The sequence below is a fragment of the Orycteropus afer genome, unplaced genomic scaffold (genome assembly GCF_000298275.1).
Source record: "Orycteropus afer afer isolate SDZICR_OR568_19922 unplaced genomic scaffold, OryAfe1.0 scaffold00094, whole genome shotgun sequence".
Lineage (NCBI taxonomy): Eukaryota > Metazoa > Chordata > Mammalia > Tubulidentata > Orycteropodidae > Orycteropus > Orycteropus afer.
Window position 1 is genome coordinate 6,237,729 of NW_006921681.1, and position 71,824 is coordinate 6,309,552.

Below are 71,824 nucleotides of genomic sequence, written 5' to 3' on the forward strand. Positions count from 1 at the left end.
ATGTAAGGTTGCCATGAGTTGGAGCTGACTTGACAGCAGTTATCTGTCTGTCAGTCTGTCTATCCATCTATCTACCATCTCTTGATGGGTTGTTTCCAGTCTTGATGCTACAAAGTGCCACAGTGAGCCTCTTTCTGTTTTCGCCTGTTCTGCCACTTTCTAAGGCTGTGACCTTAGGTAAGTGATTAACCTCTCTGATAGCAGCATCTCCATCTGTAAAATGGAAGCCAAGTCAGTGCCCTTCTCACTGGGTGAGGAACATATAAGGCAATGCACACAGAGCAGGGAGGACAGTGCCTGGCACCATAAGCAAGTGCTAACAACATTAGCTAATACTTACTGTCCATGGCTGGGAGCTTTATGCTACTGTGGGAGTGACAGCAGCCCTGACTTAGAAAGGGGCACACCTGTGGCCTCTGGAGTCAGGTTGGGTGCTTGGGTTTATTTTGGACCCTCTTTCTCATGCTTTGTATGGCTCCCTACTTGCAAAGGAGCTCAGGGATTCCCACGTGTGCAATGTGCTGATGGCTGGTAAACATTTCCAAGGAAAAAAATCTCGCCTTCCCACAGAAGCCATGCAGCTCACTCTGTACCCTCAAAGGTGGAGCAAGACTTGGGGTTTCCTGCTTACATTCTCTTTACTACAAAACCAAAGGTAACACGCAGCATGTCCCCTTCCCCTCTTTGATGGGCAGCTACAGGCACATGAGCCCTCACGTTTGTGTGTGGTGGAGGAGAGGGGTGGCTATTTTATTGTGCAGCATGGATTATACACCCCAGTGCATTACCCATCACAGACAACATATGGATAAATCAGGTCCTTCCCTCTGAGAATGCACAAGGCAAATGTGATGTGGCCTGTCCACATCCAATGCCCAGATGGAAAGGACACTGATCTGGGTTTCCAGGGAGGAGCAAGAGAGGAGGGACAGGCGAGGGCAGAAATGGGCAGCTCCCCAGCACTGCAGAAAAGACACAGCCAGCCAAGAAGTGGGCAGTCAGTGTGGGCACAGTGGAAATAGCCCCAAATTTAGAGTTAGGAGAGCTGGGTTCTATCCATAGCTCCATCATAGTTCCTGGCTTGGAAGGAGAGAGTGGGGTAAAGTAGTTTAAAAAACCAACCTTAGTATGATTCCAACTCTGTGATATTCTGGAAAAGGCAAAAGTATGGAGATAGTAAAAAGATCAGTGGTTACCAGGGGAGCAGGGAGTGGAGAGGGATGAGTAGGTAAAGCACAGGACATTATAAGGGCAGCAGAATTATACCGCATGATACTATGATGGTGGACACATGACATTATACACTTGTCAAAACGCATTGGACCACACCACACAAAGAGTAAACCCTGATGTAAACTGTGGACTTTAGTTAATAATATTGTATCAAGATTGGTTCACCAATTGTCACAAATGTACCACACTAATGCCAGAGGTTAATAGGAGAAATTGTGTGCAGGAGGAAGAGGAGACATATGGAAACTCTTTGTACTTTCTGCACAATATTTCTTTCTATGTTTAAGTGTATTTAAAAAAAAAAAAAAGGGAGCTCTGGTAGCGTAGTGCCTAAAGTGCTCAACTGCTAACCAGAAGGCTGGCGGTTCAAACCCACCAGCCACTCCTCGGAAGGAAGGTTGGGCAATCTACTTCTGTAGTGATACTGCCTTGGAAACCAAAGGAGGGGTCGCTATGAGTTGGGGCCAACTCGACAGCACATAACAACAACAACGACAACAAAAAAAGTATCTTACTCACATGATCTTGATTCAGATAGGTTGTAGTTACTAGCAGAAAAGATCACACAATCTAATTACTCTTTCAGTTTCCTCATCTATAAAATGGGCACAATAATCATCATGCCTCCTTAAGATTATTGTGAGAATTAAATGAAAGAATGCATATAAAGGATTTAGCACTACCACATAGTAGATGCTCAATTAATAGTAACGATGATAATGAATATACTTTGAAGAATATAAGGGGATTGTTCCGGTTATCTAGTGCCGCTCTGACAAGAATATACCACAAATGGGATGGCCTCAACAAACAGGAGTTTATTCTCTTACAGTTCAGGAGGCCTAGAAGTCTGAGTTCAAAGTGCCAGGCTCTAGGGTCTGGGTGAAAGGCAGGCTTCAGCTCTGCCTCTTGCTCCCAGCCCACTGAAGCTAGAGGCTTTTCTTCACTTAGACAGCCACTGACTGCTGAGGCTAACAAGCCCAAGGTTGACAAATAAAATGGTACAGTCTGATGTTACCAGACCACATGGCAGGACATTAATTCAGGTCCATTGAAAGCCCCAAGGTCAGCAGAGCATGGCGGGCTGCTGAACAACAACATGGCTACATGCAGGGTCCAAGAGTGCCATGAGCTAGCGACTATTCCCTAAGCTGTTTCTTACATACAGGAAGTAGACCACATACCCAAAGGCAGCTACTCAGCTGCTCATAGTAGATTCCACCGTGGAGTTAATTACCAGTCTCTTCATGGGGAATACTACATCCAGCTGCCCAGCCACTTAACCAGGCCCAGCCAAGTCAACACACAAACTTAACCACCACAGAGATGATGATGGTTCTAATAACTCCTTTCCCCTTGCTGATCACCCTTTAGAGTTGACATTTGTTTAGCACACACCCCTTTTGAAAGGGCACCTCTATTTACTTGGGCCTCACAACCACTTTCTGGGTAGGAATTTTTATTCACCCCGATGTAACTGATGGGCAACTGTTCAGAGAAGTTGAGTGATTTGTCAAGACCGTCCAGCTCAGAAGTAACACACCAGGTCTCAGAAGCAGTTCCTCTGACTTTTTGTGCTTCTTCCTCAGCCTTGAATTTCCCCTGGTCAACAGCCTTCAATAAAAATCGAGGGTCACATTTCAGAATTCCTGGCCCTTTCAAAACTCCAGTTCATTTAATGGCTTGAGGATCCCTCTTTTTTCTTTCCTCATCTGAATGTTGTTATTGTTGTTACGTGACGTCGAGTCGGACCCGACTCATAGCGACCCCCCCTTGGGTTTCCAAGGCAGTATCACTATGGAAGTAGATTGCCCAACCTTCCTTCTGAGGAGTGGTTGGTGGGTTTGAACCACCAGCCTTCTGGTTAGTGGTCAAGTGCCTTAGGCACTACACTACCAGCCCCTAGAGATAAAAAAAATAACAAGCACGGCTCATATACTGAGTGTCTGCTGTGGGCCAGGCCCAACGAAGCATTCTACAAGCTCTATACGATTTCATGCTAGTAGCAATTCCATGCAGTGAACACAATAGTCATCCTTTTTTTAGAGAAGAGCTGAGAGAGGTTAAGTAATTTACCCAAGGTCACACTTATAAGTGGCAGAGCCAGGATTTGAACCAGATCTTTCTGGCTCCAAAGCTCTTACCCACTGCATTACTCTGTCTCCTAGAAAATGCTCTGAAAGTTTCTGCAAAACCGTAAGAAGTCAGAGTGCATCAAGGTGGAAGAAGTCCTTGGCTGGTCTCTACCATACCATTTGCCCTGTTAGATGCCCTCTCCAGCTCCAAGAGCCCACGTTAGAGTAGGTGGCTATGATCGAGCCAAGCTATGGGAGTGGCAGTGAAGGGAAGTGGGTGCCCTGATCAAGAGCCAGAACGCTTCACTCATGTCTAAGGGTGCCCAGAAGTGCCCTCTGTGTGAGAGCAGGGCTCCTTCCAGCTGTCGGATCATCCCAGGCAGCAGGATCAGGCCCTTACACGTCTGCAGATATAGTCCTCCCCGGCACACAGCCCTTTTCAGGAGTCACTCCTCAGAAGGAAGGTTGGGCAATCTACTTCCATAGTGATATCACCTCGGAAACCCAAGGAGGGGTCGCTATGAATCAGGTCTGACTCGACAGCACATAACAACAACAACAACAAACTCTTCTTGGGACTTCTCTCATTTAACCCCAACTCTGACATTTCCCTACTCTGAGGCTTCTCCACTCTGCTTCCTCATTTCCTATGAAATGAAGATAATGATGTGTATCTCGCAGAGTTGCTGTGTAGGTCATCCATAGTCATGCATGGAATGCACTTAGTGCTGTACCTGGCACATTGTGAGAGACAGAGAATGAGCGAGAGCAAGAGTGAGAGCTGCCCTCAAATAGACTCCCACTACTCACGGCAACCTTCCTTACAACGGAATGAAATGCCGCCAGGCCTGCATCTTCCTCATATTCACTGGCAAGTTTGAGTTCATCATGGCGGCTGTTGTACCAGTTCATCTCACTGAGGATTTCCCTTGCCCTTGCTGTCTCTCTGCTTCACCAAACATGATATTCTCCTCCAGCAATTGATCCCTCCTGATGACATGTCCAAAGCAAGTGATTTGGACAAGGCTCTATTGTGATCCATAAGGTTTTCATTGGCTAATTTTCAGAAGTAGATTGCCAGGTCTTTCTTCCTAGTCTTAGTCTGGAAGCTCCACTGAAGCCTGCCCACTTTGAGTGACCCTGCTGATATTTTAAGTACTAATAGCATAGCTTCCAGCATCACGGCAACACAGTACGACAAACTGACGAGACAGGTGATAGGGCACATCATGAGTGCTCAAAATGGTAGCCACCTGGGTCATCCCCACAACCCCACAGCATGGTGCAGGCTGGTGACTCTAACCCTCCTCCTCTATCTGCCTAAATTCTTCTAGTTCCTTAAGAACCACTGAGGAGCTCTGGTGGTGCAGTGATTAAGCACTCAGCTGCCAAATGAAAGGTCGGCACTTTGAACCCACCAGTCACTCTTCAGGAGAAAGATGTAACAGTCTGCTTCCGTAAAGATTTATAGTCTTGCAAACCCCATGGGGCAGTTCCACTCTGTCCTATTGGGTCACTATGAGTTGGAGTCCATGCGATGGCAATGTGTTTGCTTTTGGGTTTTTGAGGACAACAGTCTTAGGACTCGCTAGGCAAGTCAAGTTAGGAGCCTTCCTCCCAGGGCCTTCTTCCTGTGACCTGGGCCCAGGGTCCCAGTACATCCCAGCAAGCCTTGCTGACCCAGGCCCAGCACTGCCCCATTCTCTGTCCAGCCTTCAGGAAAAGCTGGGAGAATGGACCATTCACCTCAGGAGGGAATTTTGGTCCTGCCCTGTCATGCACCACTGCCAGGGCTTCCCAAGGGCCTCCTGTTTCCAGCTCCCCTTGGGCCTCCAGGGGCAGCAGGAAGGGGGGTGATCACTGCCTCCTCTCTCCTCACTCAGCCCCTCATCAGGGGCCCCCTTGTTAAAGCAGTAACAGCACTGGGGCTTTGATCATCTGAGGGCATTGATTTAGGGGATGCAAATGAAGCAGCTTCTGTCTGAGGAAGACAATCTCCTCCCGACCCAGATAGGGCCTGGAGAATTCTCAATGAGCCTTGCTACTGTTGGCCTAGTAGGAGCCAGAGAGGAGGGTTCCAGCAGCCTGGGAAAAGCAGGGAAGCAAATTATAAGGAAGCGCTGGTGCAAGACAGATCTTGCACCCTGAGCCCAGGCTAGGAGAGGTGAGGAATTCCCAAAGGCTGCAGAAGGGGAGGGAGGCTAGCTGAAGAGTTTGTTAACCCTCTCCCACCCTGGCCCCTGCCAGCTAATGACCAGCTAACCCAAAAACCCATTGCTGTGAAGTCGATTCTGACTTATAGTGACCCTATAGGACAGAGTAGAACTGCCCCACAGGGTTTCCACGGCTGAAATCTTTACGGAAGCAGGCTGCCACATCTTTCTCCCTTGGAGTGGCTGGCCGGTTCCAATTGCCAACCTTTCAGTTAGCAGCCTAGAGCTTAACCACTGCACCTTCAGTAGTTACAGGCCCAACTGTTTTTGTCAGGTGTTAAGTCGGCTCTGAGTCACAGCAGCCCTGTGTCCAACAGAATGAAACACTGCCCAGTCCTGTGCCAGCCTCACCATATTTGCTACACTTGAGCCCATCATCGCAGCTCCTTGAGGGTCTTCCCCTTTTCCACTGACATTCTACTTTACCAAGCATGATATTCTTCTCTGGGGACCGGTCCCTTCTGACAACACGACCAAAATAGGTGAAATGAAGTCTGGTCATTTTTGCTTCCATGGAGCATTCTGGCCATACTTCCAGGACAGATTTGTTCGTTCTTCTGGCAGTCCATGGTATTTTCAGTATTTTTTTTCAACACTACAATTCAAAGCCATCCACCCTTCTTTGGTCTTTCTTATTCATTGTCCACCTTTCACATGCATATGAGGCAGCTGAAAATACCCTGGCTTTGGTTAGGCACGTCTTAGCCTTCAAAGTGACATCTTTGTTCCTTACCACTTTAAAGAGGTATTTTGCAATAGAAAGGAGCTCTGGTAGCCTAGTGCCTAAGGCATCTGACTGCTAACCAGAAGATTGGCGGTTCAAACCCACAAGCCACTCCGCCGGAAGGAAGACAGGGCAATCTACTTCTGTAAAGATTTACTGCCTTGGAAACCCAAAGGGGATCACTGAGTTGAAATCAACTTGATGGCAGTGAGTTTGGTTTTTGGTTTGCAGTAGATTTGCCCAATGCAATACATAATCTGATTTCTTGACTGCTGCTTCCATGGGTGGGAGCTCTGATGGTATAGTGCCTAAGGCATTTGACTACTAACCAGAAGCCTGGCAGTTTAAACCTACCAGCCACTCCTTGGAAGGAAGACTGGGCAATCTACTTCCATAGAGATACCACCTCGGAAACCCAAGGAGGGGTCACTAATGAGTAGGATCCGACTCGACAGCAGTGAGTTTGCTTCCATGGGTATTGATTGTGGACCTAAGTAAAATGAAATCCCTGACAATTTCAATCTTTTCTCCATTTATTGTGATGTTGCTTATTGGTCCAGTTGTGAGGACTTTCGTTTTCTTTTTGTTGAGATATAATCCATACTAAAGGCTGTAGTCTTTGATCTTCATCAGTAAACACTTCAAGTCATCTTCACTTTCAGCAAGCAAGGTTGTGCCATCTGTATATGGCAGGTTGTTAACGAGTCTTTCTCCAATCTTGATGCCACATTCTTCATATAGCCCAGCTTCTCGTATTATTTGCTCAGCATACAGATTGAATAAGTATGGTGAAAGGATACAACCTTGATGCACTCCCTTCCTGATTTTAAACCATACAGTATCCCCTTGTTCTGTTTGAATGACAGCCTCTTGGTCTATGTTCAGGTTCCTCATGAGCACAATTAAGTGTTGTAGAATTCCCATTCTTCACAATGTTGTCCGTAATTTATTGTGATCTACACAGTCAAAATGTGTTTGCATAGTCAATAAAACATAGCAAACATCTTTCTAATATTCATTTTTTGCTTCCATCTAAGATCCATCTGACATCAGCAAATGAAATCCCTTGTTTCATGCATTCTTCTGAATCTGCCTTGAATTTCTGGCAGTTGCTTCTCAATATAATTCTGCAACCATTTTTTTATTTTCAGCAAAATATTACTTGTGTGCGATTTTAATGAAGCGGTTCAATAATTTCCACTTTCTATTAGATAACCTTTCTTTGGAATGGGCATAAATATAGACCTCTTCCAAATAAGCTGTCTTCCAAATTTCTTGGCATGAACAAGTGAGCATCTCCTGTAATGCATCCATTTCTTAAAATACCTCAATGGGTATTCCATCAATTCCTGAAGCCTTGTTTTTCACTAATTCCTTCAGTGCAGCTTGGACTTCTTCTTTCAATACCATTGGTTCTTGATCATATGCCACCTCCTGAAATGGTTGAACATCAGCCAATTCTTTTTGGTACAGTGACTCTCTGTGTACCAAATACCCTGATAAATGGCTAGGTGAGAGTGCCTGAGCTGTGGGCTAGAGGCTTAGCCACTCCGGGAGCTTCAACAAGGCCAAAGAGCTGGAGACAGAGGCAGATATAAAGGCCCAGGGGAAGAGGCTCCAGGCACATGGTGTGTGTGAGGGGGAGAGCCCTGCCTGGCACCCACACTAGACCAAGGTCACTGCTCGTTAGGACTCAAGTTCGTATCATCTAGGGCATCTGCCTGTAGAAAGAGACAAGCACAGCAGGGCAGGCACCATAGCCTGTCTCTGAGCTTTGGAGACACCAAACAGGCAGGCCAGTGGGCTGAGGAGGGCAGAAGGAAGAGGTTCCCTGCCCTGGGGTCTGCTGCCCAGACCTGGGCTTGTCCTCCTCCACAGAACGGAGGAGAAGAGGTGGTAGCATGGAGTGTGGAGACTCTAAACCCAGCCCAGACCTTCATCATGGCCCCAAATAGTCCCACCTGGGTGAGTCACAACATGCCACAGCGCACAAAGCACCCAGAGCCCCAACTAACAGCCTCTGTGCCACCCTGGGTGGGGGTTCAAGCTTGTAGAAAGGTCTGAAATCCTCACTCCTGTGGCCAGAAGCTGAGAGGCCTTTCATCTCATCCTGCCCACAGCTCCAAAAGCCAGGCCTGGGTGCCTGGCTCTGGGCTGGATCCAAGCAGGGGGCCCTGCTGGTCCCACCCCTACGGCTCCTCACATGGCTCCCCTCCAAACTGGGTGAAGGGGAAACAGATGTTAATTTGCTTGTCTTTACTAATTTGAAAAGGAGCATAAACAGCAGAGCTCAGTTGTACAGCTCTGCCGAGGGTGCAGTTTTGGTCCAATTATGTGCTATTAGTGCTTTTGCTCTTTGTTCCCCTGCCATATTGATTGCAGATCTGGTATTGGGGCAATTAACACAATTATGGTCTCCATCTCTCTTCCGGCAGGCTGCACTCCACATGCTATCAGCCAGGGAGTGAGGCTTGCAAGATGGAGGAAGATGCCCACTAGGAAGAATGCCATCCTTGTCCTGGGTGGAGTCTGCTAGGTTACTAGAGGAGAGGTAGGTGGGACAAGGGAGGCTGGGACAGGCACCAGTGTTGCATTCGTCCATTTAGAAGGGGGATCAGAAGCTGTACTAATGGCTCTTCAGCATCTCCCTCCACTGTCCATCAACATCACCTCTGTCCCCCTGGCCCCTGGGCTTTCACTCTCCATGACACTGCAGCTGGAGTTTCTCCTCCTCTCTGCATTCATCTCTAATTAGTCACCTGGCTCTGCTTCCTGATGATCCTGGTTTCATCACCTTCTTTCTTTTTGTCATCCCCCTAATCCTGATGACAGACAATTATCTACCTTGTGAACAGGGTGCATTAGTTTACTAGTGCTGCCATAACTCTGGTGGCACAGTGCCTAAGGCATTTGACTGCTAACCAGAAAGTTGGAGGTTCAAACCCACCAGCCACTCTGGAGAAGGAAGATGGGGCAATCTACTTCCATAAAGATTTACTGCCTCGGAAACCCAACAGGGGTCCCTATGAGTCTGAATCGACTCAGTGGCAGTGAGTTTGGTTTTGGTTTGCTATAACAGAAATACTATAAGTGGGTGGCTTTAAAGAATAGAAATGCATTTGTTTACATAGTTCGGGAGACGAGATGTCTGATTCAGGGCATGGTTTAGGGGGAAGTCCTTCTTTGTCTATTTCAGTTTCTAGTAGCCAGGATTCTTGGAGTTCCTGGGCCTGTAGATTCAAATGCTTCATCATCAGACAGAGTCTGTCTTCCCCCGCTGCCTGTGCTATTCTTTATATTACTCAGAGATAATTAGGTTTAGGGTCCACCCAACAGTAGTAAGACCTCTATTGATTGATTACATAACATTAGATTGCATCATGATAGATGATTATATTACATTAAATTCAACCCATAGCACAGGGTATATATTATTTCCCAGGTTACACCAGTTATAATTATCAGGCATCTGCAGTGCTTTACAAATACACCTTCTCATTCCACATGTACATCAACCCTATGGGAGCAAGTTCAGTATTATTGCCCATTTGACAGAGAAGTTAAACCACCAGGAAGTGGTAACGCTTAGATTTCAACCAGGACTTCCAATTGCAGATCCAGTCAATCTTTCCTGCAGCAGCAGTTCTCATAGAGTGGTGCATGGAATACTTAGAAAATAAAATGGTTGAGGGCAACCTAAATGGAATGAATGTCTTTATTGCAGGACTTCTCAGAACTTTTAATATAGTGAGACTCTCCAAAAGAATGAGTATGGTGTGCAGTATTTTCCAGTCTTCTTTGAATACAATGCCTTTTTTTTTTTTTTTTTGGACCATACTGACGCTCTAGGATGGCAAAACCAGTTCTACACAGGGAAGAAGGAAGCTGATCTTAATCTCGGTGGGAGGGCCCCCTCCCCCAAGGCAGGCTGACTGAGACCCAGGGTGGATTCCTTGCTGTGGATTTCACACTGTCGGCCTCAGCCAGCATCACAGTCCCACGGTGGACATCTTGTCTCTGACCACACAGCATCCTTTTCTTTCAGCACCACCACTCCCGCTCCACGTGGCTCTGTCCGCTTGTCACTCTAAATAGCCTGCCTGCCCTGGCCAAGAAGGGACTATGGCTAAATCCTCAGCAACCATGATTGGCCCAGTGGGCAGCAGCACATCACCCAAGCAGGGATTGTTTGGGGCACTGGGGAAAGAAGTTGCTAGGAGCCGTGTTCCACCACAGGAGGGAAGGCCAGTCTGTGACAGGAGTGATGAGGCCAATGGGCAAAGTGAAGGAGAAGCAAGCAGAGGTGAAAGATGGATCTGGAGCACGGAAAGCGCCAAAAGCACTGAGTCCCCGGTTCCAGTCGCCGAAGCCCTGGCTTTTACGCAATTACCTTAATCCTGTGACCACCCCAGAGCCTCTCCAGTGGTGTAAGCCAGTTGGAGCTGGGCTTCTGTTGCCTGCAAACCAGAGAGTCCCAACTAATAAAGTCCCCAAGGCCCTTCAGTGGCTCAGAATCAATTTGCAGCCAAGCCCCAGCAGGACTGTGGTACGGAGGTGCCACCCCTACCTGAGGGACTCCTTGGCCCCATATTTCCTTGTTGATAGCATGATTTTTACTCAGAAAATAGGGTTCACTCTACCTCTGGGTCAGAGGGACACAGCAGAGGAGGCATCCAAGGTCAAGATTCTTCATCCACTCAATACATCTTCACTGAGAACCCACAGCGTGTCAGGGTCTGGGGACACAGCAGTGAAGGAGCCAGATGAGGACACTGATCCCCAAGACCTATGTGCCAGTGGGAGGAGCGAGGCATAAACAAGTAAACAAAGAAATTCATAAATAGGGTAATTGCAGATGAGAAAAATAAACAGGAAAACGGAGTAGAGAATGTGGGAGGTGGGAAACTAAATAGAGGTGGGTCAGTGAAGTCTCTGAGGAGGTGACATTGAAGCTGATGTCTGAAGATGGAAGATTCAGGCATGTGGAAGGAGGACACCAGGCAGAGGAAACAGGCTCTGAGATGGAAGCAAACTCGGCATGTTCAGGAACAATGGAGCCCAGTGGCTGGAGTGTTAAGAGCAGAGAAGGAGAAGTAGGAGATGGGGCGGAAATTAGCAGGAGCCAGGTCACTAAGGCCTCGGGCCATGCACGGTAGTTGTTGTTACATGCCGTTGAGTCGGTTCTCACCCATAGCTACCCCAAGTATAACAGAACAAAACGGTGCCTGGTCCTGCACCGTCCTTACAATAGTAGGTATGGTTGACCCCATTGTTGCGCCACTGGGTCAATCCATCTCATTGAGAGTCTTCCTCTTTTTTGCTGACCCTCTACTTCACCGAGAATGATGTCCTTCTCCAGGAACTGATCCCTCCTAATAGCATGTCCAAAGTAAGTGAGACAAAGTCTCACCATCCTCACTTCAAAGGAGCATTCTGGCTGTACTCCTTCCAAGACAGATTTTGTTCATTCTTCTAGCAGTCCATGGTATATTCAATATTCTTTGCCAACATACATCCTTTGCAACAACATCATAATTCAAAGCATCAATTCTCCTTCAGGCTTCCTTTTTGATGGTCCAGCTTTCACATGCATATGAAGAGACTGAAAATACCACAGTGTGGGTACAGGCACATGTTAGTCCTCAAAGTGACGAGGTCTGTTGCAGCAGATTTGCCACTGTAATACATCATTTGGTTTCTTGACTGCTACTTCCGTGGACAATGATTACTGGTCCAAGTAAAATGAAATCTTTCACAACTTCAGTATTCTTCATGCATCATGATGTTGCTCATTGGTCTAGTTGTGAAGGTTTTTGTTGAGGTGTAATGTGATGACAAGGTGCACAATAAGGAAGCAAGATTGTATCTTAAGTGTGGTGGGCAATCTCTGCCTTGTGGGGGCCAGGGTGGGAAACTGTGCAGCCTTTCCCGTGTTGTTGCCTCAGCTACCAGAAAAGTAAGCAGCTCTCATACACCACCTACCTTCCAAAGAAGCCCTTGGGCAGCAGTGGAACAGATGGTTCTCTGATATAACAAGAGTCTCAATGCCATGACTTCACAGGCTTGAGACATCACTGATGCAACTGTGTGGTCAAGAGATGCTCAGCTGCAGAAACAATAGACTCTCAGGGCATCAAATAACACAATTTCTTCCTCACTCATGGATTGGTGTCGGGGCTCTGCCAGGACCCAGACTGACTACCTCTAGAATGCTGCAACCACCACCACCACCCACAACAACTGCTGTCAAGTAGATTCCAACTCATGGAAATGACCCCATGTGTGTCAGAGTAGAACTGTGCTCTGTAGAGTTTTCAGTGACTGGTTTGTTTGGGAAGTAGATTGCCAGGACTTTCTTCTGAGGCACCTCTAGGTGTACTTGAACCACCAGCTTTTTGGTTAGCAGTCAGTGTGTTAACTGTTTGTGCCACCCAGGGACTCTGCCTGGAAGGCAGAGAGATGGACATATTTAGGGAACAGTACAAATGACTCCCAATTCTGCTCCCTTGTTTTCCAGATGCAGAACTACCTCCATAAAGGAGGCAATTAGTTCTGGTTACCTAATGCTGTTCTAACAGAAGATACCACAAATGGGATGGCTTTAACAAACAGGAGTTTATTCCCTTATAGTTTGAGACTTTAAGTCCGAGTTCAAAGTGCCAGGCTCTAGGGCCTGGGTGAAAGCCCCTCAACCTTGCTTGGGGTCTGACTCTGCCTCCTGCTCCCGGCACACTGGAGCTAGAGGTTTTTCTTCACTCAAATGGCTGCTGAGGCTGACAAGCCCAAGGTTGACAAGTAAACAGGCACAGTCCCAATGCTACCAAACCACACGGCAGGCCATTAATTCAAGTCCATTGAAAGTCCCAGGATCGGCAGAGCATGGCAGGCTGCTGAACAACAACATGGCTACATGCAGGGTTCAAGTGTGCCATAAGCTAGAGACCATTCCCAAAGCTGCTTCTTAAATACAGGAAGCAGACCACATACCCAAAGCAGCTACTCAGCTGCTTGTGGTAGATTCCACCACGGAGTTGATTGCCAGTCTCATCATGGGGAATAACTACCACCAGCTGCCTAGCCACTCAACCAAGCCTAGCCAGGTTGACACACAACCTTAACTACCACACAATTCATGAATTAGGAGCCCTGGAATACTGACTCTTTCTGGTCTAGCTGCCGTATTTGGACCCACAAGTCAGACGGAGAGAAGTGGGCACAGAGAAGTAGGCCTTGATCCCTCCGCCCCTCCAGCTGCCTCTTTATCCCTCACCAATCTTCCACACTTAAAGTCCTCAACACAATTGTTTGCACAGGCACACACATGGAATGTGGTCATATAGAATGGTCAGGCCCAGTGTTTGTGGACTTACCCAAGGTTAGTGGTAGAGTGGATGCAGAACCCAGACTCCTGACTCCTGGTCCAGTGCTCTATCTCTACAATGTCCCTCCCCACTCCATCCTCTTCTGCCCAATAAACTGTAATAGCTTAATCTCCTAAACCTTTCCACCCATTCCACAGACACATACTATCTCATCCCCCAGGACACTCTAGGAGGGTCAGAATGAACCCCTTTGTTACATCAAGAGAACTAGGACATCCTTTTTTTCCTTCCCTCCTCTCCCCTGGGACAAATATCTGAAGCCCTGAATAGCTCATGCAGCCCCGGGAAGGGGTGGAAAAAGCAAGCCCAAACAAGAGTTGGCAGCTGCCCATCTGAGCAGCATCAGCAGGAATTCCACCAAGGCGGGCAGGGGGTGGCCGTGGTCTGGGGATTGGCTCTGGTTAGGCTCTAGCCTGACTTCCAGGGCTTGTCCTAACAAATCACCGTCCAACCATTGTCTCCTCCTGTGCAGTTCTAAAGAGCTTCTTTGGGGTCCTCCAGTCTGTCCTCTCCTCTGGCTGCTGAAGACAAGCAAGGGCCCAGGCCCTCCCTGCTCTGGCCTCCCCGACAAACCACATGACAAAGCAGGGAAAGTGATACCTGCCATGGGAGGTGCAGGAGCCTCAAGGGACGCCCCCTAACTACCTCAGCCTCCTCAGATAAGCCTGGGTCTTGCCAACCCCTCATGTGATGAGCTTTTTCCTTTCCCACAAGCCACTGCATTATTGGTACCTGTTTCCAAGTCAGTCTCTTCTTCAGTCTCAGCAACCACAAGGCACACAGTAGGTGCTCCCCAACCCAGCATGCAGTAGGTCCTCAGTACCGACTAGCTGAATACCCAGAAGGGGCCCAATTTGTCCAAAAAAACAAAACCAAACCCACTGCCATCGAGTTGATTCTGATTCACAGTGACCCTGTAAGATAATATAACTGTCCCATGGCAGTTATATAACTGCCCTAAGGCATTTGACTGCTAACCAGAGGCTGGCAGTTCAAACCCACCAGCCACTCCTCAAAAGGAAGGTAGGGCAATCTACTTCTGTAGAGATACCACCTTGGAAACCCAAGGAGGGGTTGCTATGAGTCGGGCCCGACTTGACAGCAGTGATTTTTTTTTTTTTAAATAGGGTTTCCAAGGCTATAAATCTTTATGAAAGCAGACTGCCTTATCTTTCTCCTGTGGAGCAGCTGGTGGGTTCAAACCACTGACCTTTTGGTTAGCAGCCAAATGCTTTAACACACTGCACCACTAGAGTTCTTTCAATTTGCCCAGGCCAGGTTAATTTTTAGGGAGTATGGAGAAGACTTGGGTGCCAGCCAGCCAGCTCAGGGCTTACCTTTGAAGTAAGCTGAGCTGTGTTGGGGAGGAACTGTGAAAGCCAAGAAAGTTCCGGATAGAAACCCTGACGGAACAGAGTCCAGGCTGCCTCTCCCAGGGTACAGCCTCCCTGCAGCCTCAGCTCTTCTGGATGGGGTGGGAATTCAGCCAGAGGAAAGTCCACAGACCACCATGGCCAGCTGGCTGGGGGAGCAGATTCCCCTGGGATGACATACCACCAGCCCCCTCAGCAGAAGCAGTCTGGGTAAAAAGTGAGTGGTGGGCACCCCCCACTCCACTAGTGTGCCACATGCCTTCTCTGGGCTGTGTCTGGGGACAGAGTCTCAGATAGTAAAATGGCCTCACTGGGAGTGGCCACCTCAGGCCAGGTAGGCCCAGCTGTAGCCACCTGGGGAGGCCACCTCAGGCACTGCAAGGGGTGGAAAGGTCTATGGAGACAGCAAAGGGCGAGGCCCTAAGGTATCTGGCTAGCACCCAAGTCTTCACACTCCCCAAGAATTAACCTGGCCTGGGTCCCTGCTAGGCATTCAGCCAGTCAGAGCTACCCTAGGCCCCCTCTTTTCCCCAGATGGGGTACCTCAGCCAGGCCCCTTCTCCATGCAGCCCAAGTTCCCCTCCGCAGGCCCTGGCCTTGCTGGCTCTCTCCACAGGGTGGTCGGTATTCTCCTTTCACACAAGGACACTCAAGGATGTGCTGGAATATGGTAAACAAAGGGCTATTTTTACCTCCTCATTATTTCCTCTCTCAGCTTCCTCAGCCCACTGGCCAATGTACATCTCAATCTTTTCTGCTGGCAGCACTGCAGGCCTCCCAGCACTCCAGGCTCAACCCAACCCAGCAACTCAAGTCTCAAGTCTCCCTTCAGAGGCTGGTGGGGCCCCTTGAAGGTTGGTTCCAGGGAGCAGCAGCACTCTGGGATGCGGAGATGAGATGTGGCCACTCCCCATTCTGCAATCGGTGGCACTAAGGAGTATATGAGACCCGGGTCTGGGGTCTGAGAGCACCCATCACCACAGGGCATGTACCAGCCACTGTGCCCCTCAAAACTGGGCTGCAGGGAGCTGGAACCCCTCTCTCAGGCCCCAGCCCACCTCTATGACCTACTCTCTTCTCAGACGAAGCAAGTAGGACTGTGAGGGGATACAGCAGCCTGGCTTCTTGCCTAAAGGGAGGTCAGAAGTTGGGGGCATCCTACGGCAGCCCCCTCAGCCCCATGATTAGAATTGCAAGTGCACAGAGACAATAAAATGCAGACCAGAACTTTCCTCAGTTTTATTGTTTTGAAATTCTCTCCAGACAATGTCGTTGCTGCTGGCTACCGTAGAATTGGCTCTGACTCTTGGTGACTCCGTGGACAACAGAACACAACATTGCCCAGTCCTATGCCATCTTCACGAGTCCATTGCTGCAGCCACTGTGTATTTTGAGTGCTTTCCAACCTGGGGCCTCATCTTCCAGCACCATGTTGGACAACATTCTGTTGTGATTGAGATTTTCATTGGCTAACTGTCCAAAGTCAATCACCATGCCTTTCTCCCTAATCTTAGTCTGGAAGGTCCACTGAAACCTGTATAACATCCTGTATTGCTTGACCCCAGGCAGGCTGCTCCCTGTGCCCCCACCCTCCCACCCTTGGCCTGCCACCGATACCACTGAATCCAGACAACAACCTACGACAAGGGAGGTGCTGTTACTATTTCCACATTCCAGATTAAGACACTGGCTCAGAGACACTGAATGACTTACTCACTATTATAGAATCTGGATTTGAACACAGGTCTGTGCAGCTCCCCAGTGAGCCCAGAGTCCAAGACTTGCCTCTTTGGGCAGCCCCCCGCCCCTGCCGCAGCAACCACCCATGAGGCAGACAGAGGCTGCCCTAGCTCCATGGGGCTCCGCATGAGTCCCCAGCCCTCTGTGAGCCTTGGTCTCCCTGGCCTCCCTATCCCACAGGGCCCAGGGCAGGACTGGAGCAGCAGAAACCCTCTGGGCCTAGGTGGGAACCAGCAACAGAGGGGGAGTAGGCGGAGAGAGGGGTCCTGGGCACCCTGGGCACAGTGGCTTCACTCTCCTCCGTCTGCTCTGAGGCAGAACAGGCTGCAGTGGGAAGGAGCCCGCTGGCTGTGATGGTTTTTTTTAACCACTTGATCATCATCAAGGATTTAATTTTATCCCCTTCCCTGGCTGGCTCTGATTCTATTTGGAGTCTAAGCACCAAGCAAGCAGGAGGGCCTGGGGAAGACAAGACTCTCCCACCCTAGGCTCTGCGGTGGCCCCTCCCTGCTGCCCAGCCATGATAAAGTCCATCTGGGGGCCTCCCTTCCCTTGGACGGTTCTGGGGAAGTCTGAGGGACCATGCTCCAATTAACACCCTTCCCCCAAGGCAAAGCTGCTTAGCTGAGGGAGAGGCTCAGAGGTGGAGGTGGGGAGCAGGAGGCAGCACTTGCCTTGGCTTCTATCAAGGGATCATCTCAGCTCTTTCATCCTCATCAAAGAAACATTTAATAAGCACCTAATTGGACCTGGGGCTGCACGCCTCTCCATGCCCAAAGAGTTGCAGACAGGTCCTTACTCTGAATGACTTGTAAGCAGAGAGCACGGGGCCTGGGGACGCCCATCACAATGGCTTAAGGAAGACCATATGTTCTGACCACCTACTGTGCACAGTCACTGTGCTAACCTTATCACAAGCATCATCTCATTAATTTTCATAACCACCTTATGGAGTAGATGCTCTTATGTCTTCCATGTTTCAAAAAATTAGACAATCTATCCCAAGTCATGTGGCTGTTGAGGGGCAGAGCCAGGTTTCAATGCAGGGTCAATCTGGCTCCAATGTTATAGCTCTAAACCATCATGTCTTCCCCACCCCCAACTATGGTGACAGACAGATTTATACTTTGAGAGTAAACAGTATAAATGGAGGTCAAGAGAGAATAACATTTGCTTTAGGGCTTTATTGGGTTCAAAGCATTTTTTTGTGTGTAGAGTTTATCAAAGGTTTTATTATTATTCCCTTTTTGTAAATGAGAAAAGTGAGGATGAATCCTGCAAAGTGGTCTCAGTAGTGAGGCAGGGCTCTAACCTTGGCTTTTGGGCCTCAAGTTCTGTGCTTTTGCTGACCTCACTTGGGAAGAGGTGTACTTCAAGGTGGCGCTGCCAGCTGCTTGCAAGAGGAGTGGACAGGAAGGGACAAAGTGGAAGAGGAACTTATTCTAGAAAAATCCAGCTTAGCCTGGAGGGGAACTGCCAGATGTGTTTGGATGGGCATCAGAAAGGCGTGAAGGGTGAGGGACCGGAGTTAGGATGAGCGTTCAGGACAGCTGTGGGGGTATCAGGGAAGGAATGTGTGTTGGTGGGAGACAGTTTCATGTAGAGGCTGAGAACAATCTAGAGATGAAGACTGGAGCCACCCAGCACAGGACTTACTGACAAATACTTGTTAACAATCTACTATAGCTATGAGCTGTAACTAATGGGAAGTTTTGCCATTTGAACCCACCTTCTACAGGCCTTTACAGAATGCCTGCTTCTGTAAGAACGTAGTGTTGTTAGGGTCCTCAGAGTCAATTTCAACTCACAGTGACCCCGTGTGACAGAGCAGAACTGCTTCATAGGATCTAGGCTTTAATCTTTGCAGGAAGGAGCCCTGCTGGCACAATGGTTAAGAGCTCAACTGCTAACTGAAAGGTTGGCAGTTCAAATCCACCCAGCAGCTGAGGGAGAAAGACCTGGTGATCTGTTCTGGAGATTACAGCCAAGAAAACTCTATGGGGCAGTTCTACTCTGGCACATGGGGTCTCTGTGATTCCAAACTGACCTGACAACACCTAACAACAACATAGCCAGACATGGGCAGCCTTGGAGAACAGCCTCACACTGAGTGGTTCTGGCTGTGACAGTTTAGCAGAATGAGGGATTTGGCTGCCAATTGCTGAAGGGGCCTCTGTGTCACTGGCCTCCTATTGGGTGGCTCAGTGACTCTGCAGGATTTATCCCCCACTCTGTCCACCTCTGTCAAAGGCAGAAGTGGTTACAAGCATGGACTCGGGTCAGGTAACCTGGGTTCAAATTCTGAGGCTTATCAAACTATTTAACACTTCTGTCCTCAACTGTAAAATGAGGACAATAATATACTTAATCATACATTACTGAAGACAGTGTGTATAAAGTGGTACACACTTATACCAAGGTAGCTCATTACTTGTGTTATTAAGATTGGGCAGAGTGGAGCTTAACCATATCTCAGACACAGAGATACCCATAAAAGATGTCTGTGAAAATCTACCTCCTTCTGTGGAAGCACAGTCAAGGCCAAGGGCAGGAGGCAGAACCCTCAGAGGCTCAGATTCTGGTGTGAAGTCATTTCCTGGCGTGGTGTAGGGTGGGGCTAGGCTGTCACAGGTGAGCCAACAGGGGCGGCCACCTGTCTGCACACAATCCACCTTCCTGAGGTGGAAGGGCTCCAAGGAGGCCCAGGCGAGGTGGAGCCAGCCGGGTGTGGTTAAGTTCCAGTGCCAGCCCAGATTTTCCTACCCCAGGGAAGGAAAGGCCCTGCCAGGAATCAGTGACAGGGACAATCCCAGTACCAAGGGAAAACGTAAAGGCAAGGCAGTGACTGACAGCCAGAAAGCATTTCTTTGCCCTTGTCTTTTGATTAGAACTTTAATTTGGATTAGCTGCCACACATGCTATCACTCCCCAAATCTCCCAAGCACCTGGTCATTGCCTAGAAGACAAAGTTCCTCCATTGGCCAGTGCAGGCATTTCTGTGTGTGGTCTCATCTCAGGTTTGGCCTATTTCATCCTCTGGGAAAGGGGCGGATGGCCAGGAGCAGCTGGAGAGAGAAAACCTGCTCTTGCAGGAGGGGTAAGTGAGGTGGGATCCCCTGGAGCATCAGAGGTCCCCCCCTCTACCTGGGAAGTTGGCTCCTGCCCCCTCCCCACCCCCAGGCCCCATGGAGGGGATCACTTCCCCTATACAAAGGGTGCTGTTCAAAGGCACCGAAGCAGCCTGCACTCACAGCTGCTATTCACCTTCTGGTACAGAGAGAAGAAGCACTTCATTCATTCTCAGCCTCCCCTCCCCCGGCCTGGGGAACACCAACAAAAGACAGGGCTCTCTGCTTCCCTCCCTGCCTGTCCCAGGCCTCCCCGGCTCAGCCTGACCCCCAGCTGGCTCTGCTTCCCAGCTGCCTCAATCCTGCTCATTGGGGTCATTACCGAAACTGTGCAGCTGTACCTGAGAAGGCAGACCCAGAAGACTGCTGCTTTGTGTGGGCTGAGGGACCCTGGAAGACCTAGCCTGTGCCACCAAATGTTTTCCCTTTCTCAGCTGGATTCCCCTTTCTCATCTCACGTGGCCTAATTCCCATTGGAGACCTGATGGGTTAGACAGCTCTGGAGCGACCTTCCTCCCTCTTGGCTCCAGTTACACGCTCTCTGCTGGGGGCTGGGCAGGTAGGACCAGGGCCAGCCAACTCCTTGCCCTCTGCTCAGTGGCCCAGTTTAGAAGAGCCGATTAACTAGATTAACTACAACCAATAGTGTCACTCAGAACCCTGCAGGGAGAGGGAATCTACACAAAATTTACACTCTTGAACACATTTCTAAGGAATTTTTGTTAACAGAGCTGTATTTTCTTTTGTCTTTCTCTCAATGCCTTTAAATTCCTTTCTGGACAGGGATGTTACAGTGAAAGGCAGACGAACTCAATATAAAGTTATCTGGAAATGGAATGGGTTAACTTGTGAGGTGGTGAGTTCTCCAGCCCCAGGGGGTCTTCAAGCAAAGGCTGGTTGTGGTAGTTGTGTGTCAACTTGGCTGGGCCTGGTTTTGAGTGGCTAGGGTGTAGTATTCCCCATGATGAGACTGGTAATCAACTCCACGGTGGAATCTACTGGAGCAGCTGAGTAGCTGCCTTAGGGATGTCGTCTGCTTCCAGTCTATAAGGAGAAGTTCTGAGAGAGGTCTCTGAGCTTTTTCACATGCTTGGACCCAATATGTAGCCAAGTCTTCATTTAGTAGCCTGGCATGTTGTGCTGATCTTGGAATTGTTCTTGGACTTGAACCAGTGGCCTGCCATGTTGCTTGACATCTTGGGGCTATGCCATTTGATTTGTCGACCTTGGGTTTGTCAGCCTCACCAGCCAGCAGCTGGCTGAGTTAAGAAAGCCTCCAACTTCAGTGGGCCGGGAGCAAGAAACAGAGCTGAAGCCCAAGGTCGAGGGGCCTTCACCCAGCCCCTCCAGCTGGCACTTTGAACTCCGACTTCTAGCTTCCTAAACTGTAAAAGAATAAACCCATCTGTTAAAGCCATCCACTTGTGGCATTTTCTGTTAGAGGAGCACTAGAGGACAAAAATACTGGCCAAACTCTATTCAGAGAGGGTCCAGAGGGGACTCAGCATCCAGCCACTGGATGGGCTGCCAGATGACCTCCAACGTCTTTTCCAACACCAAGATTCAGTGGTTTTGACTGTGCCATTCCCATATGCCCATATCACATCAAGTACTCAGTGAAACTTTGAAAAGGCAATTGAAGTCCAAGTAAGTTGCAAAAAAGACCTAAAATGGGATTATGAAGAGCAGAAATGAAAAATTCCAGAAAATGCTACCAAAGCAAAAATTCCTAAAGCAGAAATGACTGCACCTTCCAGACTTGACTGTACAGCTGGTATTCAGTATCCATAAATCTGTCCTTCAAGGAGGATGGAAGGGATAGATAATTGTTTTGGGAGTTTTGTTAGAAGCGTTCTAAGGCCACTGCTGTCATAAAAGGATGTTGGGGTGTCTGTGATGGTCCCCACACCCACACAGGGTGCTCAGTGTATCTGTTCAAGAGCATGGATGGGTGAGGTCACCCCTAAAGATTACTAACCCCAGTCCTTCTGGGATGATACTTGGAATCTTTGCAACAACCTCCTAAGCACCCATTAGCTGGGCTGGGTACACTTGGGAGTTCTTCCAAACCCCTAGTTCCCACCCAGCTCTCATAAGTCCATTGAACTCAGGTATTCTCTTCAGCCCTCCTGCACCTCCTTGGGGAGAAAGGGCCCCAGCAGCAGATGTCAAGTGATGTGAAGACACCAGTCAGTACACTGTGGAAAAAAAAATCAGCTTATACACCAAGCTATTAAAAATCTTTATTCATTTTTTTTTTTCTCTAACAGATATATTTTTATTGGAAATATGAAGCCACAGCAACACTTCCACTTTTCTTCTTCAGAAGATGAGACAGATGAAGGTGGCCACTGTTACAAAAGGGAGTCCTGCAGTCTTGAGAAGGACATGTTGGTAGAGGACACATGATTGACCTGGACTCAGACTCTCTGTGAGAGCTGGTTACAGAGAGAAGGGGGAGCAGCCAGCAGCACCAGTGCTGACACCTGATTCCAGATGTCACAACCTGGGGAGAGGACTGAAAAACTCATCTCTTCCCAGGGGTTCAGCTGGAGGGCCAGGCAACTGAATTGGGAGCATGTATTTCTGTGCAAGCATGCATGCATGTGAATGCATATACATGTGCACACACATACCCTCCTGGGGAAGATGCTGTCAGGGCTCTGCTGTGGTCAGGTGACAGCTGTGTCACCACTGTCCTCATCCTTAGGGGTCCCTAGCCTTTGCAGGTTGTCGGCCAACCAGTAGTGCCAGGGAACAGTGTGAGCTGGCGGACATGATGTCTTAGCCATGACTCTTGAACCCTCTTTCTGGGGTAAGGCTCTGGCAATGCTCAGAGCACAGCCTAATCTGCTCTTGGACTACGGGGCTCTCCTGGGGGCGGGCCCACAGTGTGTTGGGGTGAGGGTTCTACATGCTCCTCTGCACACAGGAGCCTCTGAGGCCCTCAGCCTGAGAAAGAGGAGTGATTTGCCTCTGAGAGTCTCCTCCTAGTTCCGGGTACCCAGGGCGAGAAAGGGGCCTCAGCCCCCTGATACTGCTGGGGCAGCTGGAGGTTTCCTCTCCCCAAGGCAACTCTCCCCACTTTTCTGGAAGGTCCCATGCAGGAGTTGGGGGGGTTGCCCTCTGGGGGAAGGAGGGTGGGAATACTTGGGGTCCCTACCCTAACACTGTCTACCAGGCCTAGACCCCACCTGCTCAAAGACCATTGCTCTGAGGCTGGGATCAGGACTTGCTCAGTGAATTAGTAATTCTTCCAAAGGCAGTGCAGAGTGGGTTCAGCCTCAGATGATGATCTGAAAGCAGGCTGGGACCCCATGACTCCAGCAGCAGATGATGTGGGATCTGGGCTGGGGCAGGTTGGGGGTTAGGGTTTGGAGGGCCAAGTCTTCAGGACCTGTGAGCCAAATTTGAGCTTTTCTGTGGATTCCAGACTCCTGGGCAGAGACCCATTACATGGTGGGGTCTCACACTTAGGGGCCACCTCTCCCCTTTCCTAGAGGAGCCCCTGGCCAAAGCCTCAGGAAGTGGAGTACAGAGGGGTAGCTGAGAGGCTAGAGTCACTCTGGTTGCACGCCTCAGCCAGCACAGCCCGGCTGCAGAAGCTGGCCAGCACCTGAGCCATTTTATCCTTGCCACATGGTGGCTGGCTGCTTGCCAACTCCTGAAGGTGGTGCACATAAACCCTGCTAATGGTCATTTTGCTCAGGGCTGCTTGCTCAAGACAACACAGAGCTCTTGTGGCCCAGTTTTCCGGCTGCGGACCCTGCTCTGGGACCTTGGGGTCTCCTTGCCGATGGAGGCAGGTGCTGTCGTGAAAACAAATGCACTCTCCAGGTGGACCCCCAAGGCCCTAGAGAGAGAGACAGACGGCAAGCAGCAAAGTGGGGGTGACTCCATGGCAACGGGAGTCATGAGTGAGCCAATGGGAAACCAAACACACGTATCAAAAGCCAATCAAATTCAAACACAAACAACGTAAAAGCAGCAGCAAGCTCTTTGTGTAATAAATATAGCAAAGCGCACTTGGTTTCTTTCTTCTTTTTTTTTTTTTTGTCAGACATAACAATCAATGTCCCAAACCCTGTTTTCTGCCTTCAAGATAGAGAAGCTGTTGACATCAGCAAAACACCTGCAGCCAATCAAAGAAAAGACCAGCCCCCCCAACCAGCCAATCAAAATCCATTTCCAGTTTAAGCAGCCAATCATATTGGACCTCTTCACATTCCCCAAAAAATGGCCTAAATAAAGCACCAGGGCTGGGGAGCTTCCTGGGAAGCTGTATCCCGAGGAGCAACTTAAAAAAAAAAAAAAAGTCAGAAATAAAAATAAAAGTTTCCCGTTGGTCAAAAGTTAAAAATAAAAAGGTTTCTTCCTGTAGCCAATCACAGAGTCCATCCCTTTAAGCCCATCATAATTGCACCTCTGGGGTCACCCTCCATGCCGCCCAGTTAAGTGGCAGGGGTGTGAGGGTGGGGGAGCAGGGAGGGCAGTAGGGCGATGGGGGTGCTGCCACTCAGCCGGCCTCCGGTCTACACAGATCTCTGGGCCCACGCCAGCTTCCAGGGTGTTGTGAGGGATTTGCGGCTATTGCCTCCTGTCCTCTGTCTCCGATCTGGAAAACGCCATCACCACGTCCTCCGCACCTGCAGACCAGAGGGAAAGAAGTGCTGGATGGGGCTGCTGGCACCTGGGCACCATCTGGGGCAAGTAGGTGGCTAGTCCTCAGTTGGAGCTTCAGCCTACCACAGGCCAAGTACAAAGCACTTCCAAAGAAGCCCACCTTCTCTTGGGGTTTCCCCACAGCCTGGCCAGGGCCATATATGGTCAGCAACCCGACACAGGGCCAAGGCTCAGAGGTAGGCCAGGCCAGGAACCCAGGGCTTCTGATCTGGGAGCCCCCCTGTCCAAAGTCATCAAGACCAGGAGTCCTTGGGAATCTCCTTTCTTCTCAAGACTCTTGTCTTGATCCCTCTGGAGGCTCTTGCTCCTTATGACTTTTGCTAGCCAGTCCTCTCTGGAACAGCTTCTCCTATGCGCAAACCTAATGACACCTACTCAAAGGAGTCTGGCTAGGCTCCTTTCCAGCTGGGCTGGCGCCTGGTTCCTGTGGAGACAGATAACAGCCCCAGTCTTTATATTATTTTTTTAATCCTGAATTTGCGAGTTGGATCCAGGCACTCATGAAATCACTTCCTTTGTGTTGTTTTCCACAAGACAGGCTCTGACAGAAAAGGCATGGGGAGCAGGGAGTGCTAACTTGCCCCACCACCTGAGCTCTCTGGGAAGGAAGGGGTTGACCGTGGCCAGTAGCCCTGCAGGGTGAGTAAGCGGCCAGCAGGGTCCACTCACCTCCCTCCCTGACCCTCTCCCTGAAGGGTGGTGCCTCACTGCACCAGCACAATGACAGTCAGGCTCTGTGGCCTTTCTGACATGCGTCTCTTCTGTGCTACAGGAGAAATTCTCCCCGGGGGGGGGGGGGACCAGAACAGCAGGGACAGGAAAAGCGTCAGGAGGGAGCTGGGGGAAGAGGGCAGGATTCCAGCCCCCCAGGCATGGTGCTGGCCGTCTTGTCCACACTCCAGGGGAGACCCCCTCTGGTGGCCCTGTACTGGCCTCCTTCTTAACTGCTCTGCCACTTGGAGGTGCAGAGCAGAGGAGACACTAGCCCTGGGGTACTGGAAGAAGAGGACTCAACATCAAGGACCCAACATCACAACACTATGCCTTCAACTTGGGACGAGAGCATCAGGCACTGCCTAGAAAACTCCCTTGTCCCCCACCCGTTACTGCACACCCTCAATTCCTGACAAGGGAATACCCCCTGTGTGTCAGTAGAACCATGCTTCACAGGGCTTTCATGGCTGTGGCCTTTCAGAAGCAGATCACCAGGGCTTTCTTTCAATGTGCCTCTGGGTAGGTTCAAACTACCCAGCTTCTCGTCAGTAGTCCAGCGCTTAACTAATGTACCACCCACGGACTCCTGGAAAGGGGAAATCAGCTTTCAAAAAGGAGTCAGAATCACCCAGCTTCCTGGGATGCGGCTCCTTTGCTTGGGAAGCCCAACACTCCTTCGCCTGTCTTCTTGGGAACATTCTGTTCTCAGCTCATTTCTGGGACCACGCAATATCACTGCAGGCAAAATTGTCTTAGCAACCACAGAATCCAAGATGACATCATACTCTGCATGGCAGCTGAGCTGGTTACCTAACAGATGCCGACGCTTCCTGAGTGCTGCCTCCTAGCCCACTAACTGGGAGGGGACTGGCAAGGTGTAGGGGGGACTGTGACAGGGGAGGTGTTAGTAGAAGATGCCTTAGGGGTAGTGAGCAGAGGCAGCCCACCCGCCTCTTCCCTGGGCTGCCTCATGGGCTTTCTCACAGGGACCATGGGCCTCCAGAGTAAATTGCAGGCACAGAAATAGCACTGCTGCCCCAGGGGGGATGGAGAGTCTGAAGAGAGAGCAAACCATCTGTGAGCCTACCTCTCCTTGGAGGCCAGGGGCTTCTGACATGCAGCCCACCTAGTATGTACCTGTCCTTACTCTGAGGGCGGGAAAAGGAAGTCACCTTTTCAAGGTCACACAGGGACTCCGATGACTGTTTCGCAAGACACTTGCACCACACAGGTTTTCCAAGAGTCTCACCTTCCCACACTGCCAGCTAGTCACCTCTTCCCTGGCTGGGGTGGAGAGGATGGGGAGGGCTGGGGGTCCACGGCCATCACTTACAGAGCTTCCCAGTTTGCTGCCGAGGGGACTGGGCACAGGCAGGGCATGCAGAGCTACTGCCCATTCTGTCCCCTGTTCTATTCCTAAAGGAAAGTGTTGTTTTCCTTTCCACAGGGATGTGCTCTCCTTTGGGGTCAAAGAGGGAGCAGGCTCTTCCAGAGCATTCTTTGACTATCTTTATCATCAGCCTGGTGTGGAACATGTCATTCAATGAGGCCTTGCACATGGACCTGGCAGGTCTCTAGCCAAGAATGGGAACTTCCCCTCTTCTCTATGAAATTTGGGTTCCAGTTACTTAACAGAGAGAGACACTGGGGTTCAATGGGAGCATTCTCGCCTCCTATGCGGGAGACCCAAGGTCAGTTCCTGGCCAGTGCACCTCATGTACAGCCAACCCCATCTATCAGTGGAGGCTCATGTGTTGCTAGGATGTTGAACTAGTGTCACTGGTGCTTCCAGACTGAGATGGACTAGGAAGAAAGGCCTGGCAATCTACTTCTGAAAATCAACCAATGAAAACCCTATGAATCACAATGGTCCAAGCTGCAACTAATCATGGTGATAATGCAGAACTGGGCTATGTTTCAGTCCATTGTGCACGGAGTGGCCATGAGTCAGCACTGACTCAATGGCAGCTAATACCACTATATAATAGTGAGGATGAGCTGCTCAGTTAGTTACATGATTCAATCCCTTCTGCAAGGGACCTCAGTGGTAGACTGCCCTAGTTTCTCCTTTTTTTAAGGCCAGCATATGGCAGCTCCTTTGGATACTCAAGCTATCCTGGGAGCCCTGGTCTCAGAGTAGGAAGATGCTAAGAGGCCAGCAGGCCCAGTCCACGATACAGTTCCTGTTCCATTTTACAGATGAGGCTGTGTCCTCCCATTGGTACCTCAGCTGACACTGTCTGAACCTGGGCTCAGAGCATCTATTCAATCATTCCCACCACATGTGGGTGAGAAAAGGAGGGGAGAAGATGAACAGTCATTATCTGTTTCACCTTCTCTGATACATTAAAAGATAAGGATAGCCAAACCAGACAAAGACATCACAGAAGACAAAACTTATAGTTCAATATTTCCTATGAATATATGATGTAAAATTCCTTAACAAAATACTAGCAAACCAAATCCAACATATAAAAAGAATTATACATCACGACTAAGTGGGATTTATCTGGGAAAAGCAAGGTTCGTTAAGCATTGAAAATCAACTAATGTAATATACTGTATCTAAAATAGTATTTTAAAAAGCACAACTCACATGATCATCTCAGTAGACTTGGAAAAAGCATGTGACAAAACTCAACACCCTTTCATGATGAAAAAACACTCGACACCAGGAATAGAAGGGAAATTCCTGGGCCTAATAAAGGGCATCAACTAACAGACATTGGTGTTATGAGGCTGGAGGCTGTGCCACTAGGGTTTCAAATACCAGCAGCGTCCCCCATGGTGGACAGGCGTCAGCAGAGGTTCCAGACTAAGACAGACGGGGAAGTAGGAAGGGGCCATTCACTTCTCAAAGAATTGGCCAGTGAAAACCTTATGACTAGCAGTGAAACACTGTCCAGTATATTACTGGAAAGTATAGCAAGGAATGTGAGGATGGTGCAGGACTGGGCAGTGTTTTGTTCTGTTGCACACAGGGTTGCTGTGAGTCAGAGCTGACTTGATGGCACCTAACAACAACACAAACTGATATACTCAGAAGACTGAAAACTCCCCCCCCACCTCACCCCCACCCCAAGATCAGGAATAGACAAGGATGTCTGCTCTCCCCACTTCTAACCAACATGGTCCTGGATGTCATGGACATCCAGGCAAAAAAGAAAGAAAGAAAAGGCATTCAGATTGGAAAGAAGATGACAGACTATCTATTTGTAGATGACATGACCTTGTACATAGAAAATCCTAAGAAATCCACTAAAAGCTAGTAGAACTAATAAGAGTTAAAGTTGCAGGGCACAAGATCACTATATAAAGATCAGTTGTATTTCTATACACCAGCAATGAGCAATATGAAATGAAAGTATAACCTCTTACAACAGCATCAAAAAATAAAATACTTAGGAATAATGTTGTTTTTGTTGTGTGCTGTTGAGTCGGTTTTGATTCATAGTGACTCTATGTTCAACAGAACACGATCCTGTCCAGTCCTGCACCATCCCCACAATCATTGCTATATTTGAGTCCATTGTTGCAGCCACTGTGTTAATCCATCTCATTGAAGGTCTTCCTCTTTTTTGTTGACCCTCTACCCTACCAAGCATGATCTCCTTCTCCAGAGTCTAGTCCCACCTGATAACATGTCCAAAGGAGCTGAGACAAAGTCTCACCATCCTTGCTTCTAAGGAGCATTTCAGCTATAATTCTTCCAAGATAGACCTGTTGGTTCTTCTGGCAATCTGTGGTAGATTCAATATTCTTCACGAACATCATAATTCAAAGGCATCAATTCTTCTTTGGACTTCCTTATTCATCATCTAGCTTTCATATAGCACAGAAATAGCACAAGATGCTGAGTATCTTTTCATGTGATTATTGGCCATTGGTATATATACTTTGGAGAAATGTCTATTCAAGTACTTTGTCCATTTCCCCCCCAAATTTTGTTTTAATAAGTTATATATACTTGGAATAGTAAACTATAGCAGTTTGGTAAAAGATTATATTTAAGAAAAATGAGTTATGTTATTTAATCATGAAAATTAATTTCCCTTCCCTGACACAAGAATACCTTCTTCCTACTGTTATAAATGATGCGATTTTTTTTAAAAATAATTTGTTGTTGAGAATATGCACAGCAGAACACACACCAATCCAATTTCTCCATGTACAGTTCAGTGACATTGATTACATTCTTCAAGTTGTGCAACCCTTCTCACCCTCCATTTCCAAGTTGTTCCTCCCTCACTGCCCCTTAAGTTTCCTTTCTAATCTTTCCAGTTGCTATTGTCAGTTTGATCCCATGTAGACAGTTCTTACAAGAGTACAATGCTCAAGGCAGACATTTTATCATTAATTTTAAGATCTTGTTTTACATTCAACGTAACACGTACATTAATTTCACTCCCCATTTGCCATGTCCAACCCTAACCCAGTCTCCTCCCCTCCCTACCCTGTAACACCTGCCCCCCCCCATGCCCCTCACATTTATGCCCTCCTGTTTGTCCTGCATTTCCTCAGTTTGAATGTTGGTCCTCTGATGTCCCATGGTCTATTGCTCTAAGGGATGTATTACCATAGAGTATGTGGGTGCCTCATCCTGAGTTGAGTGGTCTGCATGTACATCTTGTTAACTATTGGGCTGAGAGCTTGCCCCTGGGGGTGAGTATAAAACTTTATTCCAGACAGAGAATGTATTCCAGGGCCATAGTATTGGGAGTCTCATCAGATTTCATCTGACCGGTAACTCTGGTCATTACTAAGTTTTTGGATTTTGTTCCACATTTTCCCTCCCACTCTATCCAGGATCTCCAGATTTGATCCTTTCCTGAGTGGCTGGCACTGGTAGCCGGGCACCATCTAGTTCTTCTGGTCTCAAGGTCCATTGTGTCCTAGGGCTGATTGCTTCTAAACGCACCCCCCCTTTTTCACTCTTCTTCACTTCCGACACTAGGAGACCATTAGCTGCATTTTAGATGGCCGCTTGAAAGCTTTTAAGACCCCAGCTGCTACTCGCCAATGTAGGATGTGGAGCAACGTCAAGGCAGACATTCTTTACTAATTAAACCAATTTATTGTTTGATTTTAAGAAATCTTCAGGGGATATTTTTGGTTTAAGATTTAAGGTTTAAAGATTATCTCAAAATAATAGTTTCAGGGGTTCATCTAGACTCCATAGCTCCAGAAAGTCTGGATTCCACTGGAATTTGAAATTATGTTCTGAATTTTATTCCTTTTGATCAGAATTCTTCTACAGAGTCTTTGATCAGAACCTTTAGTAACGGCAGCCAGGTACCAGTCAGTTGTTTTGTTCTCATGGCAAAGGAGCCAGTTTGTTTATGGAGTCAATTAGCCACACATTCCATTTCTTCCTCCTATTCCTGACTCTCCTCTTCCTCTGTTGGTCCAGTCTTCTGACTATTTTTAAACTGCAATTTTAATTTATTGAGTTGTAAGAGTTCTTCATATATTATGAATACCAGTCCCTTATCAGATAAATAATTTACAAATATTTTCTTCCATTCTGTGGGTTATCTTTTCATTTTCTTGGTGGTGTCCTTTGAAGTACAAATATTTTTAATTTTGATGAAGCCCAATTTATCTTTTTTCATTTGTTGTTGCATGTATTTTTGCTCATATCTAAGAAACCACTTCCTAACCCCAGGTCATGAAGATTTACTGCTATGTTTTCTTTTAAGAGTTTTATAGCTTTAACTCTTATATTTAAGCCTAATCCATTTTGAGTCAATTTTTGTATAAGTTGTGAAGCAGGAACCCAACTTCATTCTTTTATATGTGGCTATCCAGTTGTCCCAGGATCACCTGTTGAAAAGACAGTCTGACAGTCACCTGAAATTTCTCCATTGTTACTCATCAGCCCATAAAGTGTTTACTGCAGATTTAATCATGGATTCTGAACAAAGGGCCTGAGATTCCAGCAGTGCCCCTCCCTTCCGTGTCTCTTTCAGTTTTGAGGGTGGAGTTTTGAGGGTACAGAGTTCTCTACCTTTACCATCAACTCAATCTTAAGTCACCCTCATTCAAATCCTTCTAAATCTCTGAGGATGAGTTTCTTGGGGCAGGATAAGTGAGGAAACAGAAGTTAGGGCACAGACCCCTGTGAGGTGTGCAATTCTCTTGCAGAAAGCCATCTGGCCTTTGCTCTTGGTTCTTTCCAGCCATATGAAAACCTGACGTTAATAAATAGGGCTGACTAGACCAAGAGGGATCACTGGGGGCGCCCAATGCTAAGTCTCAAGAGGCAGGAAGTAATCTATGTTGGCTGATAAGAACTCTGGATCCTGGGGCTCAGAGGAGCTTTCTAGTTGGTGACTACACACGGGAGAGGATATCACATCCTTCTTTGGGACATGGAGGGAGTTCTGTGGCTTAGTACCTAAGGCATTTGACTGCTAACCAGAAGGCTGGCAGTTCAAACCCACCAGCCACTCCTTGAAAGGAAGATTGGGCAATCTACTTCCATAGTGATACCATCTCAGAAACCCGAGGGGTCGCTATGAGTTGGATCTGAATTGACGGCAGTGAGTTTGGTTTTTTTGGTTTGGGACATGGAAGCTCGTACTATGATCCTTCCCATACTTCACCCTATGTTTTGTCATTTTTATCCTTTTTGGTTGTAATAAAGTTGTAGCCATAATTGTAGTATAAAAACCCAAAAAACAAGCCCATTGCTATTGAGCTGATTCCGACTCATACCAACCCAACAGGACAGATAGAACTGCCCCCACAGGATTTCCAAGGTTGTTATCTTTACAGAAGCAGACTATACTGTCTTTCTCCCGGAGTGGGATAGATTCAAACCACCAACCTTTCAGTTACAGCCAATCGCTTAACCACTGAGCCACTACGGCTCCTAAGAATGGTATCCTCTCTGTGAATTCTATGAGTCATTCTAGAGAATTAATGGGCCCACAGAAGCACTGAGAGCTGGAAGGAGCTGGCATCTGTCTTTCTGGCAGTCTGAAAGAAGGTAGTCTAATGTGTGAGTGCTGACCTAGCTCTGGGTGGCTGGGGCTAAGAGAGAGAGTGCTGCATGAGCAGCTGGCAATGAGGATGGAGAGGTAGGAAGAGGAGGACTGGATCCATGTCTACAATTTGGGAACTGGATTCATGCTGATCCTTACCAGGAAGTTAGCAATGAAGGGGGGATTTGCCCACTGTACCCGTGGCTTATTGCAACCTCCCTACTCAAACATCTTGTAAACAGGTTCCGAAGGCATGAAGGGCTTGGCAGGCTGGCCCCAGACTCCCCACCACAAAGTCTTCTTCTTCACCAAGGAGTCTCGAGGTCTATAACTCATATCGGATCCATGAGGGACAGAGATGATATTTACTCAGGGAAGTATCCTGTGAGGAGACAGGTCTGGTCCCTTAGAAGGCCTCGCAGCTGGTCCCTCTCCTGGTTTGCCTCCTACCTCTATAACTATTCCTTCTCACTCTTCTCTGTTGGATCCTCTTCCTTTTCCCAACTGCTGAATGTTGGCAAAGGAACTCTGATGGCGTAGTGGGTAAGACACTTGGCTGCTAACCAGAAGGTCTGCAGTTCAAACCCACCAGCTGCTCCGTGGGAGGAAGATGAGGCAATCTACTTCCGTAAAGATTTACAGTCTTGGAAATCCAATGTGGGTTAAGCTATGAGTCAGAATTGACTGGACGGCAGTGGGTGTGGGGTGTTTTTTTTGGGGGGAGAGTTTAAAATGTTGGCAGGCTTCAGAGCTCAAGCCTGGGAACTCCTCTTCTTCATGAACAGTGTAGAGTCTATACTCATTCCCCAGATAATCTCATACCATTCCCCAGCTTCAAAAATGTCCATAGACTGACCACTCCCAAACTCATTTTTCCAGTGCAGACCGCTTCCCTGAATTCTGGTCTTCCATGTTGTTATGGACTGAATTATGCCCCCAAAAGGTATGTTGAAATCTTAACCCTTGTACTTGTAAATGTGACCTTGTAAATAGGACCCTGTTTGAAAATACAGGTTTCTTGGTTATGTAATGAGCAGGGTAGTCCTAAACCTAATACGTTCTGACTGGTGTCTTATAAAAAGGAACAACAGACACAGAGGCACACACAGAGAGGGAAGATGCCATATGATGACGGAGGCAGATCTATCTACAAGCCCAGGAACACCAAGGATTGCCAGCAGCTACTAGAAGCTAAAAGAGACAAAGCAGGACTTTCTCCTAGAGCCGACATCCTGAATTTGGATGTCTAGTCTCCTGAACTGTGAGAAAATTAAATTTCTTTCCATTAAAGACACTCCCTATGATATTTTGTTATGGGTAGCCCTAGGTAATTAAGACACATGTCCAACCACCCACCTGGCTTTCCAGTACGATGCCTAACAGGCATCGCAGACTCAGTAGGTCCAGGGCAAACCCCAGTTCTCCTCCCCTCTCCACAAGCCTGCTCCACTCACAGCCCACGGCTACTCCATCCTCTGGCTGTTCAGGCCCAAAACCCTGGGGTCGCTCCAATTCCCCCTTCTCGCACTCTACATACAACACATCTGCAAACCCCTCAACTCTATTTTAAATATATCCTGACTCCATCACTAATTCCCCCACTACCTCCCTGGCCGAGGCCCCCACACTCATACCGGGCTTCTGTGTCACTTTCCCCATGCTGGTCCCCAACAGTTCATTCTCCATGTAACAGCCAGATTCTCCAAAGGAGGATCTTATCATAAGGTTTCTTGTCACATTCAGCGTGAAACCCAAACCCCATGCCATGGCCCACAAGCCCCAACGTGATGTGGCCTCGGGCTGCCCGTCTCCTTTCATGCCCCTGCCCTCTCACTCTGCTCCTCCTGGCTGTCCTTCAAACTGGTTCATTCTGGTTCAACCCCCTGCTCAGAATGCACCTCCACCCCTATATACCAAATCAGAATCTACAGTTTAACAAGCTCCCCAGGTGATTCCTATATACCCCTAGGGGATTTCTAAGAACCAGTTCTAAGTCCTGCTTCAAACACATGTAACTTGCCCCTCAGGATCTTTGCACCTGCTATTCCTCTGCCGTGATGCTCTTCCCCAAGTTCATCTCACAGCTCTCTCACTTCACAGCAGTCTCTGTGCAAATATCTCCCCACAGAGGGCCTCCCTGACCACAGTTTCTGAAATAGCACCTTGTGTCTGGATCCCTGGCTGGTGGTTCAAACCCAACAGTCACTCCCTGGAAGGAAGGATGGGCAAGCTACTTCATAGTGATATCGCCTCAGAAACCCAAGGAGGGGTTGCTATGAGTCGGACGTGACTGGACAGCAGTGGGTTTGGTTTTTTTCTTTTTTTTGTCTGGATCCTTTGGGCAGCTGTAGTCTTCTTCAGAGTCCTCATCACTGCATAGAATGTTACATATTGATCTGATGTTGGTGTGTGTTATAGACTGAATTGTACTCCCCTAAAATATGTTGGAACCCTAACTCCTATCCCCAGGATGTGATCCTAGATTTAAGATTTTCTTTGTTATGATGATCACTCACTCTCACTCACTGCCCTTGAGTCGGATCTGACACACAGCAACTCCTCCTTGGGTTTCCAAGGTGGTATCACTACGGAAGTAGATTGCCCCATCTTCCTTCCGAGGAGTGGCTGGTGGGTTTGAACTGCCAGCCTTCTGGTAAGCAGTCAAGTGCCTTAGGCACTACAAGGCTGTATCATCATAGGGTGTGTCCAGGACCTAATCCCTCCTGAGATGCAAAAAAGCAGATTAGACATAGACAGAAGCACAGAAGAGGAGAAGCACAGAGGGACAACAGATGCCACATGAAGACTGACGCCCACGGAACCCAGGAACACTGAGGCTACTCTAAGGTGAAAGAGAAAAGGGTCTTCCCTAGCACTGAGAGAGAAAGGCTACCACTACAGCCAGTGTCCTGAATTCAGACTTCTAGCCTACTGAACACTGCACAATGAATAAGGAAGAGTGAAGAAGAGGTGATGCTTTTGAATTGTGGTGCTAGCAAGAATACTGAAAATACCACAGACTGCCAGAAGAATGAACAAATCTATCCTAGAAGTGCAACCGGAATGCTCCTTAGAAGTGAGAATGGCCACATTTCATCTTACCTACTTTGGTCGTGTTGTCAGAAGGGACCAGTTCCTGGAGAAACATATCACGCTTGTTATGAAGAAAAAAAAAAAAAAAAACACAAACTCACTGCCACTCAGTTGATTCCAACTCATAGTGACCTTCTTTTGGGTTTCTAAGGTGGTAAATCCTTACGAAAGTAGATTGTCCAGTCTTCCTTCCACAGTGGCTGGTGGGTTTGAACCACCAGCCTTTTGGTTAGCAGTCAAATGCCTTAGGCACTACACTACCAGAGCTCCTTTGGCAAAGTAGAGGGTCAGCAAAAAAAGAGGAAGACCCTCAACAAGATGGACTGACACAGTGGCTGCACCAATGGGTTCAAGCACAGCAAGGACTGTGAGGCTGGCCCAGGACTGGGCTGTGTTTCGTTCTGGTGTACACAGGGTTGCTACGGATCGGCACCGACTCGACGACACCTAACAACAGCCTACCGAACTGTGAGGAAACGCACTTCTGTTTTTTAAATCCATTCACTTGTGATGTTTCTGGTGCAGCAGCACTAGGAGACTAAGACAACGTGATTTCCCCCACTGGAATTCAAGTTCCATGTGGTCAGAGAAAGTCTGGTCCACGGACATAGTCACAGGGCCCAGAGAAGTTCCTGAGGCATAGCAGGGATCAATAAATATTGCAGGATAAATGGGTGCATAAATGCTTATCCTGTAGATGAGGAACCTGAAGCACAGTGAGGTGCAGCAACTCAGTGAGTCAGGGCAGAGGGAGGGCTCAGGACTCAGACATCCCTGCCTTCATCCAGCAGCACCCGGAACCACTTCCTCTCAGGAGAAGACAAACGACTGATCTGCCCTGGTCCCCTGGACCATTGAGGCTAGTCCAGCCACTCAGCAGAGACTGGACCAATCCATCCATCCCTGTCAGAATGAAACTAAGACCCAAAATCAAAAAAGCAAAACACTGTCAACAGATGAATTGATAAACAAAACGTAGTCTATCCATACAATACAGAATATTAACCAAATGGTTGCTGTCAAATTTATTCTGACTCATGGCAACCCCACACGTTAGAGTACAACTGTGTTCCACATGGCTTTCAATGGCTTTTTTGGGAGTAGACTGCTAGGCCTTTCTTCCAAGGCACCTCTGGGTGGACTTGAACCTCCACCCTTTTGGTTAACAGTCAAGCATGCTAACCATCTGCACCATCCAAGGACAACAGAACAGTACTTAGCCATAAAAAGGAAAAGCAGCTCTGGTTAAAGCTCCACCAGCCGCCTCATGGGAGAAAGATGAGGCAGTTTGCTTTCATAAAGATGTACAGCCTTGGAAACTCAATGGGACAGTTCTACTCTGACCTATAGGGTTGCTATGAGTTGGAATCAACTCAATGCAGTGGGTTTGTTTTTTGTTTGGCATAAAAATGAAGTTCTGATATATGCTATAACATGGATGAGCTGTGAAAATATTATGCTGAGTGAAAGAAGCCAGACACAAAAGGATAAATATTGAAAGATCCCACACATGCGAAATACCTAGAATAGGTAAAAGCATAGACAGAAAGCAGATGACCAGGGGCTGGGAAGAAGGGGAATGGGAAGTTTCTGTTTGGGGTGATGAAAAAGCTGTGTAACTAGATGGTGGTGATGGGTACACAACAGTGTGAATGTAATTAGTGCCACCACATTGTACCTTTAAAACTGGGCAACATATCACATCTTATATGTATTTTATCATTAAAAAAAAAAAAAAAAAAAAAAAAGCAAAAGCAAAGAAAAACACCCAAGCAGCTGAACGCTGCCATGAAGAAAACTCAATATGAAACCCAGAGCACCAGTGTGTGAGCACCCCCACCCCCCTGCCACCTCACCAGCCCCAAAGCTCATCTAGGGTGGAGAACAGGGCCGAGGTAGGCTGGGGATATAGCTCTTCCTGCCAGGGCAGGGCACTCAGCCCTCCCAGCCCACATCCAATCCAGCCCCACCCCGTTAACAGAGTCCAGTCACATGACTGTGGAGGGAAAAATGACAAATATGCAGGAGCTTAGACCAGAGAAGCTGCCCCCCACCTTGCTGGGGGCGAGAGGCAAACAATGGGGTCACTGGTCCATTTGCAGGCTCAGGACGAATCAGGACCAGCTCAGCCAGCCAGCAACTGACACTCACCCTCTGCCCATGTTCTCAGCTTACCGGAAGGATTGATATGGCCCCTCAGGAGCCCTGGTCCCCCATGTGCTATGCAAAGCCTTAGGGGACACTGACACACAGTCCCAAAGTCTGCTGAGCACCACTCTGCTCTCTGAAGTTTAAATCTTTCAAAGGTTCTTCATCAAGGCACTCACACCTAACGTTTCCTGAATTGCCAGGGCACACTTCTATTGGCCCATGGGTGTGTATCTGGGCTGATGATTATTCTTATTAGGCACCATTAAGCCAATTCTGACTCTCAGTGATCCCATGTGTTAAAGGGTAGAACTGCCCCACAGGGTTTTCCTAGGCTGTGTAATCTTCACAGAAGTCAATTGACAGGTTTTTTCCTCCCAAGGAGCTGCTGGATGTGTTTGAACCACCAACCTTTCAGTTAGCAGGTTAATGATCGTGGATAAAAAGATCAGAAAGGAAAAGCCTCAAGCTAGCTGCAGCCCCAAAGGCTGAAGGTGTGTGAGGGAACACACAACCCCTTCCACAGACCTGCTGGGAAACCCAACTGGAGCCCCTTGCCCTTTTCCAGGCAGCCCCTGGAGCTCATGCACCCCTCCCAAAGATAGGACTACTCCTAGCAGGCCCCTCAGTCTCTCAAGGAGGGAACCTGGCGGTGGGGGAAGAAGCAACAAGGACTCGACACTTTTGAGATGTACTGGGGGAAGCCAAGCCCTTATCTCCATTGACCCTACGAGGTCCTAATCTGCACCTCAGGGAACAGGCTGGCCCCAGGGAGGAGGGCTGAATGTGCAGGGGCTTCCCCTGGTCCCACAGGTGATCAGAATCAGACCTAGGCCCAGATCCCAGCTTTGTACCCAGGTCCTGATGCCTCTGCTGAGGTCCTCTAACCTCCCCAAAACTGTCTGATGCGGGCTTGGCCTGTTTCTCAGCACGGAGAAGGGCCTGGTCCTGCAAATGTGGATGGGGACCTTTCTTGCAGTATAGTTCCTGCGTTTTTCTCACCAAAGTACCCGAGCGTAGGAGGACCCAGCTGATCTACCCCAGCTCTGCCAAGTCCAGTGAGGACTGCAGCTGAACCTAGATGGGGAGAGAAAACAGTTGTAGGGGAAACACATGCTTTAAAAAAAAAAAAAAAAGCCTAGTCTAGCTTCCAAAGGCTGCACACCACTCCCAAGGCCTCACAGCACTGTGCGGTGTCACTGGAGCAAACGGGGAACTCTGAGCCCAGCCTCCAACATAGGGTACCCTGGGGACCTGGAACCTCTGTGGCACCTGCCTCTAGGCTCCCCTCAGACTGTGCACTGTCTAGAGCTTCCCAGGATTATTCAAGGGTTGGACATTTGGTTTGTCTGTCTCCAGGACAGTCAGCCCAGGTACCTATGGCCTCAGAACACATTCCTAGTGAGAGGAGGTGAATGGGACCTGGCAAACTCAGAAATACAATCCCAAAACCTTGAGACTCCAAATTCTCATGGCTGATAGGAGATGGCAGGCCTTGCAGGTCACCATCAGAGTTAATCTGGGCTGTGTGTCCTGACACCCTGGCCAGCCAAGCCAAGGATCTACCTTCTATATACCTGGCAGCCCAGGCCAGAGAGAAAATACGGCCACATGTCCTAAACTGTCCAGGGCGATCCCATTCCAGAAAATTCTATCCCCTTCTTGACCATACAATTTTGGTGGCGGTACCTCCTCCTCCCCTGTGAGCCATTATCCTGCTGTCAACACCAACTAGTGTCAACTGCCTGGCTACCCAAAACTGCAGTGGCCCAGCAACCAGCTTTAGGGAAATGAACCAGCAGCAAGACTGCCTGGGAAAACAGGTCACAGGAACAGCCAAAAGGAAAAGCGTTCACCAGGATAAGGCTTGGGCATGGATGACTGGGTCTCTTCCAGCTCACCAGGACCCACTAAGGGTGGCACTGTTTTTAGCAGCCCCAGGCTGTAAGCCAGGGCTCTGCTCACCTGAATCCTGATGCTCCAAGGTTCCCAGGGGGTGGCTTTTACCCAGAGACGGCTTGACACTCTGGTTGCTATGGGGACAGCAGCCTTTGATCCACCAAGGTCTCAGCAGCCAAACAGGGACTAGGCTCAGTGGTGCCTACTGGGCTCCAGGCTGACAACCAGCATCACCAAGCACCAGAGGTCACAGGGCCAATAAGCAAGCACAGGGGCCACCTGCTTGTGGGCTGAGATGTGGGGCCAGCTCCCAACACAGCACTGGGCTCCTGTAACCACCTTGCTCATTGGCAGCTGAAAGCCTAGCCAGGCTTAAGAGAGGGCAGGGACATCAGGACCTGGGTACAAAGCTGGGATCTGGGCCCTAGGTCTGATTCTGATCACCTGTGGGACCAGGGGAAGCCCCTGCACATTCAGCCTCAGTTTTCCCATCTGTAAAACATGATGTAGCACCTATCCCACTGATTTAACTGATCATGGATGACATCAACAGCATGCTGTTATGTGGCATCAAGTACCAAAACCACATCTGTGGGTCCTAACCTGGCATTCTACATTACCTGCTTCTCACCCTCCACTCTACCCTCCCCAACCCCGCTGAAGTGTGCACGCACACACATGTGCGCACATGCACACACACACACAGCCTTAGTGGTTTCTTTACCCAGGTGATGCACTCATTCTCCTCCTTCAAATTCTTTGGTCCCCCAGAATTTAAGCTCTCCCAGACCAAGAGCTTGACTGGGCAGGAGGAGGGGCAGAATCTGGGAGACAAGGTAGGCTTGTCCTTCTAGGGGATAGGGATGACCAGGGCTTCACCAAAGTCCTGGCCAATTCTCAAAGTTTAGTGGGCATCTGATCCCCTTAAGGGCTTGCTGAAAATGCAGATCACTATGCTCTGCTGGCAGACATTCTGATTCAGGAAGGCTGGCACAGGGCCCAGGAATCTGCACTTTTAACAAGTATCCTAGGTGATGGAGATGCAGGTGGTCTGTGGACCATGCTCCGGGAATTCAGTGCTGCACACCGTCTCTTGGTCTAACCTGCTAGAAGCTGCATCCCTTCTATGCCAACATTCTGAGATGCCTGACCTCACTGCTTCCATGTGCTCACTCCCCATTTGCTCCCAGCCCCAACTCCACAGAAACTGTTTTGGTAAACGTCATCAGCGACCTCGATTACCAAGCCCAGTGGATACAGACAGTGATCCTGCCGCCCTTTCTCCTTTCAGGGCCCCAGCAAAATCACAGGGCAGGGTTGCAGCCCTCCCTCCTTTACTCGAGCTACTCACTGGATTCCATGTTTCAACCCTTGCCTATACTCCCAATGCTTGTATCTGCTTCCACCTGGTGCCTGAGCTCTAGACCTATACTCTACCTGATCCTGGACCCCGTGGGTACCTCCCACTCAGGACTTAACCCTCAGGCCCACTCCTACTCCTTCCTCTTCCCACCTTCCCATGTGAGCTGCTCAGACCAGGAGCCATCTTCATCCACTCAACCCTAGTCTCAAACCTCACACGGCCTATTCACCCCTGCCTGTGGTTCCCAATCCTTAATGTCCCACCTGTAAGACAGACGTCACCATCTCCCTCAATCTCCTGCAGTTCTTATTCTAATGGACAACAACCTGACCTGGTCCCTCTTCCCCTCTAGGTGCAAAGGGATCCCTGCTGCCTTCAAAATCTCCTCTGTCCACAGCCCTTTAACCTTCCTAGCCACTCACTACCTGCCTGTAAGCACTACATGGGACTCTTGTAGGGGCATGAAAACACCAAGTACCAGCACACCACTGGGTCCATATGGGCTCAAGGGGCTCCCCTGGTCTCAAAATTCATCTCCCTCTGCTATGGGTTGAACAGTGTCCTGAGAAAAGTCATATTGAAGTCTCAACCTCTAGTACCTGTGACTGTGATCTTATTTGGAAATAGGGTCTTTGCAGATGGAATCAAATTAAGATGAGGTCATCAGGGTGGGCCCTAATTCCATATGAATGGTGTCCTTATAAGATGCAGAAAAGATAGCCTAAGAGGTGAACAATTACACCAGGTAAGTACATTCCTTAGAACAATTGACCAGAGGAGATTAGGAGGGCAGTATTTGCACAGGGAGATATAGGAAAGAAGGAAATCAGGAAAAGATAACCGTACAGAGGAAGTGGGAAGAGAGCTGTTACATTATGGGGAATGTAATCTATGTTTTGAAACAAAATGTGCATGAACCATTGAATGAAAACTGAATTTTCTCTGTAAGCTTTCACTGAAATCACAACTTTTTAATATATGTACATCTATATATACATGCATATATATATAGATATACATACATACGTATATATATATATGTATACATACATATATATACACATATATACATAATATCATTGTTGTTGTTATGTGCCGTCAAGTCGGACCCGACTCATGGCGACCACTCCTTGGGTTTCCGAGGCAGTATCACTATGGAAGTAGATTGCCCCATCTTCCTTCCTAGGAGTGGCTGATGGGTTTGAACCACCAGCCTTCTGGTTAGCAGTCAAGTGCCTTAGGCACTACGCTACCAGAGCTCCTAACAAATATATATATATATATATATATATATATATATATATGTAAAAATATATATGTGTATATATATACATTATATATACATACATACATTATATATATACACATACGTGTGTGAGTGTGTGTGTGTGTGTGTATGTCTAGACATATATAAAATAAATATATAAATGGGTTTTGGATTTCCTATTAAAAAAAAAAACCTCAGAAAAGAGAAACGAGAAACAGACACAAAGGGAGATGCCATGTAAAAAAAGGACGCATAATCTGGAGCAATGTGTCTACATGCCAAGGAACACCAAGGATTGCCAGCAACACTGGAAATTAAGACAGGCCTGGAACACAGTCTCTCCCAGCCTTCAGAGGGAGCATGGCCCTACTGACACCATGATTTTTGACTCCCAGCCTCCTGAACTATGAGAAAATACATTTCTGTTGCATCAAGCCACCCAGTTTGGGCACTTTGCTACAGCAGCCCCAGGGTGCTAAAACCCCCTGTTTTGGTTACCTAGTGCTGCTCTGACAAGAATATACCAAAAATGGGATGGCCTTAACAAACAGGAGTTTATTCTCTTACAGTTTGGGAGGCTAGAAGTCCAAGTTCCAAGTGCCAGGCTCTAGGGGCTGTGTGAAAGCCCCTCGACCTTGGGCTTCAGCTCTGCCTCTTGCTCCCGGCCTACTGAAGCTGGAGGCATCTCTTCACTCAGGCAGTTAGTGGCTGCTGAGGCTAACAAACCCAAGGTCGACAAATAAAATGGCACAGTTCCAATGTTACCAAACAACATGGCAGGACATTGATTCAAGTCCATTAAAAGTCCCAGGATCAGTAGAGTATGGCAGGCTGCTGAACAATGACACAGCTACATGCAGGGTTCAAGTGTGCCATAAGCTAGAGACCATTCCCAAACCCATTTCTTATATAAGGGAAGCAGACCACATCCCTAAAGCAGCTACTCAGCTGCTTGTGGTAGATCCCACCATGGAGTTGATTGCCAGTCTCATCATAGGGGATAACTACTGCCAGCTGCCCAGCCACTCAACCAGGCCCAGCCAGGCTGACACACAAAGTTAAATTTGTCTACACACACCTTTCCACGCATTCTAGTTCAAGGCTCAGTCCACAGGGCACCTTCTCTCTGTGGCCTTGGAGGTGGGTTTCCCTTCCCTTCAGAAGCAGTCACACTTTAAGGTCCCTGGGTGGGGCAAATGGTTTGTGCTCAGCCAATAACCAAAAGGTTGATGGTTCAAACCCACCCAGCAGCACTGCAGAAGACACAGGCCTGAAGATCTGCTCCTATAAAGCTTAAGCCAAGAAAACCCAATGGAGCAGTTCTACTTTGACATGAGTCTCCTAAGTCACAAATCAATAAAAACATAAGCAACAGCATCAGTCCCACATTGATCTGTGAGCCCCAAGCACTTTACACATCTGTCCATGAGTCTGCCTGACTTGCTGGGCCAGTGGCTTGGGGCAGGGCCATCCTCTGGCCCCACCCCTGGCACACAGCAGGGATCCGCAATGTGAGCGGAATTGTCGATCGCCGGACCAAGTGGCTCTTGGTGCCTTTTCCATGATGGGTGTGGTAGTTTGGTTTGTGTGTCATCTTGGCTGGGCCTGGTTGAGTGGCTGGGCAGCTTGTGGTAGTTAAACCCCATAAGGAGACTGGCAATCAACTCCATGGTGGGATCTACCACAAGCAGCTGGGTAGCTGCCTTTGGGTATGTGGTCTGCTTCCTGTATATAAGCAGAAGCCTTTGAGAATAGTCTCTAGCTTTTGGCATGCTTGGACCCTGCATGTAGCTGTGCTGTTGCTCAACAGCCCGCTATGCTCTGCCGACCTTGGGACTTACAGTGGACTTGAATTAATGGCCTGCCGTGTGGATTGGTAACACTGGGACTGTGCCTTTTTACTTGTCAACCTTGGGGTTTCTCAGCCTCAGCAGCCAACAGTTGTCTGAGTGAAGAAATAGCTTCACTCTAGCTCCAGTGGGCTGGGAGTAGGAGGCAGAGCTGGACCCCAAGGTTGAGGGGTTTCACCCAGCCCCTGGAGCCTGGCACTTTGAACTCGGACTTAAAGCCTCCAAATTGTGAGAATAAACTCCTGTTTGTTAAGGCCATCCCATTTGTGGTATATTCTTGTCAGAGTGGCACCAGGTAACCAGAACAATGGGGGTCTGCCTTCTGCCAGGGCATTGGGGAGCTAATGTATATATAATACAGTTCTATGAGGGGCTCTGAAGCCTTTCAAACATTATTTGTTCTCAATTATAAACAACGGAACATGAGCCACTGATTACAGATGGGTCAGAGCAGGCCTTTCAGAGCCAGAATGCTGAATCAAGCAACTGCCCTGCATTTCAGCACATTCTGGTCTCTTCCTTGGAATTTTTATCTTCTTTTTCTGTGACACAAGTTATCACATATCAAGTCCTCCAGGCTGATTCCCCAGTTTGAGTCAACTGTATTATTATTATTATATTAGCATACAGGTAATTCTTGTTGAGTGTTGATTAAAGTTAAGAAAGATCAGCTTCCTATCCTGTAGACTACAATTCATCTTGTGCCTGACTGTAATCTCAGTCCAAGGTTTGTTGTCGCCTGGAACCTCTGAGCAAAGGCTCAAAGCCCTCCCCACACGTCACGGGACAGGGCACACGAGAACCCCAGCAGACAACCCAGCAGTGGGAAGCCACTTGCGACAATTCAGTCTCCCTGTGGCTCGGCTTGGTCTATGTTTCAATCCAACACCGATTCTGTGCCAGGAATGGGGCTTACATTGACTGTGAAGGAGCTCTGGTGGCACAAGGGTTAAGTGTTCGGCTGCTAACCAAAAGGCTGGCAGTTTAAACCCACTCAGTGGCTCCAGGGGAGAAAGACCTGGTGATCTGCTCCCAGAAAGATTACAACCAAGGCACCCCTGTGGAGCATTTCAACTCTGTCACATGGAGTCACTAGGAGTTGGAAGCTGACTCTTCTGCACCTAACAACCTGTTACTGTAAACATAGCACAGAACCTGGCTCCAGGGATCTCCCCATGCAATGTGATAATAATGGTTACAACACATAAAGAGATTTGCAGGGAGCTCCAGGAGCTGGCCACTGGCAGACTTGGGAAAGTGTTCAGAGAGGGCTTCCTAGAAGAAGTGAATAACAAGAGGATTCTAGGAAGAACTTCCATCACTCAACTGTAAGATGCAGAAGTCCATGCCTGCCACCCACAGGCAACCCACAAGGCTGTGGAGAGGGTACAGTGGGTGGTGAACAGAGAGAGCAGGGATGCTGGTGAACTGTAAAGTGCTGGGCCGCTTACCCAGAGCTGCTGGTTTGCCCATGACCACAACTATTTTAACAAGGTCCCCAGCAGAATTATGAGACCAAGTGACCTATTTTAGGCTCTCTGGCCACATATCCTGAGCCAGTGGCCTTGGCTTCCTAGGGGAACAGCCAGCAGAGCTGAGAGGAGGCAGGCTAAAAGCATGGGGAACCTTCCCTGGATAGTTGCTTGCAGAATGCGTGTGGGCAGACAGAGGTAGGACAGGCTGAGAAGCTACTGGGCCAGCACCATAGCTCTCAGGGGCAAGAAGAGGGACGGGGCAGAGACCAACCACAGGGAAAGGATCTTGCTTGACAAAAGGGCCATGTCTAGAGAAGGGTCCCTCAGGCCCACGACATCTAGATGGGGCTTAGCTAAGGCACCACAATGGATGCAGTTCTACTAGGAGGCCTTTGCAAAGAACCACCTGGAGTCCAGAACTGGCTCTCCTGGGCACCCCACCCCTGTGCCCAGTCCCTGTCTTCATGTGATAGAGTTCTCACAGAAGCCACACGTTCAAAGCCACCTGCAGGTGCAGGGCCCAGAATAAATACAAGAGCAGCAGGAAGCTAGTCCCAATTTTTTCTAACTCCTCCCGAAATAGCACTGGCTACAATCATGTAACAGTGCAAAATCAACTGGTCCCTCTGGTAAAACACTACCCTGCTCAAAAATACATATAGCCTGTAAACCACTCCTGGAATTTAGCTTAAAACAATGAAGATAAAGATTTATACTCAATGATGTTCCAAGTCCATCCCATCCTGGGACCCACCCTGGGCTGCTATGCGACCTTGAGCAAGTTACCTGACCTCTCCGAGCCTTTTCTATCTCGTTTTTTTATTGTGGTGAAAACATACACTCCAAAACATTCACAATACACAATTCAATGATGCTGATGATATTTTTGCCTGTTGTCTCATTTCGTTGTGAGGCCAACGACAGACAATCTCCCAGAGTTGTCATGAGAATTCATTGAAATGACCTTGTCTGTTACTTGACAAGGAACTGACATAGGAAAAGATCAATAAATACTTGATGTAATAATTAAAAGCAAAAATAAGAAACAAATGCCTAGCAATAAGGGATTGGTCAGTTAAATACGGTACATTCACATGGCTGAGTACTATGTCATCACTAAAATGTTTTCCTTACAATTATTTAAGAATACAGTAAAATCACAGTAAGTGAAAGATAGTTATTAAAGTAGATATTAAAATGTTTAACCCTAAACATTTACCTCAAGTAGACACACGCCCTGGAGAGAACAATCATGGGAGAAGGAAGGGCTGCTTATGCACAGGGAGATAGCTCAGGGTGCAGAAGAGTATGAAGGGATGGACACTGGGAGGAGGTAACTATGGGGAGGAAGTGGGAGGGGAGCTGCTGCATTGTAAATTTTGGTCAATGACATGAGACAAAGTATATGTGAACTGCTGTATGAAAAGTGAATTTGCTCTGTAAATCTTCACCCAAATCCTAATAATAAAAAAAAATAAAATAAAATGTTTAACCCTAATTTTATGATAGAGATATATGCACATTTTAAGAAAGGCTGCCAGAAAATGTGAAAGACAATTCAAAAACAAAAAAAGGCTAGGATTACTGGACCGGTAGAGACTGGTGAAACCCCTGAGACTATGGCCTAAAAAACAAAAAACCCAAACTCACTGCCTGGAGTTGGAGTCGACTCATAATGACCCCTCCTTGGGAAACCCGAGATGGTATCACTACGGAAGTAGATTGCCCAGAGGCCTGGAATTGGACTCACTTTTGTGTGTTAGCTCTCAGCCAAACAACAGGCCTACAAACTTAACAACTACACCAGGGAGCTGCGCTCCTTAGAACAGCCAACCATGGGAGATGGGAAGGGCAGCATTTGCACATGGGAGATGGGAAGGGAGAAAGCTGGGCAGGCAAGAATGCACAGGTAAGGACACAGGGAAGGGGTAACCACGGAGAGGAGGTGGGAGGAGAACTATTACACTGTGGGGATTGTAACTGATGTCGAGAAACAAAATGTGTATGAACTTTTGAGTGTAAAACGAACCTGCTTTGTAAAATTGCACCCAAATCACAATAAATAATAATAACAAAAAGCCTGCCAGGAAATTTAACCAGAGGTCAGTGAATCCTGCTACATAGCAGGATTCTCCCAACTAAGCTTTAAATTGTTCTGGTGTTTCTACTTTTCCCCAACCTTCTACAATGACTATGCAGTATTTTATAACCAGGATAAAAAACAGTATTTGCTATACAGAGAGTAGCATTGGTGATTAAAAAAAGGAATGGACTCAGCATTTTGTCCAGCCTGGTTTAGAAAGACAGCTCTCTGTCCCACCCCTGCAACCAGGCCTTCTCAATGAGGCAACCTTCCCAGGGAAGTATTGATTTCCTTTGGTTCAAAGCCAAGACCTGCCTGGCTGTCAGGTCTGCTTGGCCACCCTCAGGGACCAGGAGACAGCTCTCACAGAATTCATCCCATTTCAATGCCTTTCTAGGGGCCTGGAGGCTCCACAACCTGGTCCAGTCATTCACCTAAGCACTCACTGTGGGCTTGCTGATGACTGGCCCCAGAAAATCAAAGATGGCAGCCACAGTCCCAAGCTCAAGGAGCTGAGATTGGTCAAGGAGCTGACCAGGAAACAATGTGGGATGCAGCACTTCCAGAGTGTACACGTGGGATAGAAATCAGAGAGGGCCACCTAACCTGGCCTGCAGGGACAAGGAAGGTTAGCAGGTTAGGGTTGTGGCAGCAGAAGAGACAAATGCAGGGGCAGAAAGGGGTAAACATACATGGTTGAGACAGGAGCCAAAAGCCGTTCATTTTGACTGTTGATGGTACACATGAGGTGTTGGTGGTGGGCAGAGTGATAACAAGGGGGTCTTGCTCACTATGCTGTTGTTGTTGTTATGTGCCATTGAGTCAGACCCAATTCATAGCGACCCCTCCTTGGGTTTCCGAGGCAGTATCACTATGCAAGTAGATTGCCCAACCTTCCTTCCGAGGAGTGGCTGGTGGGTTTGAACCACCAGCCTTCTCAAGTGCCTTAGGCACTAAGCTACCAGAGCTCCTTCTATGCTAAGGGGGTGGAAATCTCAGAAGAGGTAACAGTGACTATTGGTATGTAGTATGAGTCTTCCTACTATCTTTCAAACTTTTCTGCTGTTTCTACTTTTCCTCCATCTTCTACAATGGCTATACATTATCTTATAACAAGGAAAACAATCAATATTGTTAAATAATACAATAAAACAATCAATATTGATATATACACAGGCAGTAGGGAGCCATTTTAAATGGGGGAGAGACTTGCTGATGTAGCCTTGAGAGTCACTCTGGCTGTGAAGTGGAACTGGACTGGCAGGGGCAAGATGAGCAGTCAAGATGCGAGGAAGGAGCTATACACAGCCATCTCCCATGTGGGTCACCATGAGTCGGAACTGACTTGATGACAACTAACAACAGATCAGAATATGGGGTCAAACCAAAATGAGGGTTTAGTCCAAGATGTAGAAAAGGAAGCAGACTTGAGGTACATTAAGGTAGGACAGTCAAAAGGATATGGTAACTTAATTAGATATCAGAAGAAGAGAGGACTTAAGGGTACCAGAACACTGGGTATTTGGTGGCACATTGATCGTGGCCAAAAATAGAAGGGAGAGGTTATGAATCTCGACTGCTGAGTTTGGGGTATAGAGATGTCCAGCAGACTGTTGTACATAGAGGTCCAGTAGTCAAGGAGTGGGTCTGGGCTGAGGGTCTGTGTTGGGAAGGTGTTGCTGACCAGAGCTTGCTGTTGAAGTCACAGGAGTGTGGAATCTGGGGAACAGTGGCATGTATTAAGGGAAAGGAGGGGCTCCCCAGGAGACTGGACAGAGGTAGGCAGAATATGGAGAGAGAGGAAGGGGAAGAGATGGGAGGGAAAGGAGGGCTTCCAAAAGGAGGGACGTTATCATTGGTGGTTTTGAGCTGGCCAAGTAGTCAGGCAAGCTGAGGACTGAGAAGAGTCCCCCTTAGTACTCTGCTGGAACATGTAGTAACACCTGGGGTGCAGGCTCACGCAGGCTTGACTGTGAATTCCCCATCCTTGGCATAGTACTCAGTACCTGGTAGGTGCTTGACATGATGGAAGGCAGGAAGGATGGAATCCAAGAGCCAGCTGCAGTGGGCTGAGAGATGAATAGGCCCCAAGGCCACCAACAATCCCCTGGAGTCTCAGGGAGGGCAAATAGTTCTCAGTACCCCTTGAGCCTTAGAGGGGAAATGTGCTGGGTTCTAAGACCAATGCTGAGAGTTATTCTGTTGGTGGGGCAGCCTCAAGCCCCCCACCTAGGGGAGCCTAGGAGTTGGAGACTATAGTAGTTAAGGCTGTGTGTCAACTTGGCTGGGTAGCTGGTTGTAGTTATTCCTCATGATGATACTGGTAATCAGCTCCATGGTGGAATCTACCAGAGCAGCTGCCTTAGGGATGTAGTCTGCTTTCAGAATATAAGACAGCTCTGAAAAAGGTCTCTGAGCTTTCTGGCATGCTTGGAACCTGCATGTAACCAAGTCTTCATTCAGCAGCCTGCCATGTTGTCTACAGATCTTGGGATTGTTTAACTAGCGGTCTGCTGTGTTGCTTAATAATCTTGGGACTGTGTCATTTTACTTGTTGACTTTGGGTTTGTTCAGCAGCCAGCAGTTGTCTAAGAGAAGCCTCCAGCTTCAGTGGGCTGGGAACAAGAGGCAGAGCTGAAGCCCAAGGTCACCCAGCCCCTAGAGCTGGCACTTTAAACTCAGACTTCTGGCCTCCTAAATGCTTAGAGAATAAATGCCTGTTTGTTAAAGCCATCCATTTGTGGTATATCTGTTAGAGCAGCACTAGAGGACTAAAGCAGAGACCTTTCTTCTTGTTTTGGCTACCTAGTGCCACCCTGACAGGCATGTACCACAAATGTTACCAAATAACATGGCAGGCCACTAATTCAAGTCCAGAAGAAGTACCAAGATTGGCAGGGCATGGCAAGCTGCTGAACAATGACTTGGCTACATGCAGAGCTGAAGTGTGCCAAAAAGCTGGAGACCTTCCTCAAAGCTGCTTCTTATATACTGGAAGCAGACCATATCCCTAAGGCGGCTTCTCAGCTGCTCCAGTAGATGTCACCATGGAGTTGATTACCAATCTCACCATAACTACATCCAGCTGCCCAGCCACTCAAAACCAGGCCCTGCCAAGTTGGGATACAACCTTAACTACCACACTTGTGTTTTAGGGAACAAGGAAGAACTGCAGATGATGAAGTTACCAGCACCAATGAGAGAGAATGGGGCATTTGCTGAGAAGCAGTGCCACCTACTGGGCAGGAAAAGCTCATGCCAGGCTTCTGCCAGATCATCTCACAACCTGCCTAGGCTTTAGGGGCCTTTCCTGCAGGGGGTCCCTGCTTCCTCCTCTTGTACTGGAAGCAAGAAGCCAGGGCTTTTGCCATCTGGGCAGCACCTGGGCCTCTGACACCAGCATGCCCTGCAGCATCAGTTGGGACAACACCCAGCATCTCCTGAATGTTGGCCAGAATTGAATTTTAGCAGAGCTCCGCTGAGCCCCAAGGCTCGGAAAGACATTCCTGGCTTTGCCCCCAGGGCTGCACCCCCAGAGTGGAGAGACTGATCACTACTTGGTTATCACTGCTTTTGTGTGTGTTTGTGCTGTCTTCAGGCACAAAAAGAAAACAGCAATATGTTCTTGAAGCTCTCCTAGATAAGACCACTGTCCCAATCCATCCACAGGGGTCCTCAGGGCCTCGTGTCATGTCTTTCTGTGTAGGTCAGGCACTGGCAGCCAGGCAATCCACACTGCACCCAGCAGAAAGGACCTCGCCCACCCCACCCGCCTCTCTAGACATTCTTCCCGGCTCCCTGGCTCCAAGGTCAGTTCCAGGAGCCTCCTCCCCAGAGAGGGAAGCCAGGCTTGGCCGTCCACAGACACTCCACATTCAGGAGGGCGAGGTTCCGAGGCTCGCTCAGTCACAGCTGGCTGCTCAGCAGTTTCGAGGCCAGGTCAGCAACAGCTAGGTGAGGTCACCATGGCCTTCTTAAGCAACTTGTTGGAGCCATTTTTATTCTCCACTATTGGTTTAAGCTCAGTTAGATAAAAGAGTTTCCTTAAAAAAAAAATATATATATATATATTTTTTTTAAAACCAAACTGGTTGCCATCGAGTGGATTCTGACTCATGGACCCCCATGTGTGCCAGAGTAGAACTGTGCCCCACAGGGTTTTCAACAGCTCATTTCTCAGTAGCAGATTGCCAAGCCTTTCTTCTGCAGTATCTCTGGGTAGATCTGAACGGTCTTTTCAGTTAGTAGCTGAGTGCTTAACCACTTGTGCCACCCAACTACCCACAACTTTAAAATGTCTCCTTATTACAGAAGGGGTACCTGTGCAATGTTAAAGGAGCTCTGGTAGTGCAGTGGTTAATGCATTTGGCTGCTAACAAAAAAGTCAGCAGTTCAAGCCCACAGGCAGCTGCTCCACGGGAGAAAGATGAGGTTTTATAAAGATTTATATAAAGATTTCTAGCCTAGGGAAACCTATGGAGCAGGCAGTTCTTCTCTGTCCTATAGGGTCACTAAGAGTTGAAATTGACTCAATAGCAGTGGTTTGGTTTTCGGTTTGCTGAAATGTTTAAAAAAAAAATTAGTTTTACAGAACTGTAACTTAAGAGGTGAAACTCTCTTATTGTCTCACCTCCTATAAAATTTTCTATTAACAGCCTGGTATATATTCTTTCAGGCTTTTTTGGAAAAAATGTACATATATGTGAGTATGTGTGTGTGTAGGGAGGGTGCTATTGAGTTATTTTTCAAACTGATACACTGTCGGACAGCTTATTTTGATTTTTTCCATTGAGAGCACACTACTGAAGGCATTCACTCCTACGACCCCAGCTCAAATTCAGATTAACACAGCTGTCCAACACTAGACAGGGAGGAAAGGTGATACCCAGGGACTCAAAAGCCTAAGGGTTTCAGGTGTAGTTCAGAAGTCAGTGGAGGGGGCCCAGCTCAGCTCTAGAAGGGAAAAGACCCAAGAGGAGGGTGGGGAGTCGATGCCATGCTCAGCACCTCCCACCGCTGCACTGCCACAGCCAGACATGCCTGGGCAGATTCCCCTGGGCAGGCTGTAAGGTAAACGGGTATCCCAGGAGTGGCCCGAGCCACAGGAGGGCCCGGTGGGAATTCTGCTGAGTTGGGTACACAGACCAGGTCACACCCAGCCTCAGAGCTCGGGAACCAGCCCCTACACCAGGAGAACAAGGTCTGGCTGGGGATCTAGGTCAGCTGCCAGACAAGCAGCCCCCGCATGCTAGGCCTGTGCTTCGCCTTGTGGCTGTGCCAATGAGCAGACACACCCATCAGTACTCCATGGCTCGTGCCTGGACATGCCAGAGGTTGGAATATCTTATGGCCAATAATTCTAGCTCAGCATGAAAAGAATAAAAGAAGGGAAGGATGACTGGCTGCAGTGCCAGAATAAGCCCTCCAGAAAGGGAGAGCCCTGAGTAGCTGCCAAGGAACGTGGAGCAGCCGGCAGCCTCCCGCTGCCTCAGCTCCAGTGGCTGAGAGCTCAGCTCTGCAGTCGGGCTGCAGGTCTGCATCCTGGGCCCCAGGAACGGCCATGTGACCAAGGGTGGTGACTTACTGCTTCCAAACCCGAGTTTCCTTAATTATTAAATGCAGGTAACACAAATCATAGCTATGTAAAACAAAGTGACGCATACCAAGCATTTAGCTCAGTGTCTGCTACATAATAAACAATAAATGTTATCTGTAAGAGAAAGACATGGTTATCTGTTCCCATAAAGATTACAGCCAAGAAAAAACTCTATGGGGCATTCCTACTCTGTCACATGGAGTCACTGAGTCAGAATCAACTTGATGGCACCAAATAACAACAATAAATGTTACCTAAACCCACCAGCCACTCCTCGGAAGGAAGGTTAGACAATCTACTTCTATAGTGATACTGCCTCAGAAACCCAAGGAGGGGTGGCTATGAGTTGGATTCGACTCGAGGGCAGTGAGTGAATGTATTATCATTAATAGGGTGTTTCAGGTCACCCAAAATACACTCAATGCCCTTGGATGTAAGGAAGGCTTTGGGCCCTTCAAGCTTCCCTTCCGACCACAGCCAGGCCAGCAGTGACAGCTCTGTGCTAGCACATAAAAGGGATTTTGCTCCTCCTGGACAGGGCGCTGGGCAGGCAGAGTCAGGACACTACTGAGGCCAAAGACTGAGGAAATGCAACAACAAGAGCCTCTGCAGTTATGGGGGACCCCAGTGCTCCTCTATTTCCCGCCTCCTCCAGGCCTAGAAGGATGCCATCATCTGCCTGACTGAGTCTTTGGCTCCCACCTGGGGAAGGAGATAGGCCAGACAGAAGGATCCAGAGGGCTCCATGTCTGGACATGGCTGTGGTCGCAGGGGGCCAGGCACTGAGGAAGAGGGAGCTATGGCCCCTCCTCATCTGCCCCACATTGCTCTCTTGTGGATCATCCACCCAAGGGGGCCGTTTCTAAAAGAGCCACAGTGCAATGCCACTGTTGGACTCACCCTGGTCGATGGAGTGCTGCGGCAGCTGGCTGAGCTGGCTGCTGACCACACCCGCATAGGTACGCAGGAACTCCTCCTCGCTGGCTGTCAGCTGCAGAGGGGAGAGCCGCAGGTGAGGGCTGCATGCACCTGCTCCCCAAAGGGCCCGCCCTGTCCCTTGAGCCTGTGGAGGGGGCCCAGCTCCCTCCTTGGTCCCTGAGCAGCCGTTTCTCATCTGTTCCCAAGACCTGACCCCTCACCCCAGCAGCTGGGAGCACATTAAGGGCAGCAAACAGCTTTGGAGGCCTTCAGTTCCAGAGTCAGCACCCCACCCCCACCTGGAAACTTGGTCCACAGGATGCATGGGCCTCCTCACTCTGGTTGAATCTAGGAACGGATCAAGTCGAGCCCAGGGCCGTCGGAAGATGCAGAGCCCTTCCTGGAAGGTGACAGCCAGCTGAGCCCTTTCTGAGATGTCCTGACGTCTGCCCTCAGCTCTCCATGCCCAGCTTTCCCAGTTGCCCTGATGCCTCCCTGGGAGAGAAGTCTCTTGGCGGTTGGGAGATAGAGGAAAGGAAGGTCAGGACTATGGGGTGGGAAGACTGGACACCCTGAGCCACACACAGGACCAGCAGCACTATCCCGAGTGTGGTGGCTCAATGAAGCAGCTCCCTACCCTGGGTAGAGTTTGGGGCACTCACGTTTGAGCCCATCTTCCGCAGCATGAGCAGGACTCGGACCTTCTGCTGAATGTACATCTCCTCCGGACTCTTCCCGGGAGCTCCCTCGCGGTTCATGCCCCTGGCCCAGCACTGGGGATCCCTGCAGAGCAAAGAGCAGCATTAAGCCTGAGATACATCAGACACAGACACCTGCTGGGGGGGTCTGTGTCTTCACAGGGAGCCAGGGTCTTCTAGGGCTGATCAGGCAGAGCGATGCTTCGGGGTCTCGTTCCTGAGGGCTCAGAGCAGGAGCGAGGAGCCCTGCCCCAACCAGCCAGACTGAGCAACAGTGGAATGGGGCGGCCTGCCTGTGCCTCTGTGTGCAGAGCTGTGGGGCCCAGGAGAACGAGTGGGCCCACCTTCCAGCCACCCTCTCCAAAGGCTCCTGCCAGGAGGTCACTCTCTCCCATCAGGGATGTGATGCAAGAAGCCCACAGAGTCCTTGGCCTTAAAAGCCAGCAACTTCCACAGGGAGCAAGTGATATGACCAGTGGGAGGTGGTTGGGCCTTTGGCTCTGGAAACCTTGAGAGCAGTACCCAGCCCCCAAACCCCAAGACAGCTCCCTTAGCAAGAGGCCAGATTCTGGGCCAGGCTCCAAGGAGTCCCTTGGTGGAGAGAGGCTAGCCTGGGGCTGCAGGGTACGTGCACCCGCCCTGGCTAGCCATGCTGTCCTCATGGACCACCCAACCTGTCTGAGGGCAGCTCCGTAGGTAGCTGTGAAGACCAGCAGCTGGGTCCAAGCACACCAGGGACCCAACACTCAGAAAGGTGCCAGGAGAGAAGCCCTGAGTGTCCTCCCTCCAGGAAGGGCTGGAGGGGAGGAAGCCGGGTGTGGAAGGGTTTGGTTACACACTTGTAACTCCTGTATGAGTCAGAAATAACGCAGCAGCTGGTGGGGGTGGAGCCTGAAAGGCCCTGGTGCCAAGGAGCTGTACTTGGAGGACCAAGGGACTGAGCTGGTAAGGCAAGGACGTGCCTCATACCCGGGCATCCTGCGGGGCCCACTGGGCCCTGGACAGGCAAGCTCTCCCAGGCTGGGCAGCTCTTCTGGCAAAGGGGGACTCAGAAGCCCTGCAGAGCCTCCCAGTAGGAATCTGTCAACTGCTCCTCCCCATAAGCTAATGGGGTCCTCGCCCTAAAGCCACACAACAGACTGCAAAGCTGGCGAGTCAAGACTCAAGTAGTAGGTGTGTATGTGTGTGTGTGTATGCACACGAGCACACACATGCGGTACCTGGGTCTCCTCTCCGCCACTAAAACCCAAGCCAGCTAGATGCCACCGAGTTGGTTCCGATGCATGATGACCCCATAGGCGTCAGAGCAGAAATGCGCTCTGTAGGGTTTTTGGTGGCTGCTTTTTCAGAAGTAGATCACCAGGCCTTTCTTTCATGGCACCTCGGCATAGACTCAAACCTCCAAACTTTTGGTCAGCAGCCAAGTATATTAACTGCACCACCCAGAGATGCCCCACTGAAGCCCAGACTTCCCTTACTCTACTTTCTGCCCCCCTTTTCCCTCTACCCAGGCCCAGAAAAGGGCCAATTAACAATTGGGAAATGGAGTCACCCATTTCTTTTTGAAAAGAGGTAGTGGCTGACTGAGCTCCTAGCACAGCTGAGCCAAAAGGCAGCCTGGCTCTAGGACAACTTCTCCTCATGTCAACCTGTTCTCACCCCATTTCTCACCGCCTTCTGCTCCACCTCCCCACCCGCTGCACAGTGTGGAGGTGAACTTGGGCTTCTTGGCATTGCGTATAGCCCTGCTAGTGAACCTGCACTGTGGTATGGGGGGTGGCGCTGCATCTCCTCCCCACGGCCACCACACTCCTTTTCTCACTTCTCTTCTATCCGCTAACCAGAATGAGTTTTAATTTGAAAAGAAAAAGGACATCAACAGCTGATATCCCTCCCTACTTAAAAGTGCATTACCTTTGAATACATTTCAGGCCCTTACACCAGGGCCTTTCCAAACCCTGCAGACCTGGTCCTGCCTCCTTCTGCAGCCTGGCTTCTCATGTTTCCTCTTACCACTCTGCCTTCCGTTTCTAAAACTGCAATGGAACTTCTTCCAAGAAGCTGTTTTCTCCAGAAGCCTTTGCACTGGGTGTCCTCTCAGGGTGGAACTGGTTCCCTTTCATCCTTTAGATCCCAGGTTGAGACCACCTTCCCAGAAAGGTCTCCCTTGACATCGTAACTGACACAGGTTTTGCACCCCTACCCTGGTCACTCTCAGTCTCCTAACCCTGCCTTATAGTCCTGGTTTTCAGGTAGTACATTGTTAGGGAGTCACGTATTGTCTCTCTCTCATCTGCTGGAGGGCTTTGCAAACCGCTGAGTTCATGCACAGCACCAGGCCCAGCAGGCACTAAGTGACAGTGGCTCCCTGGTGGCTGAATAGAACATAGAGACATCATCTTTTTCCCTCCCTACAATATGCACATCAATTCAGGATCACACATCATTGTTAAGAGAGTTAAATGCCTGGTCCAGTCTCCCATAACCAAATTGAGCTTTCTCAAAGGACTCTCGTTGCTGAGTAATTGTGTGTGCCTTGGAGGACTGTGTTATCCAGATCAGGTAACAATGGCCTCCGAGTCAGACTCTGACTTCTGGTGAGCCCAGCTGTTGAGGAGAGAGCTGTGTTCCATGTGGTTGTCAATGGCTGATTTTTCAGAAGTACTTCACCAGGCCTTTCTTCTATGGTGCCTCTGGGTAGACAAGAACCTCCAACCTTTCGGTTAGCAGCCGCTTGTTAACTGTCTGCACCCAGAAGGGAATCCCATGTTATCCAAAGGCCATCTGAAATACTCTGTAAAACCTTCAAACTAAGAGTCAGGCACTCCAGGAGTAAAAACCTTCCAGTTCTGTATTATGCCCAAGGGCTCGTTTTCATTTGCTCTCTCCTTCTGAATGGGAAAGGCGCTCTGGTAATGTAGTGGTTAAGGTATTTAGCTGCTAATGGAAAGTCTGCAGTTTGAACGCCCCAGTTGTTCCCCAGAAGAAAGATGAGGCCTTCTACTTCTGTAAAGATTTACAGCCTTGGAAACCCAATGGAGGTCACTGTGAGTTGAAATCAACTTGATAGCAGTGAGTCTGGTTTTCTGAATGTGGAAAGGTGATCTGTTGGCATACTGATTAAAGCACTGGTCTGCTAACTAAGTAAGGTCAGTTGTTTAAACCCACCAGCCACTTTGTGGGAGAAAGATGAGGGAGTTTGTGTCTGTAAAGATTTACAGCCTGCCTTGGAAATCCTATGGGGCAGTTCTACTTTGTCCTAAAGGATGCTGTGAGTTGGAATCAACTTGATGGCAGTGTGGTTTGGTTAGTTTGAGGTGTGAGTGTGAGATATAAGTGATCAGCCACTAGATGTCACCAGACACAAAAGAACCAGAGTTCCAGGCTTGTTGCCCTCCTACCCCCTCTCACCAAAAAAACAGAAGTGAACTTTCCAGTCTGGTTCAAGCAGGCCAATCTTTAGCTCCCAGTGGACACCGGAGGTAGAACACAAATCAGAAGCTGTACTGCAGCTGCAGGGCCCAGAGGAAGATCTATTTGTTCACACAGAACACCAGCTCTACACAGCCAGGGATGTGTGTCTGTTTCCCTCAGGCACGTGCCCGGGACCTACCTGGGGATCCTGGCACATACAGTAGATGCTCACAGAAGGAATATCTGCTCCACATGACTGAACCACATTACATTTATTGATGCACTTCAGAACAGAAATTTTGCTTTGTCCACCAACCCTTATGGTGCCCTCTCCCAGGTATCACATTGAGGGCTCACAGTCCCCAGGCCTCTGACACCTCACACTGTAAAGGGCAGGGGCTTGCTAGGCCTGGGGTATAACCAGGTGGCTGAGCAGGTACCTGAGTAGGAATTTGGGGCCAGTTTACTTTCACCTCAACACGCTTTCTGGGTAGAGACCATTTCTTAAGCTGGCTCTTCTTGCTTCAGGGAATACTCTTAACTTGTCATTTCTAAATCTTCTGTTTATATAGTCTTCTAGCTCCAGCTATGAGCTGATAACATTCTGCTATCTAACAGAGAGGAGATGCCCAGGGCAGCCCATGAGCACAAGTTCCCTCCCTTCACACCTCAAATGGACTAGAAGCACTAGGGCTGGTGTACACAATTCTGTCTGAAACAGAATCTGAAGCAAGGGTATGAATGTGAGGGAAATTCATCACTGAACGGAATAAATCATAATCATCACAAACAGTGCAGGCATTTCAAGTGTGTTTGGATGGTGCCTAGGCAAGCAAACATGCTCTCAAATTTTCATCTCAACTCTGATGAGTGCCGATTAACTTCACTTGAGAATTCTTATTGCCATCTGCGGAAGCAAGAACTGGTCTCTATGCAAATGTGTTTAAATTACATAAACAAATGTCACCTGATTTGGGTGCACTTACTCATGTGACTCTCTGAGGAAGACTCGAGAGTAAGGACCCTTCTCGGTTACAGTCTCCCAGCTGAAAAGCGCTTCTACTCTGAAGCCTGACAAAGTCTCTCCACATTACTGCCCAAGTAAGAGACAGAGGCTCAAGAGACAACATTCTGGAAGTTGACTAGAGAAAGGAAAATGGGGGAGGGGGTAACTGGTAAACATCAAGCAAAGGGTGAGTGGGGGAGGTTGATGGCTACACACCATGCTGTGGATGGCTACGTCTTATGCGAAAAGTGGGTACAATACCAAAAAATTCTATCTGGTAGGGGTAAAGGCAATTAAGAGGTACCACGGTACATGCATTCATTTCTAACACACAAACTGTTCCCCGATGCTGTCCCCACTGTTTCCTGTTGGTTCTGTTGGAGGAAGCTTAGCTGGTTGGGGAAAAACAGAGGAAGTAGTCCCCAACCACTGTTCAGATCACTATATAGTGGCAAATGGGCCTTCAGCAGGAGAGGTCACGCTGCGTTTTGTGGGGGACAGTGGAGGTCATTTGAAAGAGATGTTCTCAGATGCCACGCTCCTGCCCAGCCTCTGTGGGGACCTAATCTCTACCAATTTGTGACCATTAGCTTCTAAGACCTCACTTGAGAAGAATTAGGAAGGAGATACGGGTAGGAGGGATGTGGAGAATGCCACTGCTGACTATGGCGATCACGCAGCAATCAGAGGCTTAGGCTGCCTGCCTGGGTCTCTCCTGCCTGGGAAACTCTACCCATCCTGGTAAATAGCTTTGGGAGCTGGCCCCTCTGCAGCACGAGTGGTCCTGAAGACAAACACAGCTGGCCTGCGCTCATTTTTATTTATAAGCTTGGAGCTAATGCTGTTGAACACCCATGTCTATATAAATTAGAAATTATGCTTACACCCAGCGTGGTCTTGCACCTGCCAGGCAAATATCAAGTACGCTCAGGCTGGACCAGACAGCAAGGGGAGTCCCTCAGGTACACAAGTCACACCTGCCCCATCCATTCAGATTTTAAATGGTTGCATTTAAAAATGTGTATTTACATTTTGTTATGTTTACAGTGAACATCGACACAAATACAATGCAATACATGTACATGATTCATAGAGCTTATATCAAATATCAGCTCTGAGCTTGCACATGTCTAACAGCTAAACCAAATCAGCAGCACCCACCATTCACCCTAAGAACCCGCACACCTGAGGAATGAGCATTACAGGGAACAGAGAAAGGAAAGGGCAGTTAACTTCATAGTCAGCCCTTGAGTGTGGCATCCAGGCCCCCAGGTCCCTCGTGCCCAACACTGTTCTAGAACCACACTGAAGAGCCCTTTCCCTCAGTGCTTACCTGCTTCTGGAAATTAACCTCAGGCAAACAGGTGCTCAACTGTGACAGGGAGGGCTGTGACCAGGGAGAAATAGGAAGGTGCCGCCCTGTGGAAACATGGAACACAAGTCATGTGAGGAGCTAGGAGGGTCTCCATGGCTGCCAGGGTCTAGCCAGAGCCCACGCCCCATGCTGAAGGACCAGAACTGCTGGTAGGAAGCTCATGGTAATGGGCTTGGCCATAGCCCAGAAATACCTGTATGTCAGGCCAGCCCCGGGAACCTGCTTGAACAGCTCTGGGAGAAGGTGCTGACTGCAGCTAAGCCTGCCTACCATTTCCGGCCAAAGCAGGTCAGCCTGTTTGACACTGTATACCTCCTTCCCCGGTTAGTCACCAAGGCTAATTGACAGGCTGCTCTCAGAGATGTTGAAGAACAGAATGACTCACCCGGGGATGGGGGACAGGCATGTCCCACACCTGGGTGAGATGGCATTCCACCCACCAGACAGAACGTGACACAAAGGCCCAGGTATATGGTGTCCCACCTCCTTTGAGTTCAGGCATTTCATGTAAGTATATCTGTGTGCTCAGTGAATACCTGCAACTGTGTATATAACATAAGCACAGACACATGTTACATGTACACACAAAACACCAAACACTAAAACACCAAACTAGCTGCCATCGAGTCCATTCCAACTCATAGTGACCCACGTGTGTCGGAGCAGAGCTGTGCTCCTCAGGGTTTCTCAGGGCTGAGTTTCAGAAGCAGATCACCAGGTCTTTCTTCTGAGGCACCTCTCAGTGGACCTGAACCGCCAACCTTCCGTCAGCAGCCAAACGCATGAACCATCTGCACCCCCAGAAACACATGAAATACACCTGTGGCTAGTTTACACTCCCACTAGCCTGGCCACACACCTACTGTCCCAAACACACCTATTCCAGAAATCAAAGAGCACAGCCTTCTTCTGCATTCCACAGATAATCTCACCCTTTAGGTCATATTCACAACATAATCTAACAATGATGTGGAGGGACTGTCAACAGCTTGGAAGCACAGGAAGAGGTGGGCCAGGGCAAGGCAGCCAAGAAGTCTCACCCACTTGCTCCAGCCTTAGCTACCTTATCCACGTGGCACACAGACCTCATGACCCCACATGCCACCCAGAGGCTTGACTGACGCATAGCACCCAGCTCTCGGCACCTGCAGTGAGGACAGAGGTCTGAGGCACGCCTGGGAATCTACATTTAAAATACTCGTTCTCCAGTGACAACGAGGCTGAAGGTCTGTGCACCACATTTTGAGAAATGTGTTCTGAGGCAGGTGCAGGGCCAAGAGAAACTCAGAAACCTCTTTTCTGCCGTCTGCCACAATTTCTGCAGAGAAAGCTGCCTGCTTAGCCAAGAGGCTAAGGAAAACATGTTTTCCAGGGTAAGTAAGGTTTCAAAAGCCTCCCGAAAGGCAGATACCACTCCAAACCTGACTCTCTTTTCTGCGCATATCTTCAACCAGTAAACAGTCCAGCGATGGAGGAGCCATCACCCACACTGCCAGCCCGTCCAGTCCCCATGAAACCACTCCTCCAGGAACAGACCATCAGCAGCAATTAATTGCTCTTTTTATTCCTCTAGCTATCAAAGCACTGAAATATCAAGGAACCCCACATACCTTCAAAAAGATGAAAAGAGCCAGCCTTCTCCCACGTCTGAAAGGCTTCAGTTTCTTCAACTACCATGATAGCTAATTATCCTTCTACTGTCTACAGGGCTCAGACCCTTTCAAGAAGTACAGAGGGACTTTAAAGGAAGAGGTCAAAGGGATGGGGACTATCCCAGGATTCACAGTCAGGTGTTCTACCTGTTGAGTCAATGTTACCAATTTACAGAGAAGGAAACTGAGGCTCAAAGCCCTTGGGCCTGTCTTCCCAGAACTGACCAAATGGCTAAGGAAGCCACACTCCACAAGGCAAACAGAAAACAACCAAGTAGTATGAGGTAATACGCCAACGGAGAAATCAGGTGAAGACACAAACCCTTCCTGAGTGCCAACCACATGTGATGTACTGTGCCCAGGACTCTCCCTAAAGAGCTCAGAGGCAGCAGGGAAAAAAAGACTAGCTATCAACGGTACCCAGTGAAAACACTGGGTCTTAAAGGATGAATAGGAGTTTGTTGGGCAGAGAACAGGGACAAGGGCATTTTGCAGGCACAGAGAATAGCTATTGAGAAGGCATGGAAGGTCACTCATTCACTGACCAAATGATTTGCTCATCTATTTCTGGCCAAGCTCTGTGCTAGGTACTGAGGATACACAAAGCAAAAGAGGTACACACAGGTGAGCTTTTGATAAGGTGCTCACAGGGAGGGGGGAGACAGACATTACTCAAGTCATCCCCAGGTGAATCCATCCTCAGGCAGGGTGATGAATGAGCAAGAACAAGGTGCCATGAAGATGCACCAGGGAGCCTAACCTAGTCCTGAAGAACAGGGAAGGCATTCTCAGGAAGTGACTAGGAGGAGCTGACAGGAGGCTCAGCACATGCAAATGCCCAGGGGCAAGAAGAAACATGGCCTTTGGAGTAACAGGAAGAAGAAAAAAAGGTGTGGCTGAAGCTTGGGGAGCCAGGGCAAGAAGGCTCAGGATGTCTCTCTGAGGGATAAGAAGTGGAGTGCAAGCAGAGGGAGGCAGGCTCAGCTCTGAGCTGTAGAGGATCAATGGGCTGCAGTGTAGAGAAGGGGCTATAACTGAGCTGCAAGGGATGCTGCGGGACCCATGGGACCACGTGAGGGCCGCTTGGGCTTCAGGTGACAGAGGGATGCTGACGAATGGAAGAGATTGGGGCACTTGGACAGGTAAAATTACAGCTAGGAGGAAGGCAAGAGCTTAGACTGATGCTTGGCTGTGAATGGCATGGGGGAGAGGGGCTGCCCAGGGTGAAGTGGGTCAGGCTGAACAGCTACCTAGGTCCTAGGAACAGAGATGCCCATGGGCAGTTTGAAAACACTAGATTCCACTTTTGGATTGAGTTGACACTACAGCGAAAATCCACGAAGTGTCTGGAGATAGAACCAAATTGTGGTGGCCACCAGGTCTGGGAAACATCAAGGATGCTTCTGGGAAACACTGTGGACTGGAACAGGGGACACTATGAGAAGAAGAGTGACATGACTAAAGGGGAAGAACTGGTGAAGCTGAAGCAGAGAGGGGGTACCTCCTACAGACTCACGGCACACTCAGGGGACCGGTCAGCCCATGGCTCAAGCAGAAACACAGAGAGGAAAGTCCCAAGAGTCTGCTCTGAACTTACCACAAGCTCAGGCAGGAGCTACGAAGCACAGTGGCTGTGTCAGTCTCCAAACGCTGCTCTAACAGAAACACAAGAAGGTGGCTTTAAGGAACAGAAATGAATTTTCTCACGGTTCAGGTGGCTGGAAGGCCAAAGCCACAGCACCAGCTTCCTCTCTGTCAACTCTGGGGGAAGGTCCTCATCTCTCTTAAGCTTCTGTTCCTTGGTGATTTTCATGTGCGCATTATCTTCCCCTCCTTGTGAGCTTGTGCCTGATCTGCTTTTTCCATCTCAAAAACAACACCCTACATTGACATGGTCTCGTTAACATAACAAAGAAAGTCCTATTCCCTAATGGAATTCCATCCACAAGTAAAAGGATTTAGGATTTACAACACAAATTTTTGGGGACACAATTCGGTCATTTACAGTGGTCTTTCACAGAAAGGCAGAGTCTGCCTGGATCAGTGTGATGCCAGTGTGCTAGTGAGGGGAGCAAAGCCATGGGACCAGAGTCAAGAGATGCCATGGGGGATGACACCAAAATGGCATGGTTGGAGGGTGGCCCTAGAATGGGTGCTGGCAACAGAAATGGAAGGAGTGGGTGAGGGAGGAGACCATTCCAGACTTGAAGACCAACAGATTCTGAGGAGGAGTACAGGGAGGGCCCAAAAGGGCTCAGGGCTTCTTCCTCGAAAGACAGTACTGTTACCTAAATATAAAGAGGCTTGTGGTGGTGCAGTGCCTAAGGCATGTGACTGCTAACAAGAAGGTTTGTGGTTCAAACCCACCAGCCACTCATCAGAAGGAAGACTGGGCAATCGACTTCCACAGAGATGCCACCTCAGAAACCCAAAGAGAGGTCGCTAGGAGTTGAATCAACTTAATGGCAGTGAGTTTGGTTTGGTTTCGTTTTTGTTGGGGCTGAATCAGACGAGCACGGAGAAAAAGTGTGGCTCTTGAGGCAATGACAGGGAGCTCAGGTAGAAATATGCAGCTGTGCATGGCGGAGCGGCTAGGGCCATGGCAGAGATCAGTAAGAGATGCTCAGAGGGGTGAGAGTGGGATATGGTGGTGAATTTTACATGTCCACTCGCCTGAAGGGTGGCGCTCAGTGTTTGGTCAAGCACTAGTCTACATGTTGCAGGGAAGATATTCTTACAGATATGATTAACATCTTCAAACACTTAACTCTACATAAAGAAGATGACCCTTGATAATATGGGTGGGCTTCCTGCAATCAGTTGAAGGCCTTAAGAGTAAATCCTGAAGTTTCCAAGAGAGAAGGAATTCTGATTCAAGATTGTAACACAGAAATCCTGCAAGTTTCCAACCCACTGGCATGCACTAAGGATTTCTGACTCAAGACTGCAACATCAACTCTTGCCTGAGTTTCCAGCCTGCCAGACTGCCTTATACATTTCAGACTTGCCAGCCTCCACAATCGTGGGAGCCAACTTCTTTAAAATAAGTAAATAAATAAATATAAATATCTCTCTATGATCTTTCCAGAAATATATCAGACAATGTTTCACTGCTATTCATAAGGTCTTCTGTGGAAAGAGGCAATGGAAAAGCTCGATATCATCAGTCAAAACAAGAGAGGAACTAACTGGAACAGATCATCAATTGCTCATACGCAAGTTCAACTTGAAGCTGAAGAATATTAAAACAAGTCCCCAAGAGCCAAAATACAACCTTGATTATATCCCACCTGAATTGAGAGACCAACTGAAAAGAGATTCGATGCACTGAACACCAGCGGCCAAAGATCAGATGAGTTGTGAGATGACATCAAGACTCATACATGAAGAAAGCTAAAAGGTCATTAAAAAGACAAGAAAGGAAGAAAATACCAAAATGGATGTCAGAAGAGACTCTGGAAAAAAAGAAGACTCGGAAACTTGCTCTTGAAAGGAGAGTAGCTAAAGCAAATGGAAGAAAGGATGAAGTAAAATAGCTGAACAGAAGATTTCAAAGATCAGCTCAAGAAGATACAGTATTATAATGAAATGTGCAAAGACCTGGAGTTAGAAAACCAAAAGGATAGAACATGTTCAGCATTTCTCAAGCTGAAAGAACTGAGGAAAAAAATCAAGGCTTGGGTTGCAATACTGAAAGATTCTATGGGCAAAATATTGAATGATGCAGGAAACATCAAAAGAAGATGGAAGGAATACACAGAGTCACTGTACAAAAAAAAAAAAAAACTGGTTGACATTCAACTATTTCAGGAGGTAGCATACGATCAAGAACCAATAGTATTGGAGGAAGAAGTCCAAGCTACACTGAAGGAGTTGGAGAAAAAGGTGGCTCCGGGAATTGACAGAATGCCCATTGAGATGTTTCAACAATTTGATGCAGCACTACAAGCACTTACCCATCTTACCCATATCATAGTCAAGTTTAGAAGACAGCTACCTGGCCAGTTGACTAGAAGAGATCCATATCTGTGCCCATTCCAAAGAAAGGTGATCCAAAAGAATGTAGAAATTATCAAACAATATCATCAATATCATACACAAGTAAAATTTTGCTGAAGATAATTCACAAATGGTTGTAGTAGTATATTGACAGGGAACTGGCAGAAATTCAAGCTGAATTCAGAAGAGGGCATGGAACAAGGGCTATCACTGCTGATGTCATATGGGTCTTGGCTGAAAGCAAAGAATACCAGAAAGATGTTTACCTGTATTTTATTGACTATGCAAAGGAATTTGACTCTGTGGATCATAAAAAATTAGGAATAATGTTGTGAAGAATAGGAATTGTGCTCCTGAGGAACCTGTACATAGACTAGGAGGCTGTCGTTCGAACAGAACAGGGGGATACCACAAGGTTTAAAATCAGGAAGGAAGTGCATCAGGGTTGTATCCTTTCACCATACTTATTCAATCTCTATGAGAAACTGGAGTATATGAAGAGGGATGTGGCATCGGGATAGGAGGAAGACTCATTAACAACCTGCAATATGCAGATGACACAACCTTGCTTGCTCAAAATGAAGATGACTTGAAGCACTTAGTGAAGAAAATCAAAGACTACAGCCTTCTGTATGGATCACACCTTAATATAAAAAAACTAAAATCCTTATAACTGGACCAATAAACAATGTCACAATAAATGGAGCAAATACTGAAGTTGTCAGGAATTTCATTTTACTTGGATCCACAGTCAATGTCTATGGAAGCAGCAGTTAAGAAATCAGACAACATATTGCATTGGGCAAATCTGCTGCAAAAGACCTCTTAAAGGTGTTTAAGAACAAAGATGTCACTTTGAAGACTACAGTGCACTTGACTTAATCCGTGGTATTTTCAACTGCCTCATATGCAAGTGAAAGCTGGACAATGAACAAGGAAGACCAAAGAAGAGGTGATGCCTTTGAATTGTGGTGTTGATGAAGAATACCGAAAATACCACGGACTGCCAGAAGAAGGACCAAATCTGTCCTGGAAGAAGTGCATCCAGAATGCTCTCTAAAGCAAGAATGGCCAGACTTTTTGTCTCACCTACTTTGATCATTTTATCAGAAGGAAGCAGTACCTGGAGAGGGATATCCTCCTTGGTAAAGTTGAGGGTCAATGAAAAACGGGAAAGCCTTCAACAAGATGGACTGACACAGTGGCTGCAACCATGGGCTCAAGCATAGCAAAGATTGTGAGGATGGCACAGGAGTGGCCAGTGTTTCATTCTGTTGTACGTAGGGTTGCTATGAGTCAGAGCCAACTGGACGGCATCTAATAACAACAACAATATAATCTTTACCTCCTATTGTTTCTGTGTCTCTGGAGAACGCTGACCAATACAGAAAATTTTCTAGGGAGGAGCAGAGGGGACAGGGAGGAGGCTGGACTCTGTGCTCTGCTGTCACGACCCCCACCCCCAGCCTAGGTCTGGCCCATCTCAGGCTCTCAGAGCTGTTGTTCAGCATCATAGCACTTCCCACGTGAGGATGCCAGCTTGTTTAAAGTTACAAACACACACACACACACACACACACGTGGAGGGCACAGGCAGAGGCTCATCTGTCCTGTCCTCATAATGGCCTGTGGAAGCGGGAACATGTCTCCCTTCCTGCACAACCACGTGTGTCTGTGCCGTCTGTCCACTTGCTTTATAAGAACATGTCCTCGACAAGTGAGTTAAACATTTACCTCAAGTAGACACACACCCTGGAGAGAACAATCATGGGAGAAGGAAGGGCTGCTTATGCACAGGGAGACAGCTCAGGGCGCAGAAGAGTATGGAGGGATGGACACTGGGAAGAGGCAACTGTGGGGAGGAAGTGGGAGGGGAGCTGTTGCATTGTAAATTTTGGTCAATGACATGAGACAAAGTATATGTGAACTGCTGTATGAAAAGTGAATTTACTCTGTAAATCTTCACCCAAATCAAAATAAAATTAAAAAACAAACAAACAAACAAACATGTCCTCGACCACATACTTGGCACCAAAGGCCCAGTGAGGAGTCTTAGTCTTGGCTTTGCCTCCTCAGGAGCCAAACACAGGTGGCAGAGTGCAGGGAAGGGGCAGAGACACAGGTAAGTTAGCTAACAGGACTTGAAGGCTCACGAGAAGGTCTTCCCAAGGCTACACCCTGACACTCAGAGGGTGAGAAAAAGGCAAAGAAGATGCTGGAAGCTGGGGAAGGGGAGAATCACATCACAAAGGCCCTTAGGAACTGGAAAAAGATGGCAGGTGGGAGCAGGGGAGAGGAAAGGAAGAGGGAAATGAGAAGGTGGCACAGGGAGAAAGCCCAGGCTGACTGGCCAGTAGCTGTGTGTTGTGGAGAGCTGGGGTGCGGGAAGGAGCAGGGCAGAGGAGGCCCCACTGGCTGCCAGGTGTGGGCTGGGGCTGCAGGACTGCTGGCTAACATAAATTCACAGGCTTGTCTTCTGAGAATGGCTCCAAGGAAATTCTTCTGCCCAAAACAAGAAGGAAGAGATCAGTCCTCAGAGCAGCCAGGGGGGCCAGCAGAGTCTGGGACCCCGTAGAGCCCAACCTAGGGCTTTCTCCAGAGAAGAGGTCCTATGGTTGAGGAAGTAGTCAAGGAGGTGGAAGTTCATGACAACAGCCTCGAAGGTAAGGAAGCCTGACGGGGAAGAATATACCTCTATCCAGCATCTCTGCTGTATGACTCCTGAGGATGCCAGACCCTTCACACTGAGCCCCACCCATCCCTGGCTTTTTGTCCTCCTCTCCAGTGGGGGTAAAGCCCCCACATCCAGCTACACATCAGAACTGAAAGGAAGACTCCAGGTCCCCAAGAGCAGCTGGGACGCACACCCCAAGGCTTCCTTTTTGCCATAAAATCCAGAGCAAGGTGTATGAGCCAAGTGTCCCTTACCAGCAGTTCATAGTCAGCTGCCCAAGGCAACTCGAGGAAGAGAAAGATGCAGGGTGGGGAGGGGACAGGTTCTGTGCTTCCACTCCTGTAACAACACTGAAGGTCTCTGACAGGTGAGCATGGACAGGCCATTCTTCCGTCTTCTGCACTCAAACTGCTTTGGTCATGCCAATAGACCTTAGAAGGCGACAGAGCCATGCCAGGTCAGAGTAGCAAAACACAGAATAGCATGTAAACCAGCATGCACACAGCCATATACACACAGGAAGGAAGTGGATGAAATAGGGAATGAGAGTACTTCATGCAGGCCCAGAACACAGGAAGGGCTCCATGTCGTCAGCCTTCACGGAGATGGGGCACCACAAAGTGGCCATTTTGTGAAGGTGTCCAGGACAGAGTGTCCTGCCAGCTTTGCAGTCTGGGGAAATGAATGAAGCTTGAAAGCATTATGCTGGGTAAAGTAAGTCACCCACAAAAGGACACATAGTGTATGATCCCACTTACCTGAAATATTTAGAATAGGCAAATATAGAGCCCAATTCATTAGTGGTTGGAGTCCCTGAGTGGTACAGTTAATGCACTCAGCTCCTAATTGAAAAGCTGGAATTTCAAGTCTACCCAGATACCCTGGCAGAAAGGCCTGGTACTCTACTTTAGAAAAATCAGCGAATGAAAATCCTGTGCAGAATAGTTCCACTCTGACACACAGGGGGTCTCCGTCAGTGAGAATCAACTCAATGGCAACTGGAACTATTAGTGGGAAAGCTGGTGGAACAGTGGTTGCTAACCAAAAGGTCTGTGGTTCAAACCCACCAACTGCTCTGTGGGAGGAAGATAAGGGAATCTACTTCTGTAAAGATTTATAGCCTTGGAAACCCAGTGGGGGGCACTATCAGTCAGAATTGACTTGATGGCAGTGGGTTTTTTTTTTTAAGGAGCTAGAGGAAGTGGGGGAAAGGGAGTCATTACTTAGGGGGACTGAATTTCTGTTCAGGGTGGTGGAAAAACTTAGAAACAAATAATGGTAATGGTTGAAAATATAAATATAATTGATATCACTGAGTTGTAGTGTGAGTAACAATGAAATGGCAAGTATTTTGTTACATACATTTTTACCACACAAAAAAAGTCCTATGTATAATCTGCTGAGGAGACCCCACAGTAAGCAAAAAGTAATCAACAGGTATACAATATACATTAAAAACAAAACAAAAACCTATTGTTATCAAATCGATTCCAACTCATAGTGACCCTAGAGACAGAGTAGAACTGCCCCATGGAGGTTCCAAGGCTGTAAATTTTTTTTTTTTTTTAAGTAAAAGACAAATGAAAGCTGAGAATCAATATGATAGAATATCTTACTCATGATCTCTCTAATAAATGGAAAAGTTTGGATTCAAAGACATGTCCTAGGATAAAAAGTTCATGAATTTTCCATTATGCCACATAAAAAGTCTTTCTAGCCTGCTAAAAAAAAGTCCCATGAAAATCAGTTTAGCTAAGAAATGTGCTCTTCTCCATCTCTCTCTTTCATATAAGGCTGTAAATCCTGACAGGAGAATGCCTCATCTGTCTCCCATGGAGTGGCTGGTAAGTTCAAACTGCCAACCTTTTGGTTAGCAGCCCAATGCTTTAACCACAGTGCCAGCAGAGCTCTTTTCTTGCACTAAAGAAAAGCTAAATATATACTGAGGAGCTCCGCTTACAACAGCCTTACCATTGCTTCCCTTTCATGCAGGTCAAAGTTGGGGCTTTCATAGAGGCCGCTACGGCCCTAATGATGCCCACAGTTTGATCTCCTCCCCTCTGCCCACTGTGTGGAGCACACACAGTCTTTCCTGCTGTCCTTCCCACATGGCGGTATGCTTCCACAGCTCCCATACTCTCCTCAAGGTCTCTCACAGCCTCTCTCTCAGGAAATCCCATCCTGACCACCCTGTTGAAAATTGCACCCCTCGCTCCCACAATCCCATTCTCTCTTACTGCTCAGTTTTTTATCACGCACTTATTACCTTCCTATCTCTAAGCCACTCATCTGTCATTTTGTCATACTGTGGTTGCTTGCATGTTGCTGTATGACTGGACACTATGTCATCGGTATTTCAAATACTAGCTGAGTCACCCATGGTGGACAGGTTTAAGTGGCGCTTCCAGACAAAGATAGACTTGGAAAAAGGAAGGGGCCATCCATTTCTCAAAGAATTGGCCACTGAAAACCTTATGAATAGCAGTGAAGCACTGTCTGATATATCACTGGAAAACATTATGAATAGCCCTGAAACATTGTCCAATATAGTGCTAGAAGATAAGCCCCTTAGATCAGAAGGCACCCAAAATACAACCGAGGAAGAGCTGCCTCCTCAAAGTAGAGTCGAACTTAATGATGTGGATGGAGTAAAGCTTTCGGACCTCCATTTGCTGATGTGGCATGACTCAAAATGGGAAGAAACTGCTGCAAACATCCATTAATAATCAGACCATGGAATGTACAAAGTATGAATCCAGGAAAACTGGGAGCTGTCAAAAATGAAATGGAACACATAAAGATCAATATCCCAGGCATTACCAAAAACCAAACATATTGCTGTCAAGTTGGATCCGACTCACAGTGACCCCTCCTTGGGTTTCTGAGGTGGTACCATTACGGAAGTAGATTTCCCAACCTTCCTTCCAAGGAGTGGCTGGTGGGTTTGAACCATTAGTAAGCTGAAATACACTGGTTTTGACCATTTTGAATCAGACAACCATATGATCTACTATGTCGGGAATGACAAATTGAAGAGGAATGGCATGGCATTCATCATCACAA

At 48.2% G+C, this 71,824-nt stretch overlaps 1 protein-coding gene across 1 annotated transcript; it reads right to left on the reverse strand.

Moving 5' to 3' along the window:
- Positions 1-24,455: 24,455 nt before the first annotated feature.
- On the reverse strand, positions 24,456-54,701 carry CTNNBIP1 (catenin beta interacting protein 1). The gene is made up of 3 exons (XM_007942604.1): positions 54,606-54,701; positions 53,926-54,016; positions 24,456-24,514 (listed from the first exon to the last, which is right to left on the reverse strand). Exons 1-3 carry the CDS (start codon positions 54,699-54,701, stop codon positions 24,456-24,458), a joined length of 246 nt encoding a protein of 81 aa, XP_007940795.1.
- Between the last annotated feature and the right edge of the window lie 17,123 nt (positions 54,702-71,824).

Bases quoted from the DNA above. Each gene is read 5' to 3' on its own strand.
- CTNNBIP1 (XM_007942604.1), bottom strand. From the start codon at position 54,701: ATGAACCGCGAGGGAGCTCCCGGGAAGAGTCCGGAGGAGATGTACATT. The intron at 54,017-54,605 runs GTGAGTGCCCCA...TCCCCTCTGCAG, and splicing joins TGCGGAAGATGGGCTCAAAC to CTGACAGCCAGCGAGGAGGA. The intron at 24,515-53,925 runs GTGAGTCCAACA...TCTGGTCTGCAG, and splicing joins GCAGCACTCCATCGACCAGG to GTGCGGAGGACGTGGTGATG.